Genomic DNA, 69,313 nt, shown 5'->3' on the forward strand with positions numbered 1-69,313 from the left:
GTGACAGTATTGTGACAGATGAGGTAGCTTCGCATTTACAGAAACTCAAGCAGAATTCCTGAGCCATTATCAAACATTTATAAATCCATTCCTTTTCTTACAAATGCCTTTTTAACGACTGCCTGAGTGGGTATCTGTTATAATTATTCCCACAGCTACAGATGCCACCGCAGCTAATTAAGCTAAATTAGAGGTGCAGCTCTGGCTGGCGTTCTGATTGCACACACAACTGTGTGCCCCCTACAGCTCACCAGCCGCTCTGTTCCCCATGCCTCTCAAAGCTCCAGTTGTTGCAGATGATTTTCTGAAGCTATCACCACTGCATCAACAGAGTCAGACCATCTTTCTGACCTCCAGCACTGGGTACTGGTCAGAGGCTTTGTGAAATCAACCTCGGTCTTTAAAGCTGCACTTAGGAAGGTATCCGACTTGACAGGATGCTTGTGCCAGTTCCAGCAGAGTCGACTTGCCACATGATGGGAATATATTCACCCTGGTAAACGAGTTAACTGGCAATATCTCAGGTCCTTTCTCATCATGGTTGCAGAACTGACTAGCCACAAACTAGGCACATTGTAGCCGAGTTGACTGACCACATGCTGGGTTCCTTCTCACCCTGGTCTCGGAGATGACTCGCCACAAACTGAAGAGGTTCTTATAATTGTAGCAGAGTCTACTGACCACAAGCTGGAGATTTCTCACAGTGATAGCTGAACTGACTAGACACAAGCTGGGTATTTTTTCAGCCATAAACAAGAGTATAAGCTGGGTCCTTTCTTATCATTTTAGCAGATTTGACTGACCATATCCTGGGCAATTTCTCCCCATGGTAGTAGAATTGACAGCACAGAACCTGAGGACCTTCTCCACATGGGAACTGACCACAAGCTGGGGATTTGACACAATGGTAGCAGCCTTGGCTGGACTCAAGTGGGGTCCTTTCTCATCATGACCAGCTGGGGACGTTCTCACCACACCAGCAGAGTTGACTGGACACAGATTAGGGAGTTTTTCACTATGATATGTTCACTGACCACACACCTGAGGCTTTCCCATCATGGCAGCATAGTTCAGAGACCCCCAAACCGAGGCTGGAGATATCTCAGTTCTTGCCAAATTGTGTGGCTAGTAGCATTTTATTATTGCTGTGATATAAGCATTCATTTCTAATAAGACACATGCACTCTTTACATTCAACCTGAATTGCAAAGCATAACATTTTCCTTCTATATTGTGACATATTTGCAAGCGAAGCACGGTATCCAGCAGACAGCATTGTGGGAAACTGTGGTGTCTAAGAGGAAAATGCCTGAGGTGTGTAATGGAGCCCTAAATTGTAGGTCACGCTGAGAGAAATGACTGCACATAAGCTGCGAGTTACAGATGTAACTGTACGGCTTCTATGGTTAACATCCTAACTGCCACTTAAGGCTGAACACATCACTGTGAGTGTCACTGCATGAAAGTGACCTCCGTTTGTTGCTGCTATTGATATTCATATGACTCAATGCAAGCTAGCTATTATAGCAGCAGTCGGCCCATTTCCTGGCTTTAGGCTTTTTTTTTCTATAGATGGTGTGTGTGTTGACAGCTTTGCTGTATTTTTATTTATTTTTTTCCTGTGACACTGAGACAATCCAAGGCCTGGGAGGGTGGGAAGAGCACGATGTAATCATAACATACAGTGGTCCGGTTGGCTTCGTACTCAATGCCATTGGATGAAAAGGCTTGTAGATATTGTACAGTTAAGGCAGAAATTCTGACATTTGGTGTTGGAAATTGACCACCCCAAGCAGCACTGTGCTCTCAGGGTCCTGGGTTCGATTCTTGCCTTGAGTCTGTGAGGAGTTTGGGGGTTTTCTCCAGGTGCTACAGAGAGTCCAAAAGTACATGTTGAAATGGTTGTGTAAAATTGTCCACCTGCGTCAGTGAGTGAGTCCATCACTATGTGTCTGTGTGAGTGACAGGGTGAGTGTGTGAAACTGTCCATCATTGTGTGTGTCCGTGTGAGTGACTGGGTGAGTGTGAACCTGTCCAGAGTTGTGTTGTGAGTGACTGGGTGAATTTGTGAAATTGTCCACAGGTGTGTTGTGAGTGACTGGGTGAGTGTGTGAAACTGTACACAGTTGTGTTGTGAGTGATTGGGTGAATTTGCAAAACTGTCCAGAGTTGTGATGTGAGTGACTGTGTGAATTTGTGAAATTGTACACAGGTGTGTTGTGAGTGACTGGGTGAGTGTGTGAAACTGTACACAGGTGTGCTGTAAGTGTTTGGGTGAGTGTGTGTCTAATTGTCCACAGTTGTGTTGTGAGTGACTGGGCGAATTTGTGAAATTGTCCACAGGTGTGTTTTGAGTGACAGGGTGAATGTGTGTAATTGTCCACAGGTGTGTTGTGAGTGACTGGGTGAGTGTGTGAAACTGTCCATCACTGTGTGTGTTTTGAGTGACAGGGTGAATGTGTGTAATTGTCCGCAGTTGTGTTGTGAGTGACTGGGTGAATTTGTGAAATTGTCCACATGTGTGTTTTGAGTGACAGGGTGAATGTGTGTAATTGTCTACAGGTGTGTTGTGAGTGACAGGGTGAATGTGTGAAATTGTCCACAGGTGTGTTTTGAGTGACAGGGTGAATGTGTGTAATTGTCCACAGGTGTGTTTTGAGTGTTGGGTGAATTTGTGTAATTGTCCACAGGTGTGTTTTGAGTGACAGGGTGAATGTGTGTAATTGTCCACAGTTGTGTTGTGAGTGACTGGGTGAATTTGTGAAATTGTCCACAGGTGTGTTGTGAGTGACTGGGTGAGTGTGTGAAACTGTACACAGGTGTGCTGTAAGTGATTGGGTGAATGTGTGTGTAATTGTCCGCAGTTGTGTTGTGAGTGACTGGGTGAATTTGTGTAATTGTCCACAGGTGTGTTTTGAGTGACTGGGTGAATTTGTGAAATTGTCCACAGGTGTGTTTTGAGTGATTGGGTGAATGTGTGTAATTGTCCACAGGTATGTTTTGAGTGACAGGGTGAATGTGTGTAATTGTCCACAGGTGTGTTTTGAGTGACAGGGTGAATGTGTGTAATTGTCCACAGGTGTGTTTTGAGTGACAGGGTGAATGTGTGTAATTGTCCACAGGTGTGTTTTGAGTGATTGGGTGAATTTGTGTAATTGTCCACAGGTGTGTTTTGAGTGACAGGGTGAATGTGTGTAATTGTCCAGAGGTGTGTTTTGAGTGATTGGGTGAATTTGTGTAATTGTCCACAGGTGTGTTTTGAGTGACAGGGTGAATGTGTGTAATTGTCCACAGGTGTGTTTTGAGTGATTGGGTGAATTTGTGTAATTGTCCACAGGTGTGTTGTGAGTGACTGGGTGAGTGTGTGAAACTGTCCACAGGTGTGAGTGTGTGAGTGACTGGGTGAGTGTGTGGAACTGTCCACAGGTGTGAGTGTGTGAAATTGCACTCACTCAGAGGTGTGAGATGCCCAGTTGGGTTGATTAAAGCCACAGGTCAGGAGGCTCTGTGTGTGTGTGTGTGTGTGTGTGTGTGTGTGTGTGTGTGTGTGTGTGTGTGTGTGTGTGTGTGTGTGTCCTGTTCTGATTTAGGTCATGGTCAGGCGGCTGGGATCTAAGACCTATCGATCGAAGCCACCATAACAGAACGTGATTGAGCTTTTTAAAATTTATAAGAGAGCAAATACGCTTTCTGTCTGCAGCCGCCCACCAGCGAGGGGTGGGGAGGGTGGGAGAGAAACAAGCATCTGCTCCTTTTCTGTTGTCCTACATACCACACGTTCCAGCCTTCCAGGGAACATTAAGTTGCTAGCTTTTGGAATACACTCTGTTTCAGCCTCTGAAAAGTTGGAACGCACACATTTAAGCCTTCTCCTCCGCACAAAAGGAGGATTTCACATAACATGCCATCACACAATACAGCAGAATGATATGGATTAGCGGAGAACGTTCAGCTGCTTAGGGCCGCCCGGATGTTAATACCCAAAGGCGCCCATTGTTGGTCAATAGACAGTGGGCTCAGGAAAGTGCTGTAGACATTTACTGCAGGGCAGGGTGAGTGTTGGGGTGGGTGGGGTGCAGTGGGGATAACTGTCAACCTTTTTGTTTTTTTAAACAATGATCCACTCAAAAATCCAAAACATTTGAAACACTGTAAAGTGTCTGGACAGTAACCCAGTGTCCACACTGGCTACAGTGTGGCTTACAGATTTGGAAGTGCAAATAAGTACACATCAGAGTAGTTAGATTCAAGATGTAGTCACGCTGGGTTCCTGGGTTCAATGCCCTCCTTTGGTCACGGTCTGTGAGTGTGGGTTTCCACCGGGGGCTCTGCTTTGCTCCCACAACCCAAACACAGATGTCAGTGAGTGAGTGACTGGGTGAGTGTGTGAGTGACTGGGTGAGTGTGTGAAACTGTCCACAGGTGTGAGTGAGTGAGTGACTGGGTGAGTGTGTGAAACTGTCCAAAGGTGTGAGTGTGTGAGTGACTGGGTGAGTGTGTGAGTGACTGGGTGAGTGTGTGAAACTGTCCACAGGTGTGAGTGTGTGAGTGACTGGGTGAGTGTGTGAAACTGTCCACAGGTGTGAGTGAGTGAGTGACTGGGTGAGTGTGTGAAACTGTCCAAAGGTGTGAGTGTGTGAGTGACTGGGTGAGTGTGTGAAACTGTCCAAAGGTGTGAGTGTGTGAGTGACTGGGTGAGTGTGTGAAACTGTCCAAAGGTGTGAGTGTGTGAGTGACTGGGTGAGTGTGTGAGTGACTGGGTGAGTGTGTGAAACTGTCCACAGGTGTGAGTGTGTGAGTGACTGAGTGAGTGTGTGAAACTGTCCACAGGTGTGAGTGTGTGAGTGACTGGGTGAGTGTGTGAAACTGTCCACAGGTGTGAGTGTGTAAATGACTGGGTGAGTGTATGAAACCATCCACTGGTGTGTGAGTGACTGAATGACCGGGTGAGTCTCTGCTGTTCTATCAGGGTGTGTTCCTGCCCGGCACCGGATGAATCAGGAAGAAGCAGTTCCAGAAGATGAATGAATGAATGTAGTGTGTGAAAATCTAGGCACAACTTGCCAAATGTTGAATTTATAATAAAGTGAAAAGTGAATGTGACACATGAGACAGTGCAGATGTCCACTGAAGGCACTGTATGTGAAGCTCTAATCAGCTTGTGGAGTAAATCTCTGAGCCTGTAGATGGAGTTGGATGAGGGCAGTGGGTCTTTAAGCAGTGGCACTGAGCCAGTTCTACCCAGAGACCACATAAATGCCAACATCCATAATGCCCTCAGAGTGTGAGAACCCAGCCAGGACACACACACACACACACACACACACACACAGAGAGAGAGAGAAAGTCAGACAATCTGAACCCCCCCCCCCCCCCCCCCCCCCCCCCCACGCAAGCACTGAGTGTATCTCTCAGCTGATGTGACAGCCCTGGCCAGTCTGCACTCCCCTCTGGTACACTGGACTGTCCAATGACACTGCGTTAGCTACACAGAGTTATACGCGACAGAACGACTCCGAACAACCGTGCGATACCTGACGCCACACCAACACTGTCCCCAACCGCACTGAAAGCTTACGTCTTTGAGAAACAACATCCACCTCCACTCTACCCCCCACTGCGAGAGCACGACTCAACCCGACGGGTCGGCAAGAACGTGGAGCTGTCAGATAAAGAGGAACGTGACGTGCACTTTCTGGACTCGGAGCAGCAGCACGGAGACTGAGACGACTGCCCTTGGAGTGGACGCAGACTTGTGATGTCATACGCTGCCAAGGCTGAGGGACAAACCCTCCCTCCTTCTCTTCAAGAAGGGTGTGAGGAGGTGTGGATATTAGATATTGATTGAGTGTGGAGTGCAACTCCTTCAGCCATCAATCTCCTGCACTACTGTACTGTCATTACAGAAATGTACACAGTCCCATTTCAGCAGGCAGCGGACATCCATCTTCAGACCGTCAATGTGACACACACACACACACACACACACATATATATAGGTATGCACTGTCCCATGTGAGACCTGTTGATATTTTTCATTCAGTCTCTATGAGCATCAATATTAAAACCACGGAGATGTGAAGTAACATTGATCATCGGTGTCTGAGTGGGGTGTGTGAGACATTGTGATTTGCTCAAATCGACTCCAAAACAGCATGTGTACAGTGGTTAGTGCAGATCAAAAGTGGTCCGAAGGAGGACAACCCAAAGCTCACAGATGCACAGGGAGCAGATCATGCAGCAAGCACCCTCCCCATCCCTCTCCCTCTATCTCTCTATCTCTCCACTTTAAAACAGCGGGCTCCCTACGTGGGAATTAAAGGGGAGGTATAAATAGCACTTTGCCGTATTAAGGCACTCCAATCCTCATCATCACCACTTTCATCATCACTGTCACCATCACCATCCATGCCCGTATTCTTCATCATCTTCATCCTCATCCTCCTCTTCATCAGCATCATGACAGATTACCACCCTCATCATTATCATTAGCATCATCGCTATCTTCATCACTATCATCATCATCATCGTCACCCTCCTCATCCTCAATAGCATCAACATTCTGATCATCACCCCCAACTTCAACCTCATCTTCATCATCATCCTCCTCATCCTCAATAACATCAACATTCCTGTCATCACCCCCAACATCATCCTCATCTTCATCATCATCCTCCTCATTCTCAATAACATCAACATTCCTGTCATCACCCCAATTTCATCCTCATCTTCATCATCATCCTCCTCATCCTCAATAACATCAACATTCCTGTCATCACCCCCAACTTCATCCTCATCTTCATCATCATCCTCCTCATCCTCAATAACATCAACATTCCTGTCATCACCCCCAACTTCATCCTCATCTTCATCATCATCATCCTCATCCTCAATAACATCAACATTCCTGTCATCACCCCCAACTTCATCCTCATCTTCATCATCATCCTCCTCATCCTCAATAACATCAACATTCCTGTCATCACCCCCAACATCATCCTCATCTTCATCATCATCCTCCTCATTCTCAATAACATCAACATTCCTGTCATCACCCCCAACTTCATCCTCATCTTCATCATCATCATCCTCATCCTCAATAACATCAACATTCCTGTCATCACCCCCAACTTCATCCTCATCTTCATCATCATCCTCATCCTCAATAACATCAACATTCCTGTCATCACCCCCAACTTCATCCTCATCTTCATCATCATCCTCATCCTCAATAACATCAACATTCCTGTCATCACCCCAACTTCATCCTCATCTTCATCATCATCCTCCTCATCCTCAATAACATCAACATTCCTGTCATCACCCCCAACTTCATCCTCGTCTTCATCATCATCATCCTCATCCTCAATAACATCAACATTCCTGTCATCACCCCCAACTTCATCCTCATCTTCATCATCATCATCCTCATCCTCAATAACATCAACATTCCTGTCATCACCCCCAACTTCATCCTCATCTTCATCATCATCCTCCTCATTCTCAATAACATCAACATTCCTGTCATCACCCCCAACTTCATCCTCATCTTCATCATCATCATCCTCATCCTCAATAACATCAACATTCCTGTCATCACCCCCAACTTCATCCTCATCTTCATCATCATCCTCCTCATTCTCAATAACATCAACATTCCTGTCATCACCCCCAACTTCATCCTCATCTTCATCATCATCATCCTCATCCTCAATAACATCAACATTCCTGTCATCACCCCCAACTTCATCCTCATCTTCATCATCATCCTCCTCATTCTCAATAACATCAACATTCCTGTCATCACCCCCAACTTCATCCTCATCTTCATCATCATCATCCTCATCCTCAATAACATCAACATTCCTGTCATCACCCCCAACTTCATCCTCATCTTCATCATCATCATCCTCATCCTCAATAACATCAACATTCCTGTCATCACCCCCAACTTCATCCTCATCTTCATCATCATCCTCCTCATTCTCAATAACATCAACATTCCTGTCATCACCCCCAACTTCATCCTCATCTTCATCATCATCATCCTCATCCTCAATAACATCAACATTCCTGTCATCACCCCCAACTTCATCCTCATCTTCATCATCATCATCCTCATCCTCAATAACATCAACATTCCTGTCATCACCCCCAACTTCATCCTCATCTTCATCATCATCATCGTTGTCGTCGTCGTCTGCATTAAAGCGTATTTCCATAGTAAGTGCGCCCTCTTCCGGTCAGGACGTTCAGAGCAACTTTGGGTTTCTCTTTCTTCACGCGCGTCTGCCCTTTCTCTCTCGTGCGCAGTTCTCTATGGAAGTATATGATGGTGTGTGCGTGTATGGGGGGGGGTGGTTACAACTCACCTACACCCTCCCACCCCCCGCCCCCAGGTTTATCGCGGATCAATCATTTTAACAGGCAATTGATCGGTGATCACTCAGAGTGATCGGTGACTCCCGCTACCGAAGCATCGCGCGCGCTCGTGCACCCGCGAAGGTGTCTGTGGCTGTGGCTAGAGCGAGCCGAGGCGCGCGCCCCTCGTCACCCTCCACAGCCATTCAAACCCAGTCAGTTCCAGCTGCGCCCGCATCGATATGTTCCTCGAGACACGGCACGAGCCCAGTCCCTTCAGCCTCACTCAATCACTCACTCACTCACTCACTCATTCATTCAGTCACTCACCTGGGCTGGAGCAGTGCGCGCGCTCCTGCGGGGCAGAGGCGAGCGAGTCCGCGAGCAACATCCTGCTCAGGTGCGGCGATCCACATGCTGGACAGCGGTCTGTCTGCCTGCGGCGCGCGCACAGGTGCGCATCCACGCGGCGCGAAAGCACGGCACTCCTCCTGGTCACGCGCTAAAGAAAACTGCCCTCCGGTGACGTTTCTAGAAGCAGCCTCGCGCCGGGATCCGTTGGAGAGGTGGGGATGCAACTCCAGAGCTCGCGCTATAAAAGGAAGGCACACGTGAGAAATATCTCCAGGAGGCGCGAGCGCAGTCCGTGCGTGGACAACCGAGGAGAAAGGCAAAAGCAGCCAGAAGAAATCTGTTGCATCGGTTAGCGCGCGCTGAGACTCCCCTCCTCCTTCTCCTCCTGCTCCTCCTCCTCCCCCACCCCCCACCCCCTTCCAACAGTCACCTGTGCGCGCGCACGAACGTCCGCTCCGCGGAGGAAAGGTCCGATGAGGCGCACGAGCTTGTCCGCCGCTTCGCTGTCGCGAGGATCCCCGACTGACGGTTCCTAGAGAGCAGCGGAGCACGAGACCGACACCGGAGTCTCGAGACGAGCGCCAGTTCTCCTCCTCTTACACACGCCGATGGTGTGCGACTCTCTCTGGAGAAGCTCTCCGCAGCGCACGTGTGGGCTCGCGCAGAGAGAGAGAGAGAGAGAGAGAGAGAGAGAGAGAGAGAGAGAGAGAGAGCAGAAGAAAGATGGTGAAAGAGAGAGAAAGCAAACATGAAGGAGAGTGATAGAGGAATGAAAGAAAGCAGAGAGAGAATGAGAGGAAGAAATAGAGTAAAAGTACAGCAAAGAAAGACAAGGGTGGGGTAGATATTGAAAAGATAAAGGAGCATGAGAAACACAAACAGAGAGAGAGAGAGAGAGAGAGAGAGAGAGAGAGAGAGAGAGAGAGAGAGAGAGAGAGAGAGAGATTCCAATGGTAATGCACTCAAAGCAGTCAATTTGTCAATTAAGAGAATGGACACGATGTCCACTGTCTCTTGGAGCACAGTATGATTCTGTAAAAAAATATCCAGAGTGTTTTCTGTGGAACAATACAGTGGTTCCACAGCTGTAAATTTGATTGACCACGGCGCCGGTCTTTTGGCCTGGACGTTTGTGGCCTGTTCGGTCAGAGCGGTGACTCTGTAAACACGCTGTAAAAGTGATTTGTGGCTGATTTGCTGTCACTCAAGCTTCAAAGCCTTGGTCAGTGAATACATTGTAAAAGTGAGTGGTTGCCTTCAAATCATGGCCTCACTGGACCTCAATTAGTGAAGTTAACAGTGACTCAGCCCAGCGCTGGGAATCTGCGTGGACTTGGCAACACAGGAAAACTTTCAGAGGCGTGTGAATCATTTGCAGCGCAGAGTTCAGGACTGATTCAGCACCACGGACAGTGCAGCCTCTGGACTCCAGCTCCGCTCACACCTGTGGACATTTCACTCACTCACCAAGTCACTCACACACTCACAGTCACTCACACACCTTACACCTCTGGACATTTCACACACTCACCCAGTCACTCACACACCTCACACCTGTGGACATTTCACACACTCACCCAGTCACTCACACACCTCACACCTGTGGACATTTCACAGACTCACCAAGTCACTCACACACCTCACACCTGTGGACATTTCACACACTCACCCAGTCACTCACACCTCACACCTGTGGACATTTTACACACTCACCAAGTCACTCACACACTCACCCAATCACTCACACACTCACACCTGTGGACAATATCACACACTCACCCAGTCACTCACACCTCACACCTGTGGACATTTTACACACTCACCCAGTCACTCACACACTCACACCTGTGGACAATATCACACACTCACCCAGTCACTCACACACTCACACCTGTGGACGGTTTCACACACTCACCCAGTCACTCACACACTCACACCTGTGGACAATATCACACACTCACCCAGTCACTCACACACTCACACCTGTGGACAATATCACACACTCTCCCAGTCACACACACACTCACCCAGTCACTCACACACTCACCCAGTCACACACACACTCACCCAGTCACTCACACACTCACCCAGTCACTCACACCTCACACCTGTGGACATTTTACACACTCACACAGTCACTCACACACCTCACACCTGTGGACATTTTACACACTCACCAAGTCACTCACACACCTCACACCTGTGGACATTTCACACACTCACCCAGTCACTCACACACCTCACACCTGTGGACATTTCACAGACTCACCAAGTCACTCACACACCTCACACCTGTGGACATTTTACACACTCACCAAGTCACTCACACACTCACCCAGTCACTCACACACCTCACACCTGTGGACATTTCATACACTCACCCAGTCACTCACACACCTCACACCTGTGGACATTTCACACACTCACCCAGTCACTCACACACCTCACACCTGTGGACATTTCACACACTCACCCAGTCACTCACACACCTCACACCTGTGGACATTTTACACACTCATCAAGTCACTCACACACATCACACCTGTGGACATTTTACACACTCATCAAGTCACTCACACACATCACACCTGTGGACATTTTATACACTCACCAAGTCACTCACACACATCACACATGTGGACATTTTACACACTCATCAAGTCACTCACACACATCACACCTGTGGACATTTTATACACTCACCAAGTCACTCACACACATCACACATGTGGACATTTTACACACTCATCAAGTCACTCACACACATCACACCTGTGGACATTTTATACACTCACCAAGTCACTCACACACATCACACATGTGGACATTTTACACACCTCAGACCTCTGGACATTTCACACACTCACACACATCACACCTGTGGACATTTCACACACTCACCAAGTCACTCACACACTCACCCAGTCACTCACACCTGTGGACATTTCACACACTCACACCTGAGGACATTTCACACATTCACCCAGTCACTCACACACTCACACACTCACCCAGTCACTCACAAACATACCCAGTCACTCACTCACTCACACCTGAGAACATTTCACACACTCACCCAGTCACTCACACACACACACACACACACACACCTGTGGACATTTCACACACTCACCCCCAGTCACACACACAAACACATGTGGATATTTCACACACTCACACAGTCACTCTCACACACAAACACCTGTGGACACTTCACACACTCACCCAGTCACTCACACACACACCTGTGGACATTTCACACACTAACCCTGTCATTCACACAAACAAACACCTGTAGATATTTCACACACTCACCCTGTCATTCACACACACACACACACACACCTTTGAACATTTCACACACTCACACCTGAGGACATTTCACACACTTACCCAGTCACTCACACACACACACACACACACCTGTGGACATTTCACACACACACCCAGTCACTCACACACACACACACACACACACACACATCTGTGGATATTTCACGCACTCACCCAATCACTCACACACACCTGTGGACATTACACACACACACACCCAGTCACTCACACACTCACACCTGAGGACATTTCACAGACTCACCCAGTCACACACACTCACACACACACACCTATAGATATTTCACACACTCACCCAGTCACTCACACACACACACCTGAGGACATTTCACAGACTCACCCAGTCACACACACTCACACACACACACCTGTAGATATTTCACACACTCACCCAGTCACTCACACACACACACACTTGTGGACATTTCACACACTCACCCTGTCATTCACACACACACACACACACCTGTGGATATTTCACACACCAGACTCACACCGAGCGGACCTCATCTCTACACTGACACTTTTCATCACAGCAGTAACTGGAGCCAATAACTCTCTGACCTGCAGAATATTTAGGGCAGTGGACAATAGAAAAGTGGCCTTATGTCTGCTCCAGGGCCAACTAAGTGGATTGAGTCTTATTGATCCACAAGAGTGGACCGGGTCACTGTCCAGCGCCGTCCAATTTACATTTGCCCCGAATAAATTCTCAATTAAAGGAACACTATGTAAGATTTATTTCCCTGGGGCTCCCCCTACAGTTGCTGAGTGTAATTCACCATTAGAGCACAGTCCTAAAATCAAGGGGGATAGAAAGGAAGGTGGGGTTTTCCTACACTTCTCTGGAAGTTACATAGTGCAATTTCTGCAGTGCTGAGCCTGGAGTAATGACAGAGGCTCTAGTCTCCTGTTACTGGTCAGCCCACCATCATCCTTCACAGAGTGCGTCATTAGCACTAATATTTATTAATCATTAATAAATGCATTTTTTTTACAATTTTATGTTGCAATGTTACACAGCTGGCTTCTTTTATAAGGTCACTGAGAGCAACACACACACACACACACACACACATCCTCTCTCTCTCTCTCTCTCTCTCTCTCTCTCACACACACACACACACACACACACACACACACATACATCCTCTCTCTCTCTCTCTCTCTCTCTCTCTCTCTCTCTCTCACACACACACACACACACACACACACACATACATTCTCTCTCTCTCTCTCTCTCTCTCTCACACACACACACACACATTCTCTCTCTCTCTCTCTCTCTCTCACACACACACACACACACACACACATACATTTTGTCTCTCTCTCTCTCTCTCTCTCTCTCTCTCTCTCTCTCTCACACACACACACACACACACACAATACAATTTGCAAATCTCAAGTTGTTTGTCTCTTTATTGACATAGTGTTCAGGACACAAACACATTGCGTCTGCTGAAAACTTCATTAGCCTCAGTCATTAGCATTAGAGAGAGAGAGAGGGTTGGAGGGAGAGAGGGAGAGAGAGGGAGGGAGGGAGAGAGTCCAGGAATAGAGCTCTTCTCTCTAAATTGACCTTCGTCACTACATAGTAAAAGGAGAAAATTATCTTTAAACAGCTCTCTCTCTCTCTCTCTCTCTCTCTCTCTCTCTCTCACTCTCTCGCTCTCTCATTCTTTGTAAAGACTTGACAAAGATAAAAGCGTAAAGAAAGGGCGACTGAGAGGAGATGATGAAACTGGAGCCAAAAAAAAAAATAAAGAAAGTGGATAAAATTGTCATGAGACCAAAAAGGCGTGGGAATTAAAGAGAGGCAGACACGGAGATGTCAGTAATTATGAAGATGAGACACACACAGCTCCAGAGAAAAGAGGATGAAGGGGAAGCAGACAGAGAGAGAGAGAGACAGAAAGAAAGAGAGAGAGGGGAACAAAGAACTGATGAAAAGCCTTGATGTAACCTGAAGGGTCCACCTTAAATTATTCACTGGGAGTCCGAGTTGAATCAGTAGTCACTGGGATGCAGCTCCGAGTCAACATTTGAGTTTGAGTCAGTTCACAGGGTGCTGGGAGTGGAATCAGAGTTAAGTCATGAGTCATAAGGATTTATAATCATGAGTCAATGTGGTGTGAGTCTGAGTCGAGTCATGAGTCAATGTGGTGTGAGTCTGAGTCGAGTCATGAGTCAATGTGGTGTGAGTCTGAGTCGAGTCATGAGTCAATGTGGTGTGAGTCTGAGTCGAGTCATGAGTCAATGTGGTGTGAGTCTGAGTCGAGTCATGAGTCGTTTGGGTGCAAATCAGAGTCCCTGGCAGTGATGGGAGGGCTCATTGGGCTCCACGCCATGTGGGCATCTCTCTGTCGTCATGGAAACAAAACCATCAACACAGCAGGGCCACTCCCGTCTACAGCCCCCCTTACAACAACTCCTTACACTTCAGAGCGTAGTCAGAATTCAGTTAAAGGTGGAGTGAGCTGATGCAAGGGGGTGCAGTTACCTTTTAAAATAAGTCCGTTTAAAAGGATTTTATCCTGAACCACTTTTGGAGTGTTTCTATTGGTCCCTCATGAAATCTGGACCCAGTGGGAACAGCAGGGAGCATGTCCAGATTATGTCATAAAATAATGGCGAGACAAAGGTTTTGTGTGAAAAATGACAATATGCAAAATGTAGGCAGCTCCAGAACAGTCCAGGACAGTGGCGCTCCAGTCATGAAGATAAAAGAGAGCTGATAAGGACACTGCTCTTAGTCTTAGTGCTGGGGTCTTGCTGCTAAAATATGCAAGATGAATCAAGGAGATGGATTTGACTCCAGGGCCACCGCCTTAAAAATGAGCAGGAGGTGTCTGAACCCTGTCGCCAGGGCATTTGCAGTGTGTTGGACTAGAATCAGAGTCAGGATTTTTGTTCCGAACAGTATCTGTAAACATAGTAAAGCCAGAAAAAAAAACAGACGGAAACAAATACAAGAATGCGTATGTTCCATATTTTAGATTTAATATACCACATGTATTTTTAAATGTTTGGTACAGTACAGCGGAATAGTGGCCAGTTCCATACAGCAGACCGGGGTCCGATTCCTGGGTATAGGAACACCACTAATATATACAAATAAGAGTCCTTGGACTTGACTCCTAAATTGTTAGTTGCTCAATAGAGATACTCTGTCTGTTCCACATGTACAGAAGAATCAGACACTTGTAACTATAGCAACCTGAAATCATGGCTGAAACACACCTATTCTACTTTAACACCACACCAGCTAAAACGTACAGTTAACTACGTTGAACTTCATATGCGCCCCCTAGCCTCTAAGACTGAACCAAAGCATTCAAGTATAAGGTTATTTTACTTTTTTAAGTGGAAAAATGTATTGCAGTGAACAAATGCAGTACAATATATATGTACAGGGTGGGCCATTTATATGGATACACCTTAATAAAATGGGAATGGTTGGTGATATTAACTTCCTGTTTGTGGTACATTAGTATATGGGAGGGGGGAAACTTTTCAAGATGGGTGGTGACCGTGGCGGCCATTTTGAAGTCGGCCATTTTGGATCCAACTTTTGTTTTTTCAATGGGAAGAGGGTCATGTGACATATCAAACTGATTGGGAATTTCACAAGAAAAACAATGGTTGAAAAACAACTTGGTTTTACAGTAACTTTCTTCTTTCATGAGTTATTTAAAAGTTTCTTACCACTTATAAAATATGTTCTCTGCCGCTTCTCACCAGTCTGTGTGTGGATTGAGTGTTCTGAGCGTTCTGAGCAGTGTGGATTGTAAAGCGTCCTTGGGTATCTAGAAAGGCGCTATATAAGTGTAACGATGGTAGTAGTAGTGTTCAAAGTGCTGTCCATTGTGTTGGATTGTCAATGCAACCCTCTTCCCCCACTCTTCAGACACTGATAGCAACACCGCAGGAGAAATGCTAGCGCAGGCTTCCAGTATCCGTAGTTTCAGGTGCTGGGCATTTCATTAAGGGTCAGACAACTACTCGACTCCTCACCATATGCTACAACAAAACATACAAGCGCATCTAAAAACACATGACTTACAGCTCAGAGTAGCGACATACGAGGTGTTAGTTGAGCTAAAGCTAAAGCTAAAGCTAGATGTCGAATGAACTCAAGGATATGAAACTATTAGCTAGTGTAAGGTGCTAAACTATTACTTGTTTTACCGATGCATTTAGAAACCCACAAGTCAGCATCACAAAGTCAGCTATTTACCTTTGAACCTTCATCAACAAAAAATTAGCACCATGGCAACACTAGCGCCATGTCCGTCTGGTGTTTTGGTTGGAATACCTAATGTTGTCAATGTATCCCGGGTGCGCACGACAACGACTACGTACAAATGAATACGTTATAGTAGGTGTGGTCTTTTGGTACACTGTTTACGTTTCTGACGTGATATCGGGTTGAATATAGTCACATGCAAAATGCAATTAAAAAATTATAAAAATAAACACTAGCAGCTATCGGAAATTATTTGTATAACACAATTACAACATGATAATAACATATAAAACTTGTAATTTGGTTTACAGCGCTTGTAAACCAGAGTCGTCATGTTTTTTTTGTTAGCAGTGGTCATCGGACTGTCATTCTGAGCCGGAGAGTCCAGGAGACAAAGCCCTGAGGCGGTTTTAAGATGACTGTCTTACCTCAGGATGTCCAAGCACCTCTGTGGCCTGCACTCTACATCACACTTCCATCAAAAAGAAGCCCAGGAGGACCCCTCAGGCCCAACAATCAAGAAGCAGAAGAGCGGATCTGGGAGGTGCAGATGGAGAAAAGGAAAGAAGATGAAAGAGGAAAACACAGAAGACGAAAACGAGAAAGGGACATAAACAGATGGAACGAACCAAGTGACTCCTGATTGGCTGAGCTCTCTGATGACATTTCCCTGTCCTCCCCAGTGCTCAGCGCATTCCCCCTGGGGCAACTTCAGGGGTTAAAAGCCCAGCCCCAGGGATGTGTGTGTGTGTGTGCGTGCGTGCGTGTGTGTGTGTGCGAGACTGGGTGAGTGTGTGAAACTGTCCTCAGGTGTGTGTGAGTGAGTGACTGGGTGAGTGTGTGAAACTGTCCACAGGTGTGTGTGTGTGTGTGTGGGTGTGTGTGTGTTTGTGTATGTGTGTGTGTGTGTGTGTGCGTGCGTGTGTGAGTGACTGAGTGACTGAGTGAGTGTGTGAAACTGTCCACATGTGTGTGTGTGTGTGTTTGTGTGTTTGTGTGTGTGTGTGTGTGTATGTGTGTGTGTGAGTGAGTGACTGGGTAAGTGTGTGAAAATTGTGTTTGTCTGAGTGTGTGTATGAGATGTTCTGCAACTGTGAGTGTGTGTGACCCACTGAGACCATGAACATGTTCATTCATTCATTCATTCATTCATTATTTGTAAGCGCTTATCCAATTCAGGGTCGCGGTGGGTCCAGAGCCTACCTGGAATCATTGGGCGCAAGGCGGGGATACACCCTGGAGGGGGCGCCAGTCCTTCACAGGGCAACACAGACACACACACACATTTGAACATGTTCATGTGACTATTTAATGAATGATATACAGTCAGATTGGTTTGAATCTTGGATGAAAAGAATCCTGATGATTGATGGACTGTAGCTTGGGTTCATTTTCTCAGCAGCTCCTTTACGTTAAGAGCCCTGTGTTCATTGCCATTTTACTGCACTTAGACTGCGAGCAATAAAAGTACAAAATAAAAGACCCAGGAAAACACAAATCCTCTTTGCCCTCTTGTTTGTTCTGTCCTTAAATATTAAAGCAGGATTAGGCCTTTGCTTTGTCCCCGCTCCTTCGTTCAAGCCCGAGCAGTAAGCAGCATTATGTGTGTTCTTTCCTTTTTTTCTTACTTGAAAAAAATGTGAAGAGATAAAAGTTGTGAGGATCATCTGGCTTCAGAGCAGCTTTCTGTAGCAGAGTAATAACACTGTACAGCTCAGCAAGCACCCAGACAGACTTTCATCAGCTAATGAGACAGAGAGAGAGAGAGAGAGAGAGAGAAAGAAATACAGACAAATACAGTCAAAGCAGGGCCGACGGCATCTTCTTCCAAGCACATTCACTAGTCACTGCAGCTCGGCATGTCTAACTTTTTAATCATTACCCTAGAGATCAGACATTTTTCAAACATGTTTTAAATGTGCATTTATGTCATATTCTAAGGGAATTTGGCCTCTGTGTCTTCCCATGAAACAAACAGCCGTGACTGAGCGACTAATGGCACTTTCCCACTGCACGATATTCATTCTACTCAGCACAGACACAGAGAGAACACACCACACTCCTCACAGACAGTCACCCGGAGGAAACCCACGCAGACATAGGGAGAACACACCACACTCCTCACAGACAGTCACCCGGAGGAAACCCACACAGACACAGGGAGAACACACCACACTCCTCACAGACAGTCACCCGGAGGAAACCCACGCAGACACAGGGAGAACACACCACACTCCTCACAGACAGTCACCCGGAGGAAACCCACGCAGACACAGGGAGAACACACCACACTCCTCACAGACAGTCACCCGGAGGAAACCCACGCAGACACAGGGAGAACACACCACACTCCTCACAGACAGTCACCCGGAGGAAACCCACGCAGACACAGAGAGAACACACCACACTCCTCACAGACAGTCACCCGGAGGAAACCCACGCAGACACAGGGAGAACACACCACACTCCTCACAGACAGTCACCCGGAGGAAACCCACGCAGACACAGGGAGAACACACCACACTCCTCACAGACAGTCACCCGGAGGAAACCCACGCAGACACAGGGAGAACACACCACACTCCTCACAGACAGTCACACGGAGGAAACCCACACAGACACAGGGAGAACACACCACACTCCTTTTTGCTCTTCCATTTGGTATCTTGTCCCTGGAACCGGGTTTATTTTTAGTACCTGCTCACTCATAGTTCCAAGCGAGTCGAGTATGGACTAAACGTGATGTGTAAATTTGCAGAATGCTGATTGGCCAGAGAGACATGTCAATTGTGACAAAGTGCAGACATCCAGCACAAACTATTTGTAAAATCTTTAAGCTACAGCAGAGATTGCGTTTGTTTTTGCAGCTTGTAAAATTACAGCGTGGTCTTTTAAAGAGGTTCAAATGCTCCTCGTTGCAGCAAGGAATAGAAAAACTCTACTGATCTGTCTGAACTCATGACAAAGCTGTGTTTAGTTTCAAACAACTAAACGTGAGAATACACGATGAGTAAACAGTACACCAGCTACAATTCAGTGGGGGGTGCTGTTGTAGTGGAAAATCAACACGAACCAGGTCCCAAAATGCAAAGCCAAGTAGAGTAGGTTCCATGTAGTGGAAAAGCACCATAAGTGTTTCTGCCCTCTCAGGTGGGATTAAAAATAGAAAATGTAAATTAAATCAGGCTTTTATTTATTTAGACATTTCATACTTGTAGATAGAAGTTGTTTATTCTAACTTTCCTCTGCTCGTCCTTACCAAGGGTGGCATTATTTAATGAGATGATTGTATGTTTGGATTAGAAGGACACAGATGCTCCTGGATCTCGGCTCTGTGCTGATATTTTTATCCGTTTATGTGACTCTATTTTTCAGTGTAACCGGTTATTTTTGGACTTTCCTGGGACATTAGTTCAGCCAAATGCTTTGGCTCGGAGAGCCTGCGTCACGGACCTGTGGTCAGCCAGAGGTCACAGAAAACTAGAGTCCCATGTGAAATTAGCCCATTATGTGCTGGCGGCAGCATACTCCTGCCCACTAGTGGATGAAAGACCAAATTTGGCCATCGCTGGCTCCGAGGAAATGTGTTTCCCTTCAAAATCACTGTATGCCTGAGAAGCTCGGGTTGTTATTATTGATATTTTACTGTACTTTCCTCTTACACTGAGAGAACTATATGCAGGCATGAGCAAATGTTTGGGTACCCCTGACCATGCTCTGTTGAACTGTGGTGGGGCCAATATTTAAAGAGTGTCGATATTGTTTAATCATTCATTCATTATTGGTGGGTCGCGGTGGGTCCAGAGCCTACCTGGAATCATTGGCTGCAAGGTGGGAATACACCCTGGAGGGGGCGCCAGTCCTTCACATGGCAACACACACAGTCACACATTCACTCACACACTCACACCTACGGACACTTTGGAGTCACCAATCCACCTACCAACATGTGTTTTTGGACTGTGGGAGGAAACTGGAGCACCCGGAGAAAACCCACGCAGACACAGATAGAACACACCGCACTCCTCACAGACAGTCACCCGGAGAAAACCCACGCAGACACAGATAGAACACACCGCACTCCTCACAGACAGTCACCCGGAGAAAACCCACGCAGACACAGATAGAACACACCACACTCCTCACAGACAGTCACCCGGAGGAAACCCACGCAGACACAGATAGAACACACCGCACTCCTCACAGACAGTCACCCGGAGAAAACCCACGCAGACACAGATAGAACACACCGCACTCCTCACAGACAGTCACCCGGAGAAAACCCACGCAGACACAGATAGAACACACCACACTCCTCACAGACAGTCACCCGGAGGAAACCCACGCAGACACAGATAGAACACACCACACTCCTCACAGACAGTCACCCGGAGGAAACCCACGCAGACACAGATAGAACACACCACACTCCTCACAGACAGTCACCCGGAGGAAACCCACGCAGACACAGATAGAACACACCACACTCCTCACAGACAGTCACCCGGAGGAAACCCACGCAGACACAGATAGAACACACCACACTCCTCACAGACAGTCACCCAGAGGAAACCCACGCAGACACAGGGAGAACACACCACACTCCTCACAGACAGTCACCCGGAGGAAACCCACGCAGACACAGGGAGAACACACCACACTCCTCACAGACAGTCACCCGGAGGAAACCCACACAGACACAGGGAGAACACACCACACTCCTCACAGACAGTCACCCGGAGTGGGAATCGAACCCACAACCTCCAGGCCCCTGGAGCTGTGTGACTGTGCCGACCCCAATATTGTTTAACATTCTTAAAATTATATACTTTTGTTAAAATATCATTTTTGTGCTACTCTATAAAAAAGATACATATTTTTATTGATGTTAAGCTTTGTACAGCACCCCCTTGTGGAGCAGTTCCTCACCGTGTAAGACAGTGAGTGAACGATTATGTATGTGAGTGACTGGCTGAGTGGGTGCGTTACAAGTCATCACCAGGAGGTGATTCACGTCTAAGTATCAAAGGGTTAATATGTAAAATTAAACGTGAGGTGTGTAAGATTTGGTGGCATCTAGTGGTGAAGTTACAGATTGCAACTAATTCAATACCTCACCCCTCCCTTTCCAAGCTCATACATTATAATGTAAAAATGTGAAAAGTCTAAGTCTGATTTGTCTATTCCCGGCTGCTGTCAAAACAATACAACACAAATGGCAGCCTCTGCTGGAAGAGAACCCTCTCCCTATGTCGATATGCAGGGCTCGTTCTAAGCTTAGGAAAACACAAGGACTCATAGCAACAGGTCATTATACACAAACATAAACATGTTGTTGTGTGGTGTTTTCAATGTCTGCTCATGGAGCTTTGAAAATCTTACATATTGCACCTTTAATGCCATTCAAATCTTAAGTTTATTGTGAGGCTATCATTTCTTTTTGATACTTGTTTACGTTTTGTCTCACTTTCATCCCCAAAACACACCACACACGTTTATTTTTCTACACCACCACGTCTCTTTTTTCGGTCTTGCCTCCAGGTCACTGTATCACTCTCCGCCCGTCGGTCTGTAAGTGCCTGAATTGTATCAAACACCTTTTTGCTCCATTTTCCTACAAAAGGCACCTGATGCTTTACAGTGTTTTTCCCCTATCGCTCCGAGGCCACCTGATGCTTCTCTTTTCATCTCGTTTCCATTCTCCCGGGATGACTGTGAGTCTTTAGCGTGTCCATGGCAACTGAAGACTCTCCTCTTTCTCGTCTAGGAGCTGGAGCTTAAAGGCATCTCTCTATTTTTTTGTTATTCTCTGGAACATTCCCCTGCTGAGATGTCTCCGAGTCACTGAGATCACTGATCTGTGCATTATTAACAGAAACGGAGATGGGAACGGTTCGGTCGAGGTGAGATGAGCTGTGGAATGAGTGAAAGTAAGTTAACACACTTTAGAAGAAGCCAACTTAAAGGTGCAATCAGGCATTTTCTCATTTCCTCATGTTACGCAACAGCCAGTGTACTGACACCTAGTGGCCTGGATGTATCAGAGATTCTGTACTCATCCCAGTAGAAACATGGCCACCTGAGGGTGGGGGGAACCCAGTCTATGGAGCATTTTTTTGAATAATCTGAGGTGCTTCTGGCGGCACGGTGGCGCAGCAGGTAGTGTCGCAGTCACACAGGTTGTGGGTTCGATTCCCGCTCCGGGTGACTGTCTGTGAGGAGTGTGGTGTGTTCTCCCTGTGTCTGCGTGGGTTTCCTCCGGGTGACTGTCTGTGAGGAGTGTGGTGTGTTCTCTCTGTGTTTGCGTGGGTTTCCTACGGGTGACTGTCTGTGAGGAGTGTGGTGTGTTCTCTCTGTGTCTGCGTGGGTTTCCTCCGGGTGACTGTCTGTGAGGAGTGTGGTGTGTCTGCATGGGTGCATGTCTGCATGAGTGTGGTGTGTCTGCATGGGTTTCCTCCGGGTGACTGTCTGTGAGGAGTGTGGTGTGTTCTCTCTGTGTCTGCGTGGGTTTCCTCTGGGTGACTGTCTGTGAGGAGTGTGGTGTGTTCTCTCTGTGTTTGCGTGGGTTTCCTCCGGGTGACTGTCTGTGAGGAGTGTCTGCGTGGGTTTCCTCCGGGTGACTGTCTGTGAGGAGTGTGGTGTGTTCTCTCTGTGTTTGCGTGGGTTTCCTCCGGGTGACTGTCTGTGAGGAGTCACTGTGAGGGTGACTGTCTGTGAGGTGTGTTCTCTCTGTGTCTGCGTGGGTTTCCTCCGGGTGACTGTCTGTGAGGAGTGTGGTGTGTTCTCCCTGTGTCTGCGTGGGTTTCCTCCGGGTGACTGTCTGTGAGGAGTGTGGTGTGTTCTCTCTGTGTCTGCGTGGGTTTCCTCCGGGTGACTGTCTGTGAGGAGTGTGGTGTGTTCTCTCTGTGTCTGCGTGGGTTTCCTCCGGGTGACTGCCTGTGAGGAGTGTGGTGTGTTCTCCCTGTGTCTGTGTGGGTTTCCTCCGGGTGACTGTCTGTGAGGAGTGTGGTGTGTTCTCCCTGTGTCTGTGTGGGTTTCCTCCGGGTGACTGTCTGTGAGGAGTGTGGTGTGTTCTCCCTGTGTCTGTGTGGGTTTCCTCCGGGTGACTGTCTGTGAGGAGTGTGGTGTGTTCTCCCTGTGTCTGCGTGGGTTTCCTCCGGGTGCTCCGGTTTCCTCCCACAGTCCAAAAACACACGTTGGTAGGTGGATTGGTGACTCAAAAGTGTCCGTAGGTGTGAGTGTGTGAGTGAATGTGTGTGTCTGTGTTACCCTGTGAAGGACTGACGCCCCCTCCAGGGTGTATTCCTGCCTTGCGCCCAATGATTCCATGTAGGTTCTGGACCGACCCCGACCCTGAACTGGATAAGCACTTACAGATAATGAATAAATGAATAAATGAGGTGCTTCTATATTGTCGTATTAATTCTTTGACAAATCATATGGCGGTCCCAACATCTAGTGTAAGGCCCTCCCAGATGAGTAGAGGCAGCTATGACTGCAGCAAAGGCAGGCCAGACCCTGTTAACCCTTGAACGAGAAGTTCTCCACCAACTTTTGGAGATAGAGTGTGCAACAGTTGCTGTCTGCCCCCTGCTGGACGGTAGGAAAACCACTCGTGTGAGCTCTGTATTGTCCCATAATGGCAGGAGCTTTGGCAGGCTGCCTCGCCTCTGGTAATGTGGATTACTGGAAATGCGCCGAGGGAGAAGAAGCAAAAGAAAGGACAAGGTGTTTCTGGCAAAAGACGCAGGAGATGTCTGCGACCTTCACACACTGGAATCCCTCGCTCACACCGTCAGTGTCTTTCTCTCCCCATGATAAGCATATGCTCTTCTTTGTGGGGCATCGAGAGCAAATCCTTCCGGATTCATCCTTCTTTTCATGCATTTAACCAACGGACAACACTTGAAGATGAGGCCTGGGCTTGGACACGAGTCACACGACGATAGGCCCATGGCTCAGTAAGAGAGCAGTCATCTAAGGTCATCATTCACAACAACTGATGTCCGATCACACTTACAGTACAGGGCTTAGAGTGTGAGGTGTGGGGACCACCTTAAGACTTTTCGATATAGGCATGGCCTTGTAAAGTCAATAAAAAAGAGTGCTTCATTGTTTCTATGAGGATTGGATGAATCACAAATACATCTGCTGAGGGATTTATACCCCTCTGACCCTTGGCACTGGGCATGCTGACTATAGGGACGTGTGAGTCTGCTCCAGGGCATTGCCAATTCATCAGTCAATGCTTTGCTAAGATTAAAGAGTGGACAAACTGTTCACTAATTCTAAAGTGGTTCGTCCAAAATCCTGGGAGGGTTTGTCCGTGTTTACACCTGGACATTTCTGGAGGAGACTTGTGTGCCTCCTGGTGGTCATGGCTTAAAGACCATTCATAAACTGGTTAGAGGTTATCGGCATCAAATGGATCTTGGATGTTTACGTGTGTACTTTAATGTGGATAACCTCTGTCCAGATATAATCCGGTTTTCAAGACACATGCCATGACCAGGTGTAAACAGGGTCAAGGTTTGTTTGACTAAAAATGAGTAGTAGGGCTGTGCCACATCGTATCGTTTGCAATAATATCGTCATGATTTTTTAAACGGTTTTAAAAAGTCAATATCACGATATTGGGATATTTAATGTTTACCTAACGGCGTAATGCAATTAGCCATCATACGGCATACATTCTTTACATGAGTCGTTTAGTCACGGGGTTGTGAAGTACAGTGGAAAGTGGCTCAAAATTATTGAAACACGTTTGGAATTAAATAAAACTTTTTAATTAATTAAAACATTTAATATTTTTAATATATATCACATATATTTAATATTCATTCATTCATTAATTATCTATAACCCTTATCCAGTTCAGGGTCGCGGTGGGTCCAGAGCCTACCTGGAATCATTGGGCACAAGGCAGGAATACACCCTGGAGGGGGCGCCAGTCCTTCACAGGGCAACACACATATGCACTCACACCTACGGGCACTTTTGAGTCGCTAATCCACCTACCAACATGTGTTTTTGGACTGTGGGAGGAAACCGGAGCACCCGGAGGAAACCCACGCAGACACAGGGAGAACACACCACACTCCTCACAGACAGTCACCCGGAGGAAACCCACGCAGACACAGGGAGAACACACCACACCTCACAGACAGTCACCCGGAGGAAACCCACGCGGACACAGGGAGAACACACCACACTCCTCACAGACAGTCACCCGGAGGAAACCCACGCGGACACAGGGAGAACACACCACACTCCTCACAGACAGTCACCCGGAGGAAACCCACGCAGACACAGGGAGAACACACCACACTCCTCACAGACAGTCACCCGGAGGAAACCCACGCAGACACAGGGAGAACACACCACACCTCACAGACAGTCACCCAGAGGAAACCCACGCGGACACAGGGAGAACACACCACACTCCTCACAGACAGTCACCCAGAGCAGGACTCGAACCCACAACCTCCAGGTCCCTGGAGCTGTGTGACAGAGACACTACCTGCTGCACCAACATGCCACCTTGCTGTAGTAATAATAATAACAATAATAATAATAATAATAATAATAATAATAATATGGACTAAAATCAGAGTGGGTTTTCCAGTTTCTGGAGGTATGAGAGCTCCTGCTGTGTTTCTCCTCCTCTCATTTCTCACTGGCTTTAACCTTAACCAGTGATAGATGAGCCTTCAGCCTCCTGACAGATTTTGACTGACATGTGGCGCAAGTTCAGATACTGCTCATTTATCATGAGATCCTGAGATCCTCAGATCCTGCTGACAGTCCAATATGCTTCTGATCATCTCCTCGGACATCTGCAGTATTAACTTACATCATTATTCAACAACAGTTCCATAGACTTGAATCTGCTGTGTGAGCTCCTGTACGCCTCAGTGTGCTGAAATATGTCACTTAACTAAAGGATTCGGTTTTAAATTTCACACACACACACACACACACACACACACACACACAGAGAGAACGGTAGCCATTATTGTTCTCTCTCTCGCTCACACACGCACACATAGACAGAGAGAGAGAGAGAGAGAGAGAGAGAGAGAGAGAGAGAGAGAGAGAGAGAGAGATAAGGACTTATAACAATAAGGACTACCACTGTGTGTGTGTGTGTGTGTGTGTGTGTGTGATATTGTGTTTGTTAGTTTTTGTTGTTGTCTGTGCATTTAAACTTCTCTCTCACACACACACACACACACACACACACACACACACACACACACACACACTCACACACACACACACACACAGTGGTAGTCCTTATTGTTATAAGTCCTTATCTCTCTCTCTCTCTCTCTCTCTCTCTCTCTCTCTCTCTCTCTCTCTCTCTCTCTCTCTGTGCGCATGAGTGAGCGTGTGCGTTGGAGTGAGCGGAGCGTTGTGATTGAGAGCGGTTGGCGTTTTTGCCAATTTTTTTGTGCGTGTGCGTTTTTTTCAGATTTTTCTGAAGTTTGTGTGAGTGTGCGTGTGTGAGGTGTGTTTGGTAGTGTGTTTGTGGAGCTAGGGACTGTGGGGGAGTCTGCTGTCGGCGTTTGGCGGAAGCATGGCGTCCTCCCACACCCTGTTGTGTGAGAGTCTGACCCGCCGGCACGCGGTGAAGGTGGAGTGCCGGGCGAGTATGGAAGAGTGTGGTACGGCGGCAGTAGATGTCGTCGGCCACGAGAACATGGTTTCCATCTCGAAAATGAGCAACGCGTTTGTTTTGTTTTTGGTTAACGAGCAGGTCGCGGCTGCTTTGGTGGAAAAAGGGTTAATTATTAATGACCAGTTCACGCCTGTGCTGCCCCTGAGTACCCCGTCCAAAAGGATTATTTTGTCCAACGTCCCTCCCTTCATTAAAGATGATCACATCGCTCAGGAGCTTTCCCACTTTGGGAAGCTCGTCTCCCCGATCAAGAAGATCCCCATAACCTGTAAGTCGCCCTTACTCAAACACTTGGTGTCTTTCAGAAGATCTGTTTTCATGGTGTTGAATGGAGGAGCTGAAAGTTTGGACTTAGTTCTGAAGTTTAAAGTGGATGGTTATGTTTATACAGTTTTTGCTTCGACTGAAAATAGTATGAAGTGTTTTGGGTGTAAACAGGTCGGACATCTTATTCGTGACTGCCCTGAACGAGTTAATACAGGTACTGAGGGGACAGGGGGTACTGAGCGGTCGGGGCCTGTAGTGGCTGTGCCTGCGGTGGTCGTCCCCCCTGCGACTGCTGCTTGGCCGGCTGCATGGACCCCGAACAGTAAAATGTCAACACCGGGGGGGTCCGCTGTTGGGGTGGCTGCCGGGGACGTGCTGGCCACGGTGGAGCCTTTTTCAGGGGGGCCCTCTGTTGGGGTGGCTGCCGGGGCCGCGTTGGCCGCAGTGAAGCGCTCTTCGGCGGGGACCTCTGTTGGGGGGGCTGCCAGGGCCGCGTTGGCCGCGGTGGAGCCCTCTTCGGCGGGGACCTCTGTTGGGAGGGCTGCCAGGGCCGCGTTGGCCGCGGTGGAGCCCTCTTCGGCGGGGACCTCTGTTGGGGGGGCTGCCAGGGCCGCGTTGGCTGCGGTGGAGCCCTCTTCGGTGGGGTCCGCTGTTGTGGTGGAGCACTCATCAGCGGGGTCCGCTGTTGTGGTGGAGCACTCATCAGCGGGGCCTGCTATTGGGGTTGCTGCCGGGGCCCCGTTGGCCGTGGTGGAGACCTCCTTCGTGGGGTCCGATGTTGCTGGGGTGGCTGTTGGGGCCACGCTCGCGGTGGTGGAGCCCTCTTCCGTGGGGCCCTCTGTTGGGGTGGCTGCCGGGGCCGTGGTGGAGCCATCTTTGGCGGAGCCCTCTGTTGGGGTGGCTGCCGGGGTCGCGTTGGCCGTGGTGGGGCCCTCTTCGGCGGGGCCTGCTGATGGGGTGTCTCCCGGGGCCGCGGTGGAGACCTCTTCGGCGGGGCCTGCTGTTGGGGTGGCTGCCGGGGCCACGTTGGTCGCGGTGGAGCCCTCTTCGGTGAGGCCTGCTGCTGGGGTGGCTGCCGAGGCCGCGTCGGCTGAGGTGGGGTCCTCTTCGGTGGGGCCTGCTGTTAGGGTCGTTGCCGGGGCCGTGTTGGCCGAGGTGGGGCCCTCTTCGGCAGTGCCTTGTGGGGGGGGCTCTGGTGGTGTTTACGTAGAGGAGAGGGACGGAGGGGTGCAGCACAGCTGTTCTGAACTGGCTCCAGCCCGAGAAGCAGAACAGGAGGCTGGAGGAGTAAACCTGATGGAGGTTGAGTCCGTTTTTAAAATTCCTCATAAGAGGAAGAAGAGGGGCCAAGGAAAGGGAAAAAAACAGGCCAAACAAGATGTGACGGCAGTGGAGGACAGAGACTCGGACAGTGAGGGCTCTCTCTCTGACTCGGGATGGTCTGTGTGCTCCCAGGAAGAGAACAGGCCTCAACTGTACACTGTTGAAGAAATTAGAAAGTTTTTACGAGTTACTAAAGGACAGAAGGGTGTGAGGGTGGAGGAACATTTCCCAGACAGTGTACAGTTTATACGGGACGTCAAACACTTGCGGAGGGAGGGGGTTTTTACGGAGCAGGAGACGTTTAGACTAAAAAAGTTACTGACCAAACTGAACAAAGTGCAGTGTGAAGACGACTCCTGAACGGACTTTTCTCTCTGGTTGTATTTGTCCCCTCTTTTTTACCTTTTTTAATGGAAGGTTTTCAAATCGCCACCTTAAATATTAATGGGGCAAGGGACTGTGAGAAAAGGGCAAAGTTTTATGAGCTGGTTAAACACAAACGTATCGATGTTGTCTTGGTGCAGGAAACCCACAGTGATGTGGAAAATGCTGCTGAGTGGGCGAAGGAGTGGAGTGGGCTCGCTGTTCTAAGCCACAACTCATCCCTTAGCGGTGGGGTGGCACTCCTTTTCTCACAGTCTTTTATTCCGGTCTCTTATACAGTGGAGGAAGTTTTAAAGGGGCGACTTTTAAAAGTGAGGGCTGTCTTTGAAGAAGACACTTTTGTTTTTATCTGCGTCTATGCTCCAACACTAGGGGCTGAGAGGTTACTGTTTTTAGACGCACTGAGCTCTCTTTTAACAAGTTGTGACTCCACAGAGTTTTTAGTCTTGGGTGGAGATTTTAACTGTACAGCACACAGAACAGACCGGAATCATGGCGAACCTCACGCGGCTTCACGGAAGCGTCTTTGCGAGATGCTGGAGGCCCATGAGTTGTGTGATGTCTGGAGAAGTTTCCATGATGAACAAAGACAGTACACATGGGCCCACAGTAAAGATAACATGCTCTCGCTGGCCAGACTGGACCGCTTTTATTGTTTTAGACACCAACGATCTCTTTTTACACAGTGTTTTATTGCCCCGGTAGGAATCTCTGACCACTCTATGGTTCAGGGAACTATCACAAAAATTAAAGTGAAGCCGCGGAGTGCGTACTGGCATTTTAATACTACACTTTTAGAAGATGCCAATTTTAAAGAGTCTTTTACTTTTTTCTGGGGTGTTTTTAGAGCAAAGAGAAATGATTTTACCTCTGTTCAGCAATGGTGGGACGTAGCCAAAGCTAATGTTAAATTATTCTGTCAACAGTATACTCTCAATGTCACGAGGGACATTACTAGGTCACTTAAAGCTCTGGAGATTGGAATAGTGGGGCTCCAGGGTCTTGCGGAGACCACAGGAGATTTAGAGCATATTAGAGCTCTCAACAAAAAGAAGGCTGCTCTGGCTGATTTACTGGGTATAACAGCACAGGGGGCGCTGGTCCGCTCACGCTTTCAGTGCGTGAATGAACTGGATGCTCCTTCTAAGTTCTTCTTTAGTCTTGAGCGTAGAAATGGACAGAAGCGGTACATGCACGCTGTGCGATCAGAATCAGGGGATCTCCTTAATGATCCTGCTGACATTCGCAAGCAAACAGTCAGCTTTTTCTCAAAGCTGTATGAGAGTGAGCGCACGGCGACGCAGGAGGTGGAGGACAGGTTCCTCAGGAATATGACCAGACTGACACAGTCGGCAGCGGCGCAGCTGGATGCTGAACTCTCTTTGGAGGAGCTGCACGAGGCCCTCCACGGTATGGAGAATGGTCGCGCTCCTGGCATTGATGGCCTACCAGTAGAGTTCTACAAGACTTTCTGGTCGGTCATCGGCCAGGATGTGTTGGAGGTCCTCAGGTGCAGCATACGCGATGGAAAGCTTCCTTTGAGTTGCAGGAGGCCGGTGCTGACGCTGCTGCCGAAAAAGGGGGACCTGTCCGAACTGAAGAACTGGCGCCCCGTGTCTCTGCTGTGCGCCGATTGTAAACTGCTCTCGAAAGCATTGGCCTCGAGACTGGCGAAGGTGATGGAGCAGGTGGTTCACTTTGACCAGTCGTACTGTGTACCCGGTAGGTCTGTCTTTGACAACGTTTTTTTAATTCGTGATGTTTTGGACGTCTCCAGACTATTGGGGTTAAAGACTGGTCTCGTATTTCTAGACCAGGAAAAGGCTTTTGACCGGGTTGAACACGGGTATCTCTGGAAGGTCCTGGAGAGCTTTGGGTTCAACCCTGGTTTTATTGCCATGATCAAGGTTCTGTACGGTGACATTGAGAGTGTGCTGAAAGTTAACGGTGGTTTATGTGCTCCTTTTAAAGTTTTTAGAGGGATCCGACAGGGCTGTTCACTGTCGGGTATGTTGTACTCACTCTCCATTGAGCCCCTGCTCTGTAAGCTGAGGGAGGGACTGGAGGGTTTTTATATTCCAAACTGTACTGCCCCAATACGTGTCTCAGCTTACGCAGATGACCTTGTTGTACTTATCAGTGCTCAAGATGATGTAAATGTTTTAGTTGATGTTTTACATGATTTTAACATTTTATCCTCTGCAAAGGTAAACTGGGCCAAGAGCGAAGCAGTTTTACTCGGGGACTGGGAAGGTGAAGAACCCAGACTCCCTGATGGACTGGCCTGGGGGACGGGCGGGTTTAAATACCTCGGCGTGCATTTGGGGGACAGTGGTGTTGAAGAAAGAAACTGGGATGGTGTGATGGAAAAGGTGAAGGGGAGACTCAACAGATGGATGTGGCTGGTCCCTCAAATGTCATACCGAGGTAGGGTTCTCATTATCAACAACCTGGCTGCGTCCTCCCTATGGCACAAACTGGCGTGTGTCGATCCCCCACCAGGCCTGCTGGCCAGTCTTCAAGCTCTGCTGGTGGATTTTTTTTGGGATCGACTTCACTGGGTTCCTCAGGGAGTTCTTCATCTTCCCAAGGATGAGGGAGGGCAGGGGCTCATTCATTTAGCCAGTAGGGTGGCTGCCTTCCGCCTCCAGTTTATACAAAGACTGTTTAATGGCCCTAAGGAACTGGTTTGGAGGGAGGTAGCCTACAGGATCCTGTATACAGTGGGAGGCCTGGGGATGGACAGGACCCTGTTTTTAATGAACCCAAAGTTACTGGACACTGCTGGTTTACCTGCATTTTATCGTGGGCTTTTTAAAATATGGAGTTTTTTTAAAGTTAAAGGACCGGAGAGTACAACGCTGCACTGGCTGCTGGAGGAACCTCTGCTTCACGGCGCCCGGATGGACATATCAGGCCTGTCGACTCCTGCACTGACCAGAGTCTTGGTTTCTTCGGGGGTCACCACGCTGCGTCAACTGGTGGACACAGCGGGACCTGATCTTTCCGGTGCAGAGCGACTGACTGCACAGTTAGGTCTGAGGTCTCTGCGCATGGTATCTCGATCTCTGAGCAAGTGGAGGACAGTGCTGACCCCTGAGGAACTTAGGATGTTGATAGACTACGGTGCAGGGGTGATTAGATCTGCAGAGGACGACCCCTTACCTGCTCTCATCCTGGCCCCTGACCTGGAGGACTGCGAGGGGCCCCTGCTGGAGTGTAAGGGGGAGTCCTGCATGAAGTTGGACAGTGCATCCGGGAAGCTGCTGTACAGAGCATGCGTGAAAGCTCTAAACAAAAAGAGACTGAATGGGAGGGTGGACACGCCGTGGAGGGAGGTTCTATCTCTGGGTGATGATGTAAAGCCTGAGTGGAGAGCGTTGTACAAGCCACCATTAAAAAAAAGAGCTGCTGACCTCCAGTGGAGGGTTTTACATGGGATTTTACCTGTCAACTCTTTTATCTCTGTTTTAAACCATGAGGTTGCACCAGTTTGCCCTTTTTGCACACAGAGGGAAACTGTCTTTCACGCTTTTATGAGATGTTTTAGGCTACGTCCCCTTTTTGATTTTTTACAGACAGCTTTTATGGCTTTTAATGAGATTTTTACCGTGCACACTTTTATCCTGGGTTTTAAATACAAAAAGAAAGATCGGGCCAAGTGCCAATTGTTGAATTTTATCCTTGGTCAAGCGAAACTGGCCATTTACACCAGTCGGAAAAACAAGGTGGAACAGGACACTGACAGTGAGGTCATAAGGGTTTTTATCAGACTGGTGAGATCAAGGATTTTTATTGATTTTAATTTTTATAAGTGCATGAAAACTCTGGAGGTGTTTGAGGAGGTGTGGTGCTGTGGGGGAGGGGTGTGTTCTGTATGTGATGGTGAACTAATTTTTAATCCAGTTTTCATTTAAATGCACTTTTTTTATATATACCCAGGTTTTATAGTGTGAGTGTTGTTTACAAGTAGTTTTTATGTTTCAAAATTGAACTTGGACGAATACTGAGTCCAGTTGTTGATAATAAAGGACCCTAAAAGTCAAAAAGTCTCTCTCTCTCTCTTTCTCCCTCTCTTTCTCCCTCTCTCTCTCTCTCTCTCTCTCTCTCTCTCTCTCTCTCTCTCTCTCTGCAAATTACTGTGGACATCACCTGCAGTAAATCTACACGTTGTAAAAGGACGGCCTGCATCGAAACAAACTCCTCAACTCATCCTTCCTCTTTTCTTCTCTCTTCCTCTCCTCATTATCTATTCATCTTCACTTCTGTTTGTGGAACTGTCGAGAGGCCATTACTGAGAAAAGAAAACAGACACAAAGAAAGAACAATAGCATTTGAAACAAAGAAGCTGCTGCCATTCTCCAAACAAACGCTGTGTATTCTGTGTTTCATTTACAGCAGCATCGTTTACTGTGGTGTTAACCATGGACTGATTAGGAACATCATTTCAATGGGACTCTTTCTCAGGGCTCTCAGTGAAACACTTCTGCTGAGAGCTTCTCTGTTCAGTCTTGGCTTGGTCAGCCACAAGGAGAAGTGAAAACCCATTTACAAAAGGAGCATTGTTCACAGCAACTTTTGTCACAAACATCGCTCTGAGGGCCGGAGTACACAGACAGAACAAACACAAACACACAGACACCAACAAACACAAAAGAACAAGCACAAACTCCAAAAAACACAAACAAACCCCAGCAAATTCAAACACAATCAAAGACGCTCACTAAAAAAAACACCAGCAGCAAATACCAACATCAACAATCATTAACCAACACAATCAAACAAACTCAAACACAAACATCAGCAAACACAAGCAAACAGAAATGAACACCAAAAAAAACACAAACTCCAAACACTGACAACAGCAAACATAATAAAACATTATTAAACACAAATAAACAAAAACATCATCTAGGCCTCTCCCAATAATATGTTTGTGGTCAATTTGTTGACCCAGAAATAACTGTGATGGACAGAATTGTTGTCTAATACAATAATAGCATATTAGTTGAATTACACCATTTAAAAGCGCAATGAACTTGTAGCAAAAAAAAAATACTTAAATATATTCTGACATTGTAATTTGGAATACAAAAAATGGCTGTAACAACCTAAATAAATAAAACAAATATAACATAAAACACACACTGTAAAAAAATAAGACCCCGTTAAAATATTAGCCGTTAGCATATTAACCATTAAAATATGGACATTTTTTTAACTCCAGAGTGACCAGAGAACTCCAGAAAACTGCCCAGAGAACTCGAGAGTGACCAGAGAACTCCAGAAAACTGACCAGAGAACTCCAGATCGACCAGAAAACTCCAGAAAACTGACCAGAGAACTCAAGAGTGACCAGAGAACTCCAGAAAACTGACCAGAGAACTCCAGAGTGACCAGAGAACTCCAGAAAACTGACCGGAGAACTCAAGAGTGACCAGAGAACTCCAGTAAACTGACCAGAGAACTCTAAAGTGACCTGAGAACACCAGAAAACTGACCAGAGAACTCCAGATCGACCAGAAAATTCCAGAAAACTGACCAGAGAACTCAAGAGTGACCAGAGAACTCCCGAAAACTGACCCGAGAACTCTAAAGTGACCAGAGAACTCCAGAAAACTGACCAGAGAACTCCAGAGTAACCAGAGAACTCCAGAGTGACCAGAGAACTCCAGAAAACTGACCAGAGAACTCTAAAGTGACCAGAAAACACCAGAAAACTGACCAGAGAACTCCAGATCGACCAGAAAACTCCAGAAAACTGACCAGAGAACTCAAGAGTGACCAGAGAACTCCAGAAAACTGACCGGAGAACTCTAAAGTGACCAGAGAACTCCAGAAAACTGACCAGAGAACTCCAGATCGACCAGAAAACTCCAGAACACTGACCAGAGAACTCAAGAGTGACCAGAGAACTCCAGAAAACTGACCCGAGAACTCCAGAAAAATGACCCGAGAACTCCAGAAAACTGACCGGAGAATTCTAAAGTGACCAGAGAACTCCAGAAAACTGACCAGAGAACTCCAGATCGACCAGAGAACTCCAGAAAACTGACCAGAGAACTCAAGAGTGACCAGAGAACTCCAGAAAACTGACCGGAGAACTGGAGAGTGACCAGAGAACTCCAGAAAACTGACCAGAGAACTCTAAAGTGACCAGAGAACACCAGAAAACTAACCAGAGAACTCCAGATCGACCAGAAAACTCCAGAAAACTCACCTGAAAACTCCAGAAAACTGACCAGAGAACTCTAAAGTGACCAGAGAACTCCAGAAAACTGACCAGAAAACTCCAGATCGACCAGAAAACTCCAGAACACTGACCAGAGAACTCAAGAGTGACCAGAGAACTCCAGAAAACTGACTGGAGAACTCCAGAAAACTGACTGGAGAATTCTAAAGTGACCAGAGAACTAGCAGAAAACTGACCAGAGAACTCCAGATCGACCAGAAAACTCCAGAAAACTGACCAGAGAACTCCAGAGTGACCAGAGAACTCCAGAAAACTGACCGGAGAACTCAAGAGTGACCAGAGAACTCCAGAAAACTGACCAGAGAACTCTAAAGTGACCTGAGAACACCAGAAAACTGACCAGAGAACTCCAGATCGACCAGAAAACTCCAGAAAACTGACCAGAGAACTCAAGAGTGACCAGAGAACTCCAGAAAACTGACCGGAGAACTCTAAAGTGACCAGAGAACTCCAGAAAACTGACCAGAGAACTCCAGAGTAACCAGAGAACTCCAGAGTGACCAGAGAACTCCAGAAAACTGACCAGAGAACTCTAAAGTGACCAGAAAACACCAGAAAACTGACCAGAGAACTCCAGATCGACCAGAAAACTCCAGAAAACTGACCAGAGAACTCAAGAGTGACCAGAGAACTCCAGAAAACTGACCGGAGAACTCTAAAGTGACCAGAGAACTCCAGAAAACTGACCAGAGAACTCCAGATCGACCAGAAAACTCCAGAACACTGACCAGAGAACTCAAGAGTGACCAGAGAACTCCAGAAAACTGACCGGAGAATTCTAAAGTGACCAGAGAACTCCAGAAAACTAACCAGAGAACTCCAGATCGACCAGAAAACTCCAGAAAACTGACCAGAGAACTCCAGATCGACCAGAAAACTCCAGAACACTGAGCAGAGAACTCAAGAGTGACCAGAGAACTCCAGAAAACTGACCAGAGAACTCCAGAAAACTGACCGGAGAATTCTAAAGTGACCAGAGAACTCCAGAAAACTGACCAGAGAACTCCAGAAAACTGACCGGAGAATTCTAAAGTGACCAGAGAACTCCAGAAAACTGACCAGAGAACTCCAGAGTGACCAGAGAACTCCAGAAAACTGACCGGAGAACTCGAGAGTGACCAGAGAACTCCAGAAAACTGACCAGAGAACTCTAAAGTGACCAGAGAACACCAGAAAACTGACCAGAGAACTCCAGATCGACCAGAAAACTCCAGAAAACTGACCAGAGAACTCGAGTGACCAGAGAACTCCAGAAAACTGACCAGAGAACTCCAGATTGACCAGAAAACTCCAGAAAACTGACCAGAGAACTCAAGAGTGACCGGAGAATTCTAAAGTGACCAGAGAACTCCATAAAACTGACCGGAGAACTCAAGAGTGACCAGAGAACTCCAGAAAACTGACCAGAGAACTCTAAAGTGACCAGAGAACTCCAGAAAACTGACCAGAGAACTCCAGATCGACCAGAAAACTGACCAGAGGACTCAAGAGTGACTGGAGAATTCTAAAGTGACCAGAGAACTCCAGAAAACTGACCAGAGAACTCAAGAGTGACCAGAGAACTCCAGAGGACAGAACAGCGACTAGCTAAAATAACTAAAACACTCACTCTTATGTTAAAATACATAAATAAATAAAAATAAACACAAAGGGTGAAGTTGAGGTCAGAAAAAAATTTTGAGGATGTATCGTTTATACGATAAGCTGATAATGTAATCATTGTGAAATAATACAAATATACACCAGCAAAAAAAAAAAACAGGAAGCAGAAATTTACAGCAACAAACACAAACTCCATCAAACAGCAATCACTAATAACAACAAACACTAATAATGCCAACAAACAGTTATTAAACACAAATAAAGAAAAACAACCAACCAACAAACACAAACATCCCCCAAAAATAATAATAAATAAAATTAAATAAATAAATAAACAAAAATAAATAAATAAATGTGGTCAAAGACTACTGGACATTCCTTCTCTGGTTTCTCTACAGTCATTATTTTCATGTCTTGTTTTCTGGGACGTTTCAAGACGAAGGCAAACATCGCACTGCTCTTTATGGTCTCTCTTGCCTCAGAGACTGAGTCAGACGAGTGTTGGACAGGATAAGAGTGACCTGTCTTTTCTGTCTCTGTTTCCCTCTCTCATACTCTCTCACTCTTTACTGCTTATCTCTGTGACAGCTGCTTCTGTTCTGGGCTGCTGAGTGGTGTCACACACACACACACACACACAAACACACACACATTTCCTGTGTGTGAGATAAGAGCTGCAAAACTCACCCTTTTAAACGTTTGTGTACATCAAATCAACCAGCCTCCACTCTTAGGGAATGGTCTACATTAATAACAGTCAGGAACCGGTTCTGGGTTTAGTTCCACAGCACAAACACCAATTACAAACTCATGCTACACACGGGACGGTGCTCCAAACCTCCAGAGAATACCTTCAAAGCACCAGACCCCTGAAACGTACCAGTGCCAGGCTTAGACTCATATGCAGCTGTTCCAGAAGGGTCTCATTAGAAGTCATGCTTTTCCACGGAAGCCGTACAAGCTGTGTCCATAATGGGGGCGCATTGGAAGAGCGGAGTTGTGTTTGTGTACTGAGGATCCAGTTACACGTGTAAGTCCGTGGCTGAACAACACACGAACCCATCTAATGACCCTCGCTGTAAAAGCAGAGCCGTATGAGTCAGCGCTGTTTGTGCTGTAATTTGATGGCAACCCAGTGGTAATCCTGGAGAGCGAATATAACAATCATTCTGGATGTTACCGCATCCCGAAATCGCCTTCAGCCCAGTGCTCGAATAGTCTCTGGCTCCTGGGTAAGAGCTGTAATGGCCTGTAATAAGTCGTAGCAGTGAAAATGGGCCACGTTCATTAAATGTATATTAGAATTGCGAGAGTCAGTGGTCTGCTGAGGTCAGCCAGTGTGGTCAGAAATGGCAGCTGGGGGGTGGGGGAGAGGGGACGGTGCCTCTTCCTTTTTTTATTACTGCACCCACGGCTGCGACGCTCTGAGTGAAAGTCTGGCTGCCGACTTGTGTGTTCAGAACCGGTTCATCGTAGCGTAGCTGCTGCTTAGTTGATGACTTCTTCAGAGTCCAGTCTTCACTGGGGGTGCTTTGGCTGGTGATTGGTAAGAATCAACCTAATGGACTATGTTCATTGGTACATTCATGATGGGGAAATACAACCTATGTACAGTAGATTCTCTCAGGGGCAACATTATTATAACATTTACATTCACGGCTTTTTGCTGAAGCCTTTATTGTGACTGATTTTCCTGATTTTACCAAACTGTTATTTATTATTATTATAATTATTAGTCATCGTACAACATTCAACAAAATGTGTGTTCTTGTTGCAGTACCCACACACACACACACACACACACACACACACACACACACACACAGAGTGGTGGGCATCCAGCAAAGTAGCCGGGGAAACACTAGCACTTTCTCAAGGGAACCCCAGGCATGGGGGAAGGGAGGAGGAGGAGTGATGTTACCCCACCCCCTCCCTTTTTTTTCTTTTTAGAAAAGCAGGGGATACACTGTTTCGTGTTGATGCCAGGGCACTATCCCTCAGCAGTGTCCATTGGATAGATCAGATTCTGCGGCCAGAATGGCACTGATGTTGCTGCTAGAGAGCCATTTTTGAGAGTTGGGGAAAGAGATTGTAACCTCTGCACTGGCACAAGGCAAGTGGAAAAGAGGCTACGGCTCTTTTTTCAGTCTAGTGGGTAATGGAGAGAAGAGAAGAGAAGAGAAGAGAAGAGAAGAGATGAGATGAGATGAGAAGAGAAGAGAAGAGAAGAGAAGAGATGAGAAGAGAAGAGAAGAGAAGAGATGAGAAGAGAAGAGAAGAGAAGAGAAGAGAAGAGAAGAGAAGAGAAGAGATGAGAAGAGAAGAGAAGAGAAGAGAAGAGAAGAGAAGAGAAAACATTTTCATTTCTATCTACAGTGCCATCTACAATGCCTTTAAGAACCGGAAACTGAATTTGCACAACTGTTTGACGCTTAATATGAGTGTGTGTGTGTGTGTGTGTGTGTGTGTGTGTGTGTGTGTGAGCGAGAGAGAGAGAGAGAGAGAGAGAGAGAGAGAGAGAGAGAGAGAGAGAGAGAGAGGAAGTGGTAAAACCCAGCCGAAAAAGCTAATAGAGGGTTAGTCTTTTCACATCATCCACTTCAACACAGTTTCCATTTTCTTGGCGCATTTCTTCTTCGACTCTCTGGATCATCTGGAGGTGCCACTGCCACAGAGCTCCAGGGTCCTGAGGTCCAGGGTCACTGCCGGTGAGGAGTTTGGCGTATTCTCCTTGTGTCTGTTTGGGTTTCCTCCGGGTGCTGGTAGGTGGATCGGCTGTACGAAAGCGTCCATATGCGTGAGTGCGTGAGTGACTGGATGAATGTGTGATGCCCTGGTACCATGTCCATGAAGCAGGTTACAGTAGCTCTCTCTCTCTCTCTCTCTCTCTCTCTCTCTCTCTCTCTCTCTCTCTCTCTCAGTGTCCATGAACTGTGTCCAGCATGGAGGCGATCTGCAAGTTTGATTTCACAGCCACAGCTGAGGATGAGCTCAGCTTCAATAAAGGAGAAACCATTAAGGTAAGGGCTATTTATATTTATAACTGGTACCTTCTCAGGCCGAGCTCTTTAATACAGAACTCAAACACACTGATTCACAGATAACAGTTCAACCCTTATCAAGCCACATCTAAGAGCCTCATGTCTCTGACATCACTCAGCCTCCGGTTTACAGTGATGTGTGACAGATCTACAGTCCCGCACGTTTAGAAACACGTCCTAGTGGATCAGACACAGCAGTGCCACTGGAGTTTTTAAGCACTGTCCACTACCTTGAGGTCCACCTTGTAGATGTAAAGTCAGAGACAGTAGCTCGTCTGTCGCTGCGCTGTTTGTGTTGGTCGTCCTCTAGTCCTTCATCGGTTGACACAGGCCACCACAGGACACCAGCACAACACACACTAACACACCACCACCCTGTCAGTGTCACTGCAGCGCTGCAGCATGCTCTGTGGTGGGCAGGTTGGCGTATGTATGTTTTAATCAGGTTTCTATGTCTCTGTAGATTTTAGGCACCAAGGACGACTGGTACAGAGCTGAAAGACATGGCTTTCTGGGTTTCGTTCCAAAGAATTACATCACGCTCAACCTCCCCAGGTGATGAGGATGTGTTTATAGAGGGGGGGAGGGGGGAGGTAGAGGAGGGGGGTATGGGTGGGGGGTACAATGATTATAAATCTGGTTAAAGATCCATTAGGACGTTACAAAGGAACCCTATAAAGCTGTGTATTAATGCTCGACTCTGCAGCTGGTTTCAGGAGGATATCAGTCGACAACAGTCTGAGAGTGTTCTCAAGCAACAGCCAATAGGAGCCTTCCTCATCCGAGACAGCCAGAGCTCTCCAGGAGATTTATCCATATCTGTCAGGTACTGCACTACCGTTTAATCCCATTACCAATTCTGTACACACGGGGTTAATGCTACGCTCCCTAAAAAAAATGAAGGTTCCCTGAGGGTTCTTCAGTAATGGCATTGATTTCAGTTGGAACTAGAACCACTGCCTTTATAATAGAACCACTGAAGAGAGTTGGGTGCTGAACCAGTCACGTGTCCTCTTAGTCAATTGAGTCTTGTTTTGTTACACTCTGGGCCACCATAGTTTTTTAAAAACACAGTAGACCCACGCTCGGCTGATCTGTTGGCGCCCCCTGCTGGTCAGAAAGGGTGCGGCAGCTTCTTGTTTGTAAAATAAGGCCCTATCCCATTTTCCACATATTATTAGAATAAGGGCCCACATTTCTCAAGCTCCTAGGAGTCAAATAAACATCCATCCATGCAGTTCTACTCAGGTCTTTGGGTTTCAGAAAAGAAAAAAAAGAAAAAACAAGGAGAAAGTAGGGTGTGGGCTCCTTAAATACATTTTGTTCACAACGTGCTGGTCTTCTTTATTCTGCCAGGCACGAGCATGACGTGCAGCACTTCAAAGTGCTGCGGGACGCAAGGGGGCAGTATTACCTCTGGGACGTGAAGTTCCCCTCGGTGAATAAATTAGTGGATTTTTACACCGTCAACTCGATTTCCAAACAGAGCTGCGTCCGCCTCGTCACAGCGCAACGGGTGAGACACTCCCACACATTACGTCTCTCAACAACAATCAAATTCTACTTAGAAAAACAAACAGTATCTGATCAGATGCAAATGCAGATGGCACGTAAACATAGGCCTAAACAGATAAGATTTGTTTTGTTTGTGTGTGTGTGTGGGTGGGTGGGTGTGTTGTCACCAGCATTCCTTTTACTTTCACTGAACTACTTCACTCCTCTCTCTTTCTTCCAGAGGACATTAGATGAAGCTCCAGAAACAAGACCATCTCCTCCAGTGGTACTGCCTCTGTTCTTAAATAACCCAGAACATTCGTTCATTCATTATCTGTAACCCTTATCCAGTTCAGGGTCCCGGTGGGTCCAGAGCCTACCTGGAATCATTGGGCGCAAGGCAGGAATACACCCTGGAGGGGGCGCCAGTCCTTCACAGGGCAACACAGACACTCACACCTACGGACACTTTGAGTCGCCAATCCACCTACTAACGTGTGTTTTTTGGACTGTGGGAGGACACCAGAGCACCCGGAGGAAACCCATGCAGACACAGAGAGAACACACCACACTCCTCACAGACAGTCACCCGGAGGAAACCCACGCAGACACAGGGAGAACACACCACACTCCTCAATGACAGTCACCCGGAGGAAACCCACGCAGACACAGGGAGAACACACCACACTCCTCACAGACAGTCACCCGGAGGAAACCCACGCAGACACAGGGAGAACACACCACACTCCTCACAGACAGTCACCCGGAGGAAACCCACGCAGACACAGAGAGAACACACCACACTCCTCACAGACAGTCACCCGGAGGAAACCCACGGAGACACAGGGAGAACACACCACACTCCTCACAGACAGTCACCTGGAGGAAACCCACGCAGACACAGAGAGAACACACCACACTCCTCACAGACAGTCACCCGGAGGAAACCCACGGAGACACAGAGAGAACACACCACACTCCTCACAGACAGTCACCCGGAGGAAACCCACGCAGACACAGAGAGAACACACCACACTCCTCACAGACAGTCACCCAGAGGAAACCCACGCAGACACAGGGAGAACACACCACATTCCAAATACATGTAGAATGTATTTCCTAAAGGATATTGAGTAAAATACCTCCTAATCGAAGTTTTATGTAAGCTCTAGAAAAACAAACTCCCGGACGTTTGTGAAATTCCGCCCAGACAGTTTTTAAGTCTAAAAAAGAGGACCTGTCCGGGTAAAAGAGTATGTCTGGTCACCCTAATCTAGAATGGATCCCCTTCTACATTTAATTCTCTCTCTCTCTCTCGCTCTCTCTCTCTCTCAGCCTCAGCCCAGAGTAGATGATGTTTCTCACAGAGCTCTTCCAAATCCCAGGACATACCCCCAGGTACTGCCTCTGCTGTAGATGATTTATTTGATAATACATTTACTCCACAATAAACTGGGGCAGGATTGTCACTGCTGTAATAAATAATGCTTCAAGACATATGTATGTGCATCACTAATATTGATTACAATCAAGGTCATGGACAGAACTGTTCAAAGGGGTGGGCTCTAGGGTGTGAACTTAGTTGGCTGCTGCAAAATCTATTACTTACAGCTTCGCAAGCTCCTTTAATTTTAGTTTGGGAGTGAAAGGCTTAGGTGGAGGTGCAGGTGATAAGTGTGTATCTCGACTGTGTGCAGGAGAGAGGAATGAGGATAGAGGGCAGATCAGCAGGACCTCAGTTTCCCCCTGCACGCCCAGCAGAGACCTTCCCACGCCCATCGGTAACAACACACACACACACACACACACACACACATCAAATCCAACTCCAGAAAAACCTCTTATGAAAGTACTTTAGTATTTTATTCCAACAAGTGCCAGACACCTGCACTTTAACAGGTCAAACCCACCCACACACGCTCTTTCACACACACACACACACACACACATAAACACAGACACACACACAGTTTTGTCTCCATGGTTTAAAGGCACATTGCAGAGGTGTTTGGAATCCCTTCATTTGGTGGAGACTTACTCTAATTTTAGCCATGATTTATACAATAGGGGCATGGTTGTTGTGCCCATAACGACAACAAGTCCCCACAATGTGTGTGTGGAAACAGATTTTGGTCCCCACAACATGATGAATACCAAGATCACACTCTCTCTCTCTCTCTCTCTCTCTCTCTCTCTCTCTCACACACACACACACACACACACAGGGAGAGGTGTTTCTTTGTCTTTGTATACAACCCTGTGTATGTGTGTGTGTGTGTGTGTGTGTGTCTAATGTATGGTCAAACACATATGTCCTACACGTGAAGTAGCAGCACTATGTCAGCACTAGCAATGTGCTATGAGGGTATTTATAGGCCTAAATATAATATATATATAAATATATTTATATACAACTTCCCCCGGGGTGTGTGTGTGTGTGTGTGTGTGTGTGTGTGTGTGTGTGTGTGTGTGTGTGTGCTTGATGCAGTTGGGACCTTTACGGGTCAAAGCTCTGTTTGACTTCAAAGCTGAGGACATGGACGAGCTGACGTTCAGCGCCGGTGACATCATCGAAGTTGTGGACGCCTGTGACTCTTTGTGGCACATGGGTCGCCTAAGAGGAAGAACCGGACTCTTTCCAGCCAACTACACCACACCAATGTAAACGTACACAACAGCGCCATCCAGGCATTGTTCAACTTCACTTTATGACATCACCAGTGATGTCACAATTCAACTCTGTTGTTCTGAATTCATTTGTTTCGAGTCTTGTGTTGTTTGTCAAATAAACCGTCTGCATACTGATCATGTCTGTGGTGGACTTGTTTTGCTCTGCTTTATTTACACTGATCAGCCACAACATTACAACCACTGTATACATGCACTTCTATGATTATTAAAGACTATAGTCCATCTCCGGCTCCGCCCACAGTTTGTCAATGGTCAGGACCCCCACAGACCAGGTATTATCCAGCAGTGACCATGTATATACCATGTTGTCTCTTTAAATTAACTATTTCATTCCCAGGCCTTACTATGTAGGTCCCATGTCTTAAGTATTTAGATCGCTCGCCTTATTCATTCACCAAATACCACACCCCAGATACACACACACTTCCTCTGAGATTATATGAACCTAGCCACCACCTTTTTTCTAACTGTAGCTAACACATCATCACTGGGAATTTCAGCACGCTTGGAGGAGAATGCTAAGAATCCAGCTCCTAAATGGTTAACACTGGACTTTTGTGATGGAAGCAGAGTGGGGGCCATCCCACCCAAACAAGACAATGCCTTTGAAAGACTGCGTCAGCCTTCCCTCAGCAGGGGAACTCCTCGAGAATTCCTGGTGAACTTTAGCACGATTATATTCAAGGTAAGGCCTAAGTGAGCCAATGAGCATGGGCCAATTTGCATGCGAGGCCCCGCCCACTGCCCCTTCATCTCACCTGATCAAGGCCAGGTGAGTTTAGACTGCCTCAGCTCTCTCGTTCCCGTGACGGGCCGGGACCGGTGAGCGCGAGAGCCATGGCCGAATCCCAGCTCGCGTGCATGGACGATGGCCACATCAACGAGAATATCCCCGAGTCCAGGCCCGAGTTTTACTACAGCGAGGAGCATCGCGTGGCCCTGGAGAAGCTGTTGCGCGAAGGCGACGGAGCCTTCAAGACGCTCCTGCGCGAGGACAAAGTCACGGATTTTCTGTCCGCGCGCGAGATCAAAGCCATAACGAATACATTCGTGGAGTACAACGGCACCGAGGAAGAGGAGCAGGCGAAAAACCCGAGCGAGGGGGAAGGCAAAGAAGCGCGAGGTGAAGACTCGTCCACTCTGCGCTCCACGTACTGGCCGCAGCTCTCGGACACCGAGGTTCCGCCGCTGGACATCGGCTGGCCGCACGGGGGCTTCTTCAGGGGCGTCACGCGCGTGAACGTATTCACGCACCCGCCAAAACTGAACGCACCGCACATTAAAGAAGTGGTGCGCAGACTCATACAAGAGGCCAGCAAGGTGAGCACTGACCACGATCAGGGTAATGACTGATCTCAGTACTGACCTCGGTCACAGTAATGTCCAGAGAATAGGGCCATTGCCATGTATCTGTCACAGTAATAATACACAATACTATTCCCAGTAATGCAATATACACACAATTACAACAGTTATAACTGTACAATAATGGCAGTAATAACCAGAAGGAACTCCTGTGAAGCAGCCTGTGTTGAGTCACAGTGCACAGTGTCTGTGGAGGGGGGGCGGGGGGTTACTGAGTTGCTGAGGGTTCAGTTTTGAGAGAAGAGGCTGGTGACGGGTCACTGAGTTGAGAACAGTGTACAGTGTCAGTTTCAGGCTCATAAACAGCTGAGCACGTTAGACAGACGAGTGTGGACTTGTGTCTCCAGGAACTCCAGTGTAGTTTACTGCAGTCTGCACTGGGACGGTTTTGGGGAGTGGTCAACAGCAGCCGGAGGGGTTCAGATCAACAGAAAGGAATGTGGATATAATGTGTGATCACTTCCACTGAAAAGTACATTAGCACTCAGTGATACCTTTGCATTGGTGTTATTCCGGAGCCCTGCTTTTAGCTGGAACTCCGTTCCCCCAGGCTTTGTTTTGGCATGCAGTAAAATTCCTCTCAACTTTCACCTGCTTTTAGACCAGTGTTTATAAGTTGTGACTCTGGGGCCAATACAGAATACTGCATAGTTCAGTGTCTGCATGCTCCGACACAACCACTTTAACCCTATAAAGACTCCGAAGTCTGTTGGTGATTTGTTTCCTTTCCATTCATTCATCTATTCATTGTCTTGATCAGGGTTGCGGTGGGTCCAGAGCCTGCCCAGAATCACATGTGCAATGAAAGAACACACCTGGGGTAGGATTTTAGTCCATCGCAGGGCATCACACGTTCACTTTCACTCACTCACTCACTCACTACTTACAACACAGTTACTCACTCACACACATACATACTCACTCACTCATTCACTCACACACATACTCACTCACACACATACATACTCACTCACTCATTCACTCACACACATACTCACTCACACACATACATACTCACTCACTCATTCACTCACACACATACTCAGTCACTCACACACATACATACTCACTCACTCATTCACTCACACACATACTCACTCACACACATACATACTCACTCACTCATTCACTCACACACATACTCACTCACACACATACATACTCACTCACTCATTCACTCACACACATACTCACTCACACACATACATACTCACTCACTCATTCACTCACACACATACTCACTCACACACATACATACTCACTCACTCATTCACTCACACACATACATACTCACTCACCCGCTCACTCACACACATACTCAGTCACTCACACACATACATACTCACTCACTCATTCACTCACACACATACATACTCACTCACCCGCTCACTCACACACATACATATTCACTCGCTCACACACACACACATACATACATACTCCCTCACTCATTCACTCACACACATACATACTCATTCACTCACACACATACATACTCCCTCACTCATTCGCTCACATACATACTCACACAGTCACTCACACATATATACTCATTCATACACACACATACATACTCATTCACTCACACACATACATACTCACTCACACACATACATACTCTCTCACTCACACATACATACTCACTAACTCACTTACTCACTCACACACATACATACATACTCATTCACTCACACACATACATACTCACTCACACACATACATACTCTCTCACTCACACATACATACTCACTCACACACATACATACTCTCTCACTCACACATACATACTCACTCATTCACTCACACATACATACTCACTAACTCACTTACTCACTCACACACATACATACATACTCATTCACTCACACACATACTCACTCACTTGCTCACTCACTCGCATGCATACATACTCACTCACATATATATTCACTCACATATATACTCACTCACATACATACATACACTCACTCACATACATACTCACTCACACATATATACTCACTCACACATACATACTCACTTACTCACAAACATACACTCACTCACATACATACTCACACACATACATACTCACTTACTCACATACATACTCACTTACTCACATACATACTCACTCACACATATATACTCACTCACACATATATACTCACTCACACATACATACACACTCACTCACACATATATACTCACTCACACATACATACACACTCACTCACACATATATACTCACTCACACATACATACGCACTCACACACATACATACTCACTCACATACATACCCACTCACTCATTCACTCACACACATAAATACTCACTCACACACATACATACTCACCCACTCACACATATATACTCACTCACACATACATACACACTCACTCACACATATATACTCACTCACACATACATACGCACTCACTCACACATATATACTCACTCACACATACATACGCACTCACTCACACATATATACTCACTCACACATACATACACACTCACTCACACATATATACTCACTCACACATACATACACACTCACTCACACATATATACTCACTCACACATACATACGCACTCACACACATACATACTCACTCACATACATACCCACTCACTCATTCACTCACACACATAAATACTCACTCACACACATACATACTCACCCACTCACACACATACATACTCACCCACTCACACATACATACTCACTCGTTCAAAAAAGTAACTCATTAAGAAAGTTTGGTCATCAATAAAACGAAACGTGCACATGATTTTCAGACAATGAAAGAAAAATGGTTGCAGATGAACAGAGTCCACATTGCTCCTTCAAAATATTGTTCCCTCTCCCTATTTGCTCCATCTTTTCAGAGCTCCATAACATTCCCAACGGTGTCCATCAACTGAACCTCTCTCCTGTCCAAGGCAGTGTGTGTGGTAACGTTTAATGGCTGCTGTGTTGTTCCTTGACAAATGATTTTCTTATTATTTGATGTTGCCTTTGGCATTAGGGCGGATGAGGCATGGAGAGAATATAAATAGGGGTCATGTGACTTGTTTGACCTGATATAGAAGGCAGTGTAAGGTCTGGAAAGCCTTCATTGTTCTGCAGTGGGTCGGAATGAGGAAGAACTCTTTTTATTTTACGTCTGTGCTGTGCATCTAAGTATGACTTTACTTGGAGGAAAACTTCCCCAGCTGTGATCACAAGCCAGTCATCTTCTTATACCCTTTCAACTTGTGATTTTTATGTGTTGTATGTGTTTGTGGCACTTGTAGTTTTTTAAATTTCTCACAAATGCACCCACAACCATCTTTAGACTGGAGATCTAGTAAAAATGTAATGTTCACACCTCTCCAAATAACACAGTTCCGTCTTGGACCCCTGTATGTGATGTTTGGTAGTGGGCTGGTGCCCCTAAAGGTGTTACTGTTACCCCTGCACTCACGGCTTTACAATTCATCTCCTGCGTTAACATTAACACCAGCTCTTCATTTTTTTTTTTGTTGTTTTACTGCAGTGTTGTTATTTGTTGTGGCCAGAGGAGGATGGGTTCCCCATTTTGAATCTTGGTTCCTCTCAAGGTTTCTTCCTCTTGCTTTGAGAGAGATTTCCTTGTCCGTGTCACCCTAGGCTCGCGCAAAGGAGGCCTGGACCCAGGACTCTGTGGCGAAATTCATTATGAAAAGTGCTACATTAATAAAACAGAAAACGGAATCTGAAACTAAACAGAAGGACATCGCTAACACAAACCGTTCTAATGAGTTCTTTTTTCCCTGAAAGTTGCTGGACACACTCTCCATGATTGAGTGAGGAACTCTGTGATCTCTGGAGGAGCTCTGAGGAGAGCTGCTACTGCTTAGCATCGAATGGAGCCCTGGACGTCCTCCCACTGGAGGTATACTATAGGCCTGGCCTGGCTGTCCTGAGAACACCTAGGGAACAACAAGGATGTGCTAGAGCTAGAGCAGAAATGAGCTCCCAAGTAACAATAGTGTGTTCAGTTACACACTAAAGAGCTTTTTAACACGTATTTATGTCAAACTGGGACCACTAACACAGCTAAACCAACACATTAGGACCCAGCAGTATCTGCTCCAGTGGCCAGTGACTGGACAGTAGTCACTTTCTCTTCCTCTCACACTTTGAGGTTTTATCTAAAACCCTGACTCATTCTGCTCCTCTGACCTAAGCCCTGTTCCTCACACTTTCTCCTCTGAGTTTCAGAACTGATACTAAACTCAGAACTGGTTTTAGAGCAGGAACTTCAGAGGAAACCGACACGCCAGGATTCCAAGGTGCAGCAACACTCACAGGTCATAGTTTTATTTTCAGTTTTAAACGCCACATCTGTGGTTTGGGATTGAAGGTGAATATGCGCGTGTGTGTGTGTGTGTGTGTGTGTGTGTGTGTGTGCAAACACAGCACTTGGCCATGTGCCACTTCTCAGTAGCTCTTTGTAATTTCAGTTCTACTCAAAACTTTCCAGTGACTAATAAACAATAGTTACATCATAAACTATTAAAAACAGAGATCACATGTAAGAGCAGTATTACAAATGTTAAATGCTGGATATAGAAGGTATAAAACATCATATAATTGAATGGATAGTACTGAATTAAACCCAAATATATTAGTAGAAACTGAAATGAATATCTACATTTAAATTAAAATGCAATGGCAAAGAGTAGAGTCAGAGATGTGTGCTCCATGTCTCGTTTCTTAAATGATGCACAAGGCTTTTGAATCCTGTTGAGTTTGTTTTGAAGCTCTCAGAGCTGACCCAGGTTGTGTTTAATCAGAGAAATGATCAACACTAGGGTGACCAGACGCCCTCTTTTACCCGGATATGTCCTCTTTTTTAAACTTAAAAAAATGTCCGGCCGGAATTTCACAAACGTTTTTCTAGCGCTTACGTAGAATTTGGATAAGCGTTTAGTTCACAAACTAGTCCCGCCCTCCCCTACTCCGATTGGTTCGCTTGAGTGAGAAGGGGGCGTGGTGATGTAGCCTAAAATCTTCTGACTGTAGAGCTACCGTTATTGGTCGATAACCTTCTCTGTAAACATTTAATTGGTCAGTCTGCAGGTCAGTAGTCCTTGTTTACGTCAGGCAAAGCTCATGTACCTACCCTCATCTCGAGCAGCTATGCCGAAACGTAAATGTAAGTTCTCGCGAGAGCTCATCACCCATTCTCCAGCACCTAGCATGTTGCTAACGCTAAACGTTCTCCAGGCTATAAAACAACTGTGTGCCGCAAACTTCGAGATCATATTTGACATTTGATCTTTAACTTTTTACAGTTCCACTGGTAATTTGATAAACATACGCTCATGGTCAGACAAAAACCTCATATCTCATATTTTTTGATGCTTTCTGATTAGTTTTCACATTGTTTGGAAATACTAACTGTATTTGACCCCGTGTCTCAATAGAAATGCCTTTGAAATTAATGTTTTTACACTGAATCCCACTAAGTGTTCCGTAGTTTGGTGTACTTTGGAGATACAAGGTGTTGTCTTTCTGTGCTAACAGAAATGGTTCTCAAAGTTGGTTTGTGGTTTAAAAAGAATGAGGAATGCTATTGCTTCTCGAACCTGTTTGACAGCTATATATTTATATATATATATATTTTTAAAAACACCTGGCAGCTGATGAACTTGCACCACTTTCTCTCAGGCGATAATAAAAGAGATACCATATCTGTTCTTTTGTCTCTTATCAAACACAACATGACCCTTTTTGACCTGTAACACAAACACAAAACCAGGCCGAGCACCAGTCTGCTTCTCTGAGTAAATAGATGGCCAAGAAGATACTTATTCTAAAGGTTTATCAGCACTGTCCTGTGTTTGTTTCTCAGGTCATTGCTATCGTCATGGACCTGCTCACCGATGTCCACATCCTGCAGGATCTGCTGGAAGCAGCGTCCAAGCGCAGGGTTGCTATTTACATCGTTCTGGACATTCAGGGAGTGCCGCATTTCCTGGACATGTGCAACCGACTGCAGGTCAAATCTCAGCATCTGCAGGTGAGCAGAAATAATGGCATGTTCAGAAATAAAGATACAAGGAGTGAAGCAAAGCATGGGGTCAGAAAGAATAGAGCACACTGGACAAACACAGGGCAAAATCCAGTGGTGTCTTCATCGGCATGTATGGATTACAGGAGCAAGGTATATGACTGAATGACTGTTCATGCTCTCGTTTGCATATTTTCATAGAACATCCGTACACGGACAGTAAAAGGCCTGGGGTTCGACTTGTCTTTTGGGAGGATTCCTGGGAACTTGAGCAGTAAATACATGCTTATAGATGGAGATAAGGTCATGTTTGGGACATACAGGTGGGTGCTTTGTTTTTATGCCAAGTTAGCCGTCTGTAAATAGAGGTCAGAGAGAGCTTAACAGCCCTTCCTCACTCTAGGCCTTCCCTTAAACTCAGTGTTATGGATAGGTCTTTGTGATGTCATAATAGAAGTATTCTCCTCCAAGTGTGTTGAGCTCCAGTTATATTGCATTAGCAGCCATACTTAAACAAGCTTTAGCTGTCTTCTGAAGTTTCAGAGGTCATTTTCTAGCCTTCTTCCCCATTAATGTGGTGGCACGGCATGGGACCAAGATGGTGGACAGAATTGGCAGTTGAGTCTCTAAACCAGAGATCATTTACATATATCAGTGTTAAATAAGGAGTAGTCTGATGTTATATGCACAGTGTTATAAGAAAAATATTAGGACCCACATTTTTCTTGCTTTCTGCAGCTTCTCCTGGTCATCAGGCCGCATGGACAGGAACATGATCACCATAATGACTGGCCAGATAGTCGACTTCTACGACAACGACTTCAGGGAGCTTTACGCGATCTCAGACAAGCTGAACCTGTATAAAGAGTTCCACATCAGTAAGACAAAGACAGAAACCCTGAGCCGGGTGACCATACCCAAACGTCCAAGTCTACCCGCAACCTCCCGTTTCCAGGTCAGCCTGGGGGAAGCAGGGACCCTCAAAGTGCCTGAGCACAAATACTACAACCCTAAATACGAGCTTGCTATGGGGAATATCCCTGGACCCAGTGGATCCCTGCCTGATCTCTCTGGCAAGAAGCAGGCAGAAGCATCGCCGGAGGAACTGGCTTCGGATTTGAGTCCGACACAAGGGGGCAGTGTGAAACTGGAAACTCTGACCAGAGGGTCTTCTCCGCCAGAGGCAGAGACCAATAAAAAATGGGGAATCTTCAGTAGGAAACAACGGACTTCTCAAAGATCCAAAACCAAAAAGAATGCAGGTTTGGCTGAAGGTGAGGAAGGGACTCCTTGTCCTTCACCGTCCAGGAATCCCACGCTGCTCAATGGAGTGGAGGACTTGACAAACATCCCAGAGGAAGCAGAAGTGCAGAAGAAGCCACCTGCCAAAGCAAAGAACAAGTCACTCTTTAAGAAAAGGAGCTCTTCACAACAAACTCTCAACAGCCAAGTAGACAAAGGTGGGTATAACAACTGGGACCACTTTTCACAGATCAGCCTTTACATTCAAGTCTTTCTACACTCATCCTATTCTCAGTCCAGCATTGACACTGAGGACTTTAGAACTCCAGGAGCACTGCTGTGTCTGATCCACTCATACCAGAGCAACACAAACTAACACCACTTCCATACCAATGCAGCACAATAATACCTGCTTCGTGGGAATATCAGGGGGTTAACAAACTACGCAGAGCAGCAGATGGACTAGTCTTTAATGGTAGAGCTACAAAATGCACCTGTATGGTCAGTGGAGCCCATAAAATGGACAATGCATGTAGAATCAAGGCGGTCATGTATAGCCCAGGAACAAACTGATGTTTAGATCTGTCTCCTGGTTCTTATAACCCTCCTTTGTCTTTCTCTTGCAGATTCCAGATCCCTAAAACATCCAAAGAACAAGTGCCGCGTGTCCTGAAGAGTCTCACTGTTTATCTCACCGTATTTTCACATTGTTTCTTCTACATCTAAGCCTGATTGGCTGAAGGGGTTGGCTGGTAATACTCGGTTACTCAGGTGTAATTAACAGTGTTTACATTGCCTTTCTGTAGTCGTTCCTTGGGTACACATGCAGTAAAATAAAAGACAGGTGCAGAAGGCATGGGTGAAGTTGTGTTGCTCATGGCAGTGTCTTTAAGTTGCACATGGGCTTTGTGGGTGTACAGGAGACTCCAACTCCTCTGGTATACGTTATCCACTAGCCATTAATCAGTGGCTGATTTCTGACCTCTGTCTGGATATTTTGGTGGCCACACTAGGGACAGGGGCTGACTCCTATGTTGTTATTACTACTGTAATACAATGGAAGGCAGATACACAGGCTGGGGGAACATCTACCTTGTTTTTTAATGGTCTCAGGGACTGTTTTCAGGCCTTTAGCCACAGTATTGAATCAGTTTGTATTTGTTTGTAGAGTAAAAGCATGATTATTCAGTGCACTACTGAACTACTGTTTGATGATGTGAAAACAACAAAATATAGCAAGAGCGCCATCTAGTGGTCAATATATGTGCATGCATTTGTTTGTACTTGTAGTGTATATATGGACAATGTCACTTTAATGGTGTGCTGATGTGTGTGTGTGTGTGTTCACGTTTTGTGATGCTGAGCTCTGGGCTGTGGAGTGGTCAGTCAATTATTTTGAGAACACCAGCAGCATTTTTGCTCTTCTTTTGTTTCTATTTCTTTTATCAGTAAGATTATCTTAAAAGCTCCACATCCTTTCAGACCCACTGTGCTTCATTCAGGGGAAGGATAGACACAAACACCTGTGGAGTCTAAAGTGATAGCTCTGCCTGGTCTGGTTTGGTGGCCTATGGCTTTGAGGTGGGGGGTGGGGCAGGGGCAAGCTGATTAATTTGTAAATAATCTCAAAAACAGAATTACACCGTGAACATTGACAAACCAGTTTTTTTTTCTAATTCTGTTTTAACTGGAAATGAATAAATGATGTAAATAAAGGGTGGTCTCTCATTTTTGCACAGTGCTGTAGTGAATGTTTGTGTTTCAAGGGTGTGTTGTAACAGCTCTTACCACAGACGGGAAGGACGGCTGAAAGGAACTGACTGAAGGATGCATTCTGCTGCAACACCCTCAAAGAAAAAAGTAAAAAAGTACAGAAACCGGAAACCGGAAATAAGCCCCAAGCGGGTAGTGTAACACCCCTCCCCCTCCCTGTCCTATACCACAAACACGTTTCTTGGCGTAAACACTGTTAATAACAGCTGTTTTCTTACAGTTGGTGTCGGTATATTAGGATTTTAAGGCTGTATCTAAAGAAGCTCAGGACAGATTCAGGGTGAAACTGTGACTAAGACATTCCCATGAAAAATGGGAAAAATGATGATCGAATATACTGTACACGCCATTGGGTTTGAGATTAGTAACGTTGGGCTGTGTGAGTAATGCCACAGAAGACCAGCTTTCAGTTCCCTCCAGGATGAGCGGCCGAAAGTGAACTGTAGTAACATCAGTAGCATTGAGACTTTGTAAGTTGTAAGGCATTTTTTTGGTCCTGCTTCATTCTATGGGAAAGAGAGAGGTTCGAATAAATCTGACCAAAAGTGTGATAAAACAGAGCAGAAAACAAAAATTGAAAAATTAAAAATAAGAAAGTACTGAAAGTTGAAAGTGAAACTGAGGCTAATGAAAGTGGTTGATATTAAAGCACAGTCATAAACAAGCAACAAGAGATAGGATTTAAACTGATCTGTAGAGGACATGGATCTGGAACCATGTGAAAAAGATCTCCACAGAGTCCGAGCAGCAACAGAGAAAGCAGTCACCCTTGTGTTTTAAACGAGAGTACGGGATTTTTAACAGCATTTTATTAGAAGACCATGTTCATGTCACAGATACACAAATATACTGTGGAGCAACCTGGTCTCACACCTATTCGTGACATAGTCTTATATATATCACGATCATAAGTGTATGTATTTATAAGTGTAAGTTGCTCTTGCTCCTCGCTGTTGTTGTATGTTTAGCTGAACCTATGTGTGCTTTTAGGTCCTTTAAACCTTTATTTGCTACATATGGGAATTTCTTTTTTAATTCATCCGAGAACGTTTCGGCATAGCTGCTCGAGATGAGGGTAGGTACATGAGCTTTGCCTGACGTAAACAAGGACTACTGACGTGCAGACTGACCAATTAAATGTTTACAGAGGAGGTTATCGACCAATCACGGTAGCTCTACAGTCAGACCGTCCAATCCGAAGATTTTAGGCTACTTCACCACGCCCCCTTCTCACTCAAGCGAACCAATCGGAGTAGGGGAGGGCGGGACTAGTTTGTGAACGAAGCTTCTCGAAGTTCTATGTAAGCTCTAGAAAAACTAAATGCCGGACGTTTGTGAAATTCCGCCCGGAAATTTTTTTAAGTCTAAAAAACAGGACATGTCCGGGTAAAAGAGGACGTCTGGTCACCCTAGTAATTACCAAACAAACACTATGTGACAGTAACACGAAAACTCTTCCTCATTACAGGCGTAATAGAAAAAGGCATAATGCGAATTACACAACATAGGTTCTTATTCCAACAAAGGCATAAAGTATTTTATTATAATATTTCTCCTAAGCAATGTTTATTATCTGTGTCCTACTTTAGCTTTAACTCTAACGAGAACATTATTTTGACTATTTTTCAGGTTAATACTGAAAAGGACATTTTTCTAACTATTATTTGTTTCAATATTTTAGCAAATAATGAATTAGTAACGTTATATTTTCCGTAAATAAAAATAATGCCCTGGTATTAACGGATGGTAATGACGCCTTAATGAGGAGGAGTTGTCATGTTACTGTCGCATAACATGGCGCACGGTTTCTATGGTTATTGCCAATTCACTTATGATCGTGATATTGTCGCATAAAATGTCGAAAATATGTGACTATATCACGAATAGGTGTGAGACCGGGTTGAAAAACAAGCAGTACACAGTAAATTCAGCAGTGTTAAATGAACACTATTAGTGTTATATTAACACTGTAAATAGTGTAATAATTTAACACTCGCAGTGTTACGTTAACACTAATAGTGTTGATTTAACACTGGAGGATTTGCTGTGTAAACTGAACCCTGAACCTGAAAAGAAGTCAGTGTAGCGAAGCCAAAGTTGGAGAAATATGGTCACGTTTCTTAATGCAGCAGCATTTTGAACAAGCTGCAGACGAGCTAGAGAAGACTGACTGACCCCTTTCCCAGTAAACATTTAGCCGTTGATTCAACGTTGAAATAACGTAATGACTGCCGTCTAATCAAAGTTCTCTTAAGGTTGAAAATGAAAGTTGAAAAGACGTCCAAACACAGACATTGAAAAGACGACTGTTAGACGTATTTTGGACGTCCATTGACGTTATTAATTGGTGCCAAAATAAATTACTTGTAGAAAACACGTTTTGGACGTCCACTGACGTTATCGATTGGTCACCACTTAACTAACTTATTAAGATGGATTTTGGACGTCCATTGACGTTTAAAATATGTCCTTGACGGACAGACTACTTTTAGACCTATTTTGAACGTCCAGGGACATTCCCTGTTAACTGGGTTATAAAGGGAATTACAGTATTCAAGACGATATGTAATAAAAGCCTGAATAACAATCTCAGAATCCTTAAATTATAAAATCTGTTTAGCTTTAGCAATGTCTTTCAGTTGAAAAAAAAGCTTGATTTAACAGCAGGATTAATTTGTTTATCATATTTAAGAGCTGCCCCCTCCAGGGTGTATTGCCGCCTTGCGCCCAATGATTCCAGGTAGGCTCTGGACCCACCGCGACCCTGAACTGGATAAGGGTTACAGATAATGAATGAATGAATGAATGAATATTTAAGAGCTGAATCAAAAATGAGGGACAAATTATAAAAAAGTCATCTCAGGTTATCACTGGTAGATTGGGTATTTACTGAGGGGATGATCAGGACAACCTCTGTCTTACTCTCATTTAGCTGGAGGATGTTTTCAGGCAGCCAAAGCTTGACTTCACTCATACATTTAGACAGAGTGTATCCCCAGGGTTCAGAGGTAAATATAACCGAGTGTCGTCAGCATAGCAGTGATATGAGATTCCATATTTCTGGAAGATTAGTCCCTGGGGAACCAGGTATAATGGTAATCGAAAAGGACACAAAATAGAGCCCTCTAGTAAACCGTTAATAATGGGAACTGAGGAAGAAATCGACTTCCCTAATTGAACAGGAAAGTAGCGGTCTCTTAGGTAAGAAGAGAACCATGCTAATGCTCCATTTAAAAACCCATCACTGCTTTTGGTAAAATAACCACACAAATGGCCCTTGGCAAAAAAGAAGTGTATGAGCCCTTTAAGGTTCCTGTTTTTATTTTATAAGGAACCAAAAGTGAGGGTTGTTTTTGAGAAAAAGACTAATTCAGAACCTTTATTTTTAAGAGCGCTAGTCAGACCGCTGTGACAGTGATGTGCATTGTGTATGTGACTAGTTTCTAAGTAAAAACATAATGTGAATGTGGGCCACACGGTGGCGTTGTAGGTAATGACACCTCCAGGGTCTTGGACTGTATCCTCAGCTTAGTGGAGAGTGGAGAGTGTTCTCCCCGTGTCTGCGTGGGCTTAGGTATTCTCCCACAGTCCAAACACACCTGACTGAAGTTGGATTAGCTGTGTGAGACTGTCCACAGGTGTGAGTGACTGAGTGAGTGTTTGAAACTCTCCACAGACATTTGCAAGTGACTGAGTGTGTGTGATATCCAGCAATGGACTGGTGTGTGTTTCTTCTACCCAGTGATTTCGGATGGGCTCTGGACCCACTAAGACCATGAACAGAATGGAGCAGTTGCAGTAGATGAATGAATGAATGAATGATTAATCAGGTCAACATACATTTACCAGCATAAACGTCTTTCCTTCCACACAGGGCGGATAAGAAGTGAAGCTAAGCTGTCCGTAACCAGTGTGAAACCTTGCTGACAATGGACATTTTCATAGAACAATAAGGTTCTTCACGGTTTAAGAGGAGAACAGAACAGAAACTCAGTTGGGTTTCTTTACCTGGACGTTAGCAAAACAAAGGCACAAACAGCAGCAGACGCCCAAAACACTTAGCAGGAGCGTTTACAGCCCACTGAGCAAAGCAGAAGTGAAAATCACTGGCACGGTTTTACATGCTCATGGGAGGGGCCCTCAGAGAGAGTGGGATTATTATTAGAAGATAAAATAGGGATCCGAAACCAGGAAAAATGTATCACGTGATGACATAAGTCATTATTTATTGCATTACTGGCTAACATTGCAAGTTCTGGATGTTTCTCTAGCATTTTCCTAGCACGTTTGCAAATATCGAAAGATTCTCCTTCTCTTTACACAACTAGACCGAAACTAACTGCTGCTGAGGTACGGAACATATCTTCACTGTGTAGCTGAGCGCAACCGTCAGCCATTTTAAACCACCTGTGTTTTGCAACTCCTGACTTTCCCTCGAGGATCTGCCTCCTCACTTCTTAGGCAGGGGTCTGGGCAGTAGATTAGAGCCATGATTTTATTTGCTTTTATTCAGAAATCCGCCCTGTGAAGAGTTTGGTGTGTTCCTTGTGTCTGCGTGGGTTTCCTCCAGGGGCCCTGGTTTCCTCTGACAGTCTAAAAACATGCATTGCTAGGTGGATTAGCTGTGAGAAAATGTCCAGTGCATGAGTGACTGGGTGAGTGTGTGCGATCGATTGTGTGAGGGTGTGTGATGCTTTTTGTCGGACCGGTGTGACCCTGAAGAGAATGAAGCACTACCAGAAGATGAATGAAGGAATGATTTATTTATAAATGTCTTCGGTTTGAACGTTTTACAGTTGAACTGAACATTTAACATATCAACGGTTCATTCATTAATTGTCTGTAAGAGCTTATCCAGTTAAGGGTCACTGTGTGTCGGGAGCCTAATCACTGGGTGCAAGGCAGGGCGACACACACTCACACATTCACCCACACACTCACAACTAGGGACATTTTACCAGTTGGCCAAGCAGCGACTGAGGGCGGAAACCAATGCGGACACCGGGAGAACTAGGGCTGGACAATAATTCACTATCAATATACAGTGGAACCTCTACTAACGAGCGCCTATACTAACGAGCTTTCCAAGATACGAACCGGGCATTTGAATATTTTTTGCCTCCACCAACGAACCACGACTCTAGAAACGAACCCGAGCCTCCGCCGAGCCGGCGGCTGGAAATGACCACTGACCCCAATAGCCGAGTCTCCCAGCGCCCAGACTGTAGTGAGCTACAAATTGTAGCTTTAGCAATTTAGCATTAGCGTAAATAGCAGACATGGAAATTCGTGCTAAGTTAATCCGTATCTACGCTTCGTCTCCCCACATTCACCCATCTATTCTCCGTTATTCCACCCACCCCCCACCTCCCGTCATACAGCCAGTGCCTGTGTTATTCCTTCAGCCAGTCGTCACGTCTTCAAGGTAGCAATGTGTAACCACTTAAAACTTTATTTCTTTTTTATTACTGTTTCCACTGTATTTCTCTTTTATTTTTAGTAACGCTACATGTATTTTTTACTAATTTGAGAGTGTTGTAAACATAGATCAGTGCAAAAAGCGTGACTTTCGGGGCGGGGGCTGGAACGCATTAATTGCTTTTCCACTATTTTAAATGGGGAAAATTGACTCGAGAAACGAACTTTTCCACTTACGAACCGGGTCATGGAACGGATCAAGTTCGTAGGTCCACATATACTGCAATATAAAATGTTTCAATTGATATGATTTTTATACACATTTTTACTATTTCAGTGTCTCTCACTGACTAACGTTCATTACAGGGAACTGCCGTCAGTTGGTTGTTTGTCAGTTTTAAAGTTAGTTTAAAAATGTTAATATTGACAAAGCCAAGAGGTTGTTGTTTCATTGTGATGTCATATTGCTTTCCGTTCTTGGCAGTTTTTCGGTGCCTTTTTTATTGTTTCATATCGATATCGGAATTATATCGTAACGACCGCAATTAAGAAATATATTGTGATATAAATTTTGGCCGCATCATCCAGCTTCAACTGGGAACACACCAAACTCCTCACAGATAGTCAGCCAGAGCAAGGCCCATAGTGTTGCCCCATATAAACTGTTAACAAAGGGAACTCACAGAAGTCACACTTAACGTGCAAACACACGCTTCTCCGAAGGGAAGTGTTTTTATTTTTTACAGAAAGTCATACTGTGTCCTAAACTACACTGGCACTCTTGTGCCACATTTATGAAGACTCGGATGTGGTTTGAGTGGGCTGAGAGAGGTTTTATTGGTGTATTTAAAGAAATGCCTTGGGTTATTTCTGTAGTGTTAATACTGTGTTCTTAGCAATGCTTCTTGGCTAACTGACGATATCTGGCGTGCTTATTTCTGTTTGGCTCGTTGGTCTGGGGGATTGATCTTTACTTAGAGGTCTATTAGAGGTCTTGGTTTTAAATCCTGGATGTGTCCAGGTTTGCTAAACCATAAGTAAGTATGCTTTCTGCAAGTTCTATTTTATCGTTTTCTTCTTAAATCACTTCTCTCTTGTGGCTCAGCACCATCAAATCTTTATAGACATGTTCCAAACCTCATATAAAGCAATAGAGGAGAAAGTGACCACACCGGAAGGTCATATAATATCACCAACTATACAAGCAACTCTATTAGGTTAGCTTGGTTAGCATTGTAGCTCCATTGCAAATCTAAAGAAGCACAAAGTTTCTGGCTGATACACTGCTTTGGGATGAAGAGGAAACTGTGAATTTGACTCTTGCAGAAGTACCGCTGTAAAAAAGGAAGTTCCTGCAATAGCAGATGAGGTCATCTACTGAAACAGAATAATTTTTTGTAGAGTTGAAGTTAGCACGACTTTGGACAGAATACAGGCTGATGCTGGGGTCTGCCTGCCTTCACAGCGCTTTTGATCACTAGACCTGGGATAGCACCTGCTCTTATGATGTACATTCTCTGTACTTCATTCATTCATTGTCTGTAACCCCTTATCCAGTTCAGGGTTGCGGTGGGTCCGGAGCCTACCTGGAATCATTGGACGCAAGGCGGGAAATGTCCTTTTTTTTTAGTATTAACCTTTTGAAAATTAGTCAAAATAACGTTAAGTGAAAGACATGTTCTCGTTAGCGTTAAAGCTAAAGTAGGACACCAATAATAAGCATTGTTTAGGAGAAATACTATAATAAAATACTTTATGCCTTTGTTGGAATAAGAACCTATGTTGTGTAATTCGCATTATGTCTTTTTCTATGTTATGAGTAATGACACATTTAATGAGGAAGAGTTTTCGTGTTACTGTTACCATAGTGTTTGTTTGGTAATTACTTATGATCGTGATATATATGCGACTATGTCACGAATTGTAGTCTCCTATATATGTGACTATATCATGAGTAAGTGTGAGACTGCGTTGGTGTTTTTGTTGGTGTGGGAGGAAACCCATGCAGACACAGTGAGAACACACCACACTCCTCGCAGACAGTCACTTGGAGTAAACCCACGCAGACACAGGGAGAACACACCACACCCCTCAGACAGTCACCCAGAGGAAACCCACACAGACACAGGGAGAACACACCACACTCCTCACAGACAGTCACCTGGAGGAAACCCATTCGGACACAGGGAGAACACACAAACTCCTCACAGACAGTCACCCGGAGGAAACCCATGCGGACACAGGGAGAACACACAAACTCCTCACAGACAGTCACCCGGAGGAAACCCACACAGACACAGGGAGAACACACCACACCCCTCAGCCAGTCACCCGGAGGAAACCCACACAGACACAGGGAGAACACACCGCACTCCTCACAGACAGTCACCCGGAGGAAACCCACACAGACACAGGGAGAACACACCGCACTCCTCACAGACAGTCACCCGGAGGAAACCCACACAGACACAGGGAGAACACACCGCACTCCTCACAGACAGTCACCCGGAGGAAACCCACACAGACACAGGGAGAACACACCGCACTCCTCACAGACAGTCACCCGGAGGAAACCCACACAGACACAGGGAGAACACACCGCACTCCTCACAGACAGTCACCCGGAGGAAACCCACACAGACACAGGGAGAACACACCGCACTCCTCACAGACAGTCACCCGGAGGAAACCCACACAGACACAGGGAGAACACACCGCACTCCTCACAGACAGTCACCCGGAGGAAACCCACACAGACACAGGGAGAACACACCGCACTCCTCACAGACAGTCACCCGGAGGAAACCCACACAGACACAGGGAGAACACACCACACTCCTCACAGACAGTCACCCGGAGGAAACCCACACAGACACAGGGAGAACACACCGCACTCCTCACAGACAGTCACCCAGAGGAAACCCACACAGACACAGGGAGAACACACCAAATGTAATTCATAAAAAGAGTAGATGAGGTTGCTATAGCCAAGATACAACAAACAGGATTCATTTTGTGTTTTATTTTCTAAGGGCACATTAACACTGTTACTGCTCCCTTTTCTAAACAAAAAAATATATATTATATAACACAGTCTCTTTTTTTCTGATGTGCAAACCCCATTCATTTTACAAGAAGGGGATTATTCCTGTGAGAGACGCAGATCAGAGCTTGAAATTATAAATAACAGTGAGAGCGTTGTGTAAAAGCGTGTACGCATTAAAGCATCATTGTATGAAACTTGCGTGCGAGTGTGTATGCGGCTAAACAGCAACAGGAACACAGGTGAAATTTCCCCTTTTTGAAAAACAACCTCCTCTGGCTGCCAACTTGGTTTTCTATCAGTAATAGAATAGAGAGCACATTAGAGCTGATTTAATGTTCAGTTCAATAAAATAACGTACTACAAATCAACCTTTAATATATTCACATCTCTGTAATTGTGCTGATCTGATATTTACAAATATTACAAAATACACAAAGAGTTGATAAAGAATGAGTAAAAATCTCCTGATGAGTGAAAAAAGTCATAGTACAGATGACAATATACAGATACTACACCATACAATGCATATGAATAAATATACTATATATACACAATAATGCAATATATGTTGTATGCCTCTGTGTGCTGTCAGACACTCATTAGTTCTGATTTAAACTGGTGTCCTGCTGAGTATCTCTCTTCGTAACAATGATGATTACAAAAACAAACCCAGTAGTAAACCCAGTCTAAAAGTAGTCTGTCCGTCAAGGACATATTTTAAACGTCAATGGACGTCCAAAATCCATCTTAATAAGTTAGTTATCAATTGGTGACCAATCGATAACGTCAGTGGACGTCCAAAATGCGTTTTATACAAGTAATTTATTTTGGGACCAATTAATAACGTCAACGGACGTCCAAAATACGTCTAATAGTCGTCTTTTCAACTTTCATTTTCAACTTTCCCAGTAAAAAAATAGCCGTTGATTCAACGTTGAAATAACGTAATGACTGACGTCTAATCGACGTTCTCTTAAGGTTGAAAATGAAAGTTGAAAAGACGTCCAAACACAGACTTTGAAAAGACGACTATTAGACGTATTTTGGACGTCCATTGACGTTATTAATTGGCCCCAAAATAAATTACTTGTATAAAACGCGTTTTGGACGTTATCGATTGGTCACCACTTAACTAACTTATTAAGATGGAATTTGGACGTCCATTGACGTTAAAAATATGTCCTTGACGTACAGACTACTTTTAGACCTATTTTGAACATCCAGGGACGTCCCTTTTTTACTGGGTTAAGAGAACTTTGATTAGACGGCAGTCATTACGTTATTTCAACGTTGAATCAACGGCTAGTAGTTTACTGGGAAGGGTCACAACACATAGAAAAAAGATACAGACATTTTACGCACTCTTACTAAAGCCAGTGTCTTCGGTCCATTTTGAAATAAAACTACGGTGAAGGAGCCTTCAGGAAGAAAGGTTACACACTTCGGTCCAGTTCCTGTTACCCCCATTGTGAGTAATACCCAGTGTGTTCTTTCATATCAGAGCAAGTTATTATGTACAGCCTTTGAAATAAGAGTGGAACATCCCTTTAAACCACCTCTGGACTGTCTAACACCCAAGTGTTCATTTTGAGAATGTTTCAGAGCAATTCCCAGGTAATGGAGTGCTTCACAACAGTTCTTCTTAGAGGTCTCCAACGTCGCCTGAGATGTAGCATATACGCAAGGTACTCTCTGTTTACCATCTTTAACAGCGACAACATCACTCAGTTCTCTTCACTTTCCTTCCCTGCAAACAGTTGCACAACGTGTCTTTGGTGTGGAAGTAATGCGGCCCGTCCTCGTGGCTCCGTTGTTCTGCTTAATAAGCAGGCTGTAAAGGATTTTCCATCATTTTTTAAAAGACTATTTATGTCCATGCTGCTCGGCTGTGGTCAGTCTTGCGGCGTCTGGTTGATGACCTTCTTCTTTCGGACAGACACCAGGTCATAAAATGGGTCCTTTGTGATACTTGCCCTAAAGAAGGAACATATACTCGTTAATCATAGATCGCTATAGATTTCCCAGTGCATCTTATTTATATTCAGCTCTACTCTAAGCACGACTACGGTAAGTGATCGTCTGCAGTGTTGTTGATTATTAGATTATTAGTGCATTAGATTCGCAAGCGAAATGCACTACAGCTACACTTCTGAAAAAAGGAAGTTCGCCTGTGTGCACAGCCTATATTTAAGCAGAGCTTCGTTTAACTGTTCACAAGCATCCGTTAATAAAGTCTGATCTTCGTCTACCACAAAGAACTAAGCGTTGATTTAAATTATACATATATCTTTGCACAGTGGAAGGGTTCTTCACATTGATAGGGACTGTACTACAGATCCTACAGATCTCCTGTTGTTACAGGCTTGACCATACATTGATAGGAGGACGTTTCTTGCTGCCATATAGAGCCCTTCAGCACATTTTCCATGACTATGAAGAAGGCTTTCCCAATACGAAGTGGTCATGGTTCTGTGTAGAACCGTTTTCTTTACTAAATAACCTTCTTAGAACCAACGTTTCAACCACGGTCAATGTCTCACATGTCCAAAGCTGACCATTTTCAGTGGGATTTATGGGAAATCTACATTATCCAACCTATTCCGTGTATTCCAGGACTATTCCCGTATGACGTGCCTGAACATTATGACCTAATATCCTTTGTTTTGTGGTTGTCTTTGCAACCATGACGACAGATGAACACAGTGTCAGACCTGATAGACTCGATCCAGTCATCTCTCTCTTCTGCTGAGGAAGCGCAGATCATGTAGCTCTGGTGTTTTCCCTCCACCACTCTGCCGTCCGTCTCTGTCTTGCATGCCTTGATCTTCTGTCCTTTGCTGTTTGGGTTGTACAGCTCCAGACAGTACTACACACACACACACACACACATGGAAATGTACAAACATAAGTACAGGTACGTTTACCAGTTGTCAGAGTCTGAATAATGTCCTTGATTTTCAGGTAAAATAAATACAATTTTGAAAAAAATGTGATAAACCTTGCAACAAAAGATGAAAAGAGTGAGCTCAGTGTTTACGGATGTGTTGCCAGAGTTTCTGACATAACACCATGGTGCAACTGCGAAAGTCCTACTTGTTTATTCACACAAACACAACCCCTGACAGGATGCAAGGACGGCCTTTAATTGTGGTCTATGTCTTTGTTTCATTTTTCAAGCCGTCTATAAACATTATGTCTCAGTGTTTCTCTTTGGTTGATTTTCTAAGAAGAAAGCACGTCCTCTACAGTAAATACACTTAAATACACTTCTACATGGTGTCATTGATGATTATGATTATGAATACGTGTTTTACTGTATATGGTAAATGTATATGTAAGTGTCACCTATTGGTCACAGATACAAAATACATGCATTGTATATTTATGTCTGAGTGGTAGGTAAATACATATATGTTTGTATATCACTGCTGTCCCAAGTCAAGGCAATAATATTTGAGTTTAAAGTAATTTTGGAGCATTTCTATTGGTCCATTCATCATCGCATTTCCACACAATGTGAAGCACAGCTGCTGGGTTCAAATGATGTAAAAAAAAACTAAAAATCCACAAAAATGGAGATACATGTTTTTTCTATGTCTCATAAAAATGGTTAATTTGAATAAATGGCCTATATGTCCAAGTTTTATAACGTGGGAGATGTATGTATTCTATTTAATATGATATTACATTTGTGTGCAAAGGTTAAATATATCCTTCATTCATTTATTATCTGTAACGTTTAATCAGTTCAGGGTCGCGGTGGGTCCAGAGCCTAACTGGAATCATTGGGCGCAAGACGGGAATACACCCAGTCCTTTACAGGGCAACACAGACACACATTCACTCACACACTCACACCTACGGACACTTTTGAGTCGCCAATCCACCTACCACCGTGTGTTTTTGGACTGTGGGAGGAAACCGGAGCACCCGGAGGAAACCCACACAGACACAGAGAGAACACACCACACTCCTCACAGACAGTCACCCGGAGGAAACCCACACAGACACAGGGAGAACACACCACACTCCTCACAGACAGTCACCGGAGGAAACCCACGCAGGCACAGGGAGAACACACCACACTCCTCACAGACAGTCACCCGGAGGAAACCCACACAGACACAGGGAGAACACACCACACTCCTCACAGACAGTCACCCGGAGGAAACCCACGCAGACACAGGGAGAACACACCACACTCCTCACAGACAGTCACCCGGAGGAAACCCACGCAGACACAAGGAGAACACACCAACTCCTCAAAGGCAGTCACTCGGAGGAAACACACGCTGACACAGGGAGAACACACCACACTCCTCACAGACAGTCACTCGGAGGACACCCACGCGGACACAGGGAGAACACACCACACTCCTCACAGACAGTCACCCGGAGGAAACCCACGCAGACACAGGGAGACCACACTCCTCACAGACAGTCACCCGGAGGACACCCACGCGGACACAGGGAGAACACACCACACTCCTCACAGACAGTCACCCGGAGGAAACCCACGCGGACACAGGGAGAACACACCACACTCCTCACAGACAGTCACCCGGAGGACACCCACGCGGACACAGGGAGAACACACCACACTCCTCACAGACAGTCACCCGGAGGAAACCCACGCAGACACAGGGAGAACACACCACACTCCTCACAGACAGTCACCCGGAGGAAACCCACGCAGACACAGGGAGAACACACCACACTCCTCACAGACAGTCACCCGGAGGAAACCCACGCAGGCACAGGGAGAACACACCACACTCCTCACAGATAGTCACCCGGAGGAAACCCACACAGACACAGGGAGAACACACCACACTCCTCACAGACAGTCACCCGGAGGAAACCCACGCAGACACAGGGAGAACACACCACACTCCTCACAGACAGTCACCCGGAGGAAACCCACGCAGACACAGGGAGAACACACCAACTCCTCAAAGGCAGTCACTCGGAGGAAACACACGCTGACACAGGGAGAACACACCACACTCCTCACAGACAGTCACTCGGAGGACACCCACGCGGACACAGGGAGAACACACCACACTCCTCACAGACAGTCACCCGGAGGAAACCCACGCAGACACAGGGAGACCACACTCCTCACAGACAGTCACTCGGAGGACACCCACGCGGACACAGGGAGAACACACCACACTCCTCACAGACAGTCACCCGGAGGAAACCCACGCAGACACAGGGAGACCACACTCCTCACAGACAGTCACCCGGAGGACACCCACGCAGACACTGGGAGAACACACCACACTCCTCACAGACAGTCATCTGTAGCGGGAATTGACCCCACAACCTCCAGGCCCCTGGAGCTGTGTGACTGCGACACTACCTGCCGCCCAGGTTAAATTTTATTTTTGCAAAACATTAGCTCTATGCAAAATGTGAACACACAAAATACTATATAGCATTTGTTCCCTGTATTGAAATATAGTTAGAGCTTACACAAAATACCCATAACATACTGCTGTTAATGTTAATGTACAAAATGGATGTTGGGTTACATCAATATTTTGATTGATCAAAACAACCACAGAAAAGGGTTTTGGAACTGTGGTCAGGATGTTCCCACAACTGAGAAACTGAAGTGTGAGGACTCATTTGGACTTTCAGAACTGCAGAGGTAATACCACAGTTATCAGTACCATACGGTGTAATGTGTAGCCTTACTGGCCATGGAAAGCATTGTTTCGTGTGTTTGTTCTTACCGGTTTGCGAGAGTAGTTAACCTCTCTCACACAGAGGTTCTCCAGGGGAATGATCCCCCTCGGTTCTTTATCCTGAAGGTAAATGATTTGATTAGTCTCTGTTTCTGATGAAACAATGAACAGCAGATACTTCCACAACACGCATGAATTAAAAAAAGGGTCACTCACTGTGGTGAATTCGAAGTAGTACAGACAGTTATCAGTTAGAATAAACCACCTCCTCTTCCAGGTTTTTACTCTTCCTCCTGCAAAACCAAGCACAACAATTCATCACCACAAACCAACCACACTGTATCTGACAGCTACTCAACCCTCCTGCAGCTGATAAGAATGCAACAATCTTAAAGAGGACTGGACTAACTTGCTATTCTTTAGCTCTCTCAGCAGTAATCACACCATCCCACCAGTGGAAGGAGGCCTGACTTAAATAGATTAAATGCCAATATTTTGTTGTCTGTCCGATTAAAAGAGATAGTGTTGGCTAACTCTGAGTGGAATTGGGCTGCTGTGTTGAGCTGCTAGTGAGCAATGAGGGGTGAAATAAAAGAGCTGAGAACTCCACAGCTGTTCTTAAAGCAACACTAGGTAAGATTTGGTATTGCTCCTGAGCTCCCCCTACAGTTGCAAAGTGAAATTGGCTTTTAAAGCCTTGTCCA

The 69,313-nt window shown here is 45.8% G+C and overlaps 3 protein-coding genes across 5 annotated transcripts in view; 2 read left to right on the forward strand and 1 right to left on the reverse strand.

Annotated features, from left to right (window-relative positions):
* Positions 1-38,242: 38,242 nt before the first annotated feature.
* Positions 38,243-44,159, forward strand: grap2b (GRB2 related adaptor protein 2b). 3 transcript variants are annotated; one of them, XM_066665168.1, is made up of 9 exons: positions 38,243-38,371; positions 39,747-39,845; positions 40,330-40,421; positions 40,573-40,692; positions 41,223-41,382; positions 41,602-41,646; positions 42,696-42,758; positions 43,058-43,141; positions 43,849-44,159. In XM_066665168.1, the coding sequence occupies exons 2-9, from the start codon at positions 39,768-39,770 to the stop codon at positions 44,023-44,025; spliced, it is 819 nt and encodes a 272-aa protein (XP_066521265.1). In that variant the 5' UTR covers positions 38,243-38,371; positions 39,747-39,767; the 3' UTR covers positions 44,026-44,159. The 3 variants fall into 3 exon arrangements, with proteins under 3 accessions (XP_066521265.1, XP_066521264.1, XP_066521263.1); XM_066665167.1 differs by lacking the exon at positions 38,243-38,371 and adding an exon at positions 39,364-39,533; XM_066665166.1 differs by lacking the exon at positions 38,243-38,371 and adding an exon at positions 39,365-39,587.
* Positions 44,160-44,836: 677 nt separating this feature from the next.
* Positions 44,837-54,357, forward strand: LOC136692614 (protein FAM83F-like). Its single transcript, XM_066666166.1, has 5 exons — positions 44,837-45,371; positions 51,279-51,446; positions 51,639-51,760; positions 52,176-52,897; positions 53,306-54,357. The coding sequence occupies exons 1-5, from the start codon at positions 44,889-44,891 to the stop codon at positions 53,350-53,352; spliced, it is 1,542 nt and encodes a 513-aa protein (XP_066522263.1). The 5' UTR covers positions 44,837-44,888; the 3' UTR covers positions 53,353-54,357.
* Positions 54,358-62,891: 8,534 nt separating this feature from the next.
* The window catches only part of cyth4b (cytohesin 4b), a 20,431-nt gene continuing 14,009 nt past the window's right edge, over positions 62,892-69,313 (reverse strand). The window contains exons 10-13 of the mRNA XM_066663389.1: positions 68,826-68,902; positions 68,658-68,729; positions 65,628-65,782; positions 62,892-64,890 (exon numbers count right to left, since the gene is read on the reverse strand). Coding sequence (XP_066519486.1) covers positions 64,809-64,890; positions 65,628-65,782; positions 68,658-68,729; positions 68,826-68,902 — 386 coding nt within the window. The 3' untranslated portion in view covers positions 62,892-64,808. The remainder of the gene's footprint in view (positions 64,891-65,627; positions 65,783-68,657; positions 68,730-68,825; positions 68,903-69,313) is intronic.

Source organism: Hoplias malabaricus, chromosome 3 (assembly GCF_029633855.1).
Source record: "Hoplias malabaricus isolate fHopMal1 chromosome 3, fHopMal1.hap1, whole genome shotgun sequence".
NCBI lineage: Eukaryota > Metazoa > Chordata > Actinopteri > Characiformes > Erythrinidae > Hoplias > Hoplias malabaricus.

Excerpts from the sequence above, each read along its gene's own strand:
- grap2b (XM_066665168.1), top strand. The coding sequence starts at position 39,768 with ATGGAGGCGATCTGCAAGTTTGATTTCACAGCCACAGCTGAGGATGAG. Across the intron at positions 40,693-41,222 it reads GATTTATCCATATCTGTCAG|GCACGAGCATGACGTGCAGC; the intron begins GTACTGCACTAC and ends TTATTCTGCCAG. Across the intron at positions 41,383-41,601 it reads GCCTCGTCACAGCGCAACGG|AGGACATTAGATGAAGCTCC; the intron begins GTGAGACACTCC and ends TCTTTCTTCCAG.
- LOC136692614 (XM_066666166.1), top strand. The coding sequence starts at position 44,889 with ATGGCCGAATCCCAGCTCGCGTGCATGGACGATGGCCACATCAACGAG. Across the intron at positions 51,761-52,175 it reads GTCATGTTTGGGACATACAG|CTTCTCCTGGTCATCAGGCC; the intron begins GTGGGTGCTTTG and ends TGCTTTCTGCAG. Across the intron at positions 52,898-53,305 it reads CAACAGCCAAGTAGACAAAG|ATTCCAGATCCCTAAAACAT; the intron begins GTGGGTATAACA and ends TTTCTCTTGCAG.